Genomic DNA, 64,044 nt, shown 5'->3' on the forward strand with positions numbered 1-64,044 from the left:
ACTTCGCCGATATCGATACTGATTGCCGTGTCTTTCATGTGTGCAACCCCGTAGCACACCCTAATGGTCTAAGCGAGATGCAACACTTCTCGTTTGTATGTGGCAATCAAACGATCTTCGATCAACTGAGCCTCTCATGTGCTTACCCCGAGGACGCAATTCCTTGTAAGACCGCAAGGTCATTTTTCTACCTTAATGAACGCGTTGGTCAAGAAGAGGTCGATATTCACAACGAAAATGATATTGCTCAAGCAGCCCCACACGTTCCACGTTACCTAGGAAAATGGGGAGCACCTGTAAATGGAAGAAGGCCTACAGCAGTTACCGCTTTGGCAACTCCGCAACCCTCGGCCGTACGAAACAAAGTTGCTAGACATGTGGACCGCTTAACAAAAGCCAAACCCAAAAATAACAGCCATGAAGTTTTTCTGGCACCGAATTCTGTCTCTCCATTACATAAGAAACCTACTTTCCATAAAAACAAGCTTACTCAAGTAGCCCAAACATTTAAAGTTGATGGCACTCCCCAAGGCTCGACTTCACCACTCCCAGTACAAAATGCAGTTCTTACTTTGCCAACACCCCGTCCAATCAGCCATCCTCCTAAACACCGAGTCGCGCCACCTCCACAGCTAGCTCCAATCTTTATTAAGGAAACACCTATCAGAAATACGGTAGCTGCAGATCAACACCCGGCAGTTGTCATTACAGTGCCACCCCCTAACTCAACGAGCGATTTACAAAGCACCTTTTTCGTGAACACGTTAAGAGCAACGCGTCGTGCACCCCAAGAGCTGCTTCGAACTTCACTTGCTCCTCCATCAACAGAAGCACCTGACAGTCCAGCGACGTTCCGCTTTGGAATAACAACGGCAGATTCTCCAACGACCACAACGAACCGATTTTTCCAGACGACAAGGAACAGTCGAATCAATGTATCTGGCGCTACCGGGTCAACTGTAACCGAGACTCTTGACGTAACAGGAAGTAGCGATAATTTTACGCCAACAGCGGATACTGTTGGGTCTGTAACGAAAAGTGACAGCGGAGCAACGCTCTTCATGAGGGATAATACCAGTAGAGACAAAACAGATTCATCAACCTTTGTGGGAACGTCTACTGAAGCCACGGATTCTTCCCGGCCCCAAACGACACCCCTAGCAAGCACCACGGAATCAAAGTCCGATGCTCTCCAGACGATCCTGTCCGTAGGACCCCGCGCAGAGGGTGCAACCAAACCTGCAGGCAGACGACTTCGGCGAAAACGTGTGAAGACGCTATCAACGGAGACGACGCCGGCTACCAATTAAAATCATCACACACGAGAAGCTCAAAACAGTGAAGCAAATGAATGACTGTGCATGGAAATCACCTGCAGGCATATTTCATTATCCACAACCATCCGAAATACACAAATCATACTACGAAGAATCGTCGATACACGGCGTTAGTTTATTAGCCCGAAAGCTATGTAGTAGACCATATCTTTCACGTATAGTTTCTGTCTATTACGACAAAAAACATCTTTCATCACATCCAAAGATAAATTTCTTGTTTCGTTGTATATGTCACAGCGATGTTCGAATAGGCCTTAGCTCAACAAGGCTCATGAGTACTCATAACGTGACGGTGGTTACTACACTGTAAATACATAGCGCCGCCCATACGGCGGAATTTGCCAAACGAATATAAAATATATAAATAAATATATATACTTCAATAAACAACTGTATGTTTATTGTGAAAAAAACTGTTTACTTTCTTGAATGTGTGTGTTCCTCAAGAAACCGATCACTGCCTCAACAAGGAATGATGACGTCTATACCCTCGATTTTAGTCGAATATGAACCTTTCAAATTAACAAGTGTTTGTGTATAGTATTATTAATAGAATGCGCGCAAAAACACTACGGAAATATCCATATGATCAAAGCGATGCTAATTTGCCTGTGTTAGGATGCTATAGACTCTCAGCTGGCGGGGAAGATAATGCGACTCCTATAAACGAGAACTGACCCTATGTGGTGCAGATATGGATAATCCTAACGATGTGAACGACTCGCAGTACTTCAATTATAGGGAATACTCGGTATTCACGCATATATCTAAGCCGTCAACTTAGGGTGACATTTTTGCTATAAACGAATTCTTTAGTATTGCGCTTTTAGCTCTTGTGATTGTCCTTCGCGAGGTTTAATGCGACAAAAAATATTGGCGCGTGTTCGCACTCGGATCAGTGATCGGTAAGTAGTTTATCCAGGCCATAAGTTCTGCTTTGGTACTCGGAATCGATCCCCCGAAGGGTCACACTCTACGGATCAGACAGCAGCCAAGGGACATGTAACTGCTGCTCATCGTTCGCCTGCTCGAATCGGGCCCACATTTCAAAACCATGCGGCATGGATGTCCTGACCCAAGTATCTTTTTAGCTACTTTAGATATATTGGAAATAGTGTGATTTATCGCTGATTGCACAGACGGCGGAAATACAATTTGGCCTAGCACGTCATATGTCATACTAATCTTAAAACTAATGTTAAAGTGCTGAATTTCAAAATGGCTTCATCAAACAGATTGTGACAAACGCACTTGGTGAAAGTGTAGCGTCTAGAAGAAGCTTCACACGTTAAAACGGCTCAACCTCATACGCGCTAATCTCTGTGAATTGGGTAACCAATGAAAATTGTTAACATGGTAAAAGTTAGGCAGCATTAATGTTCATTTGACAGTATAGCGAACATAGTAATTAATAATTCATAGCAGTTCACAGTTAAGACTATCAGCTTATCTGCGGATCATTTTTTTTTTTAGACTATAGGTCAAAGCTAGATTCAACGCATACACAGTCATTTGAAGCACCGTATGTAGCTTTCAGTTCCGTCTGTGGGAAGGTAATAGACAAATAGCATGTCGCAAAAAATGTGGAAGGGAAAAGAAAGAACTTTAGAAGTAATCAAATGAAGCCGGAAAGCGTTCAACAGGCACCTGCGGCTATCTCAGATAGATTTTTTTTCATAGGAAAGTCACGATGGGCGGGACCACGTTATAACGGCAGCTCAAAACTCCACAGAAAGCTGCAGCGGCGACACGCTACACGAGCTCCCTTTAATGTATCTCAAAAACTATTAGCAACGCACCTGCTCTGACGCAAGATCAATTTCAAATTATCATTTGCTGCGGCCAATATCATTAGTGGGTTTCTGAGGACGAGTGCGCCTACGATAAATATAGGCATCCTCGATGATTTCTTTCCTTCAGTACCACAGATGATAATTAGTCGTGGACGGGTCGCGCTGGTTGGAGCCGTCCTGCACCTGCAAGTGGCGTTCCAACAGAATCCTTCATCTTCGAAAATAAAGGCTTCGTGATGAATAATTCCGTTGTCGATTGCCATCCTGTCGCAAGGGGAAGAGTTCACAAATGATTCGTTACTCCAGAAAGCAAGCAGATCAAAATACTCATTTACTTCCGCTATCCATCGAAATTAATCAGGTTCAATGGCCTGTCGAAATATACGCTGCTCACTCACTTCACTATCAGTTCGTGTTTTTCTAACAAAAACAACGAAGTATTAATCAAAAATCATCATAGCTAGAGCGTAGTAATTGGATTCCTCAATTTAGTATTTCTCGGGGTTAATAGTGGCCCATATAGCCCACCTGTTGCTTCTATGACCGCATCTCATACTCGATCAATATTGATTACTACGTTAACAACGGAAAGACGTAAAATGTGGTAAGAAGACTCAGACATGATAGTCGGCTAGATAAGTGAGAATAAGCGTAGTCTTCTTCTGTGACACTCTTTCGATGAATCTATGTACCGGCGTATAGCTTTTCCAAGGTTACAAAAATAAGAATCTCATAAATTAGATGCCTTTATTTCACCGAATTGCAGTAGAATTCTTGCTGCAATCCAGCTCGTCGTCAAAGCTATGACGTCCATGTGTTGGCTTAGCATGTTAGGCCTGACATAATAAATTGTTGAGTAAAGTGTTATTATGCTATTCGTAGAAAGTCGTAGTCCACTTAGTAAGTGAAAGTGTTTGTTAAAGTTCACCGTATTATCTTATTTGTATATATGCACGATATTTGAAACGTTCACTGGTGTTATTTCAGAAAAAAGCGCCCTTTTGTCTTTCGCAGTGTTACCAATATAGCACCACCATCATCGCAGGAAATATTGGTAGCCATAAATAGAACACTATGACATTACACAGCATCTACTGTCCTTCGGCTCTTTTTTTCCACTGGCACACCCGCCAAGTACACGTTTGGCACTTGATTCTACTTCACATCGATACTTGTTGACCTTAAAGACTGAACCTTCTCCAAGAAGTCGATCAGGCGTCTTCTCGTTGAGTGATCTAGGCCGAATGATCACGACTGAGCCCGCACCGGGTGGCGGTCCCAGGTAGCCTCGCTGAAAGAAGCTGTTCGACGCCTTCGCATTATATTTCTCGTTCTGCACAAAGAAAGGAGTTCATATTAGGCACATATTGTTTTGCCCCCGCATATATCGATATATATACAGGGCGCGGCATCTGAGTTCGGACACGCTTTAGTGGGCTGTCTGTTGTCACGGGCATCTACTCATCCTGTATTCTTAGTACCAAAAAAGATCGGTTATCTCTGAAACAAACTTATCATGGTAGAAAACGGTGTGCCGTTTTATCCATTTTGAGCATGTTCAGTTATTATCCGGTTTCTTCGCGCCTCTCGAACTTCTCTTTTTGGCCAAAATCGTCAGGCTAGGTTACTGCTAATTTTTATGTGGCCTCACAAAAGAACCCGAGGCAGATCTCTATCGGAAGAACCGAAAAATCCTAAAGGGCCAGAAAACCGTTAAAGTGATTTGAAACATCATTTTTGATACACCTTGGATTTTTTTGTTACAGAAATTTTAGCGTGGAGAATATCGGTTGCCAAACAGACCCTGACGGCCTTCTTGCTCCATTTTTCCTTTTAATGGGTATTTACAGTTCTGTGACCTTTAGTTCGTTATCACCCCATGATTTAATTTCGCTCACATTTTTCGCATGCAGCGTATTGAAAGGGTAGTTTGCCGAGTTTGCACTGATCAACAATGCCTGATGGATAGTAAACAATAAATTAAAAAAGGAATATTTTAACATGGTCTAGTGGGTGATTTAGATATTGAATTGAATGGCCGATGGTGATTATATTTAATACATGTGACTGTCAGGAACAACACTTGACAGGCACTTTGTTTTCTTGAAATTTCTATTTTCCTTTAGACATGTCTTAGAGACAAAATATTGGTAATACTTTTTGTACTATATGTACTTACAAAGCCCCAACACAGCCGCCATACCCTCTACGTATACGCTACCCGTCATATATCTGTAAAGCATCATCAGCTAGTTCAAATTTGAAGATCATCAAAGAAGTTGAGCTTCAATCAAATTGAGCTTCCACGAATAACGGGGCAGTATCCAAATATTATTTCGAATCCTTAAAACATGGTCGTCATTTGGTCTGGGACTCATTTGAAAGCGCGTTAAGCAGCTCTTGTTGTTCTAAGCGATGCGGTTCTCGATAGACCATACACTTCGTACTGTTAGCTCCCTACAGTGACAAAAACCTCGAAATAAACTGTAAATCAAATGTCCCTTTGATTTCATATTTTGGCGAAGCGCGCTTTTAAAGCCAGTCAATAAGAACGGTAATAGCTACGCAATTTCTACATCCCTAAGCCTATTGTTTGCCCCAGAAATTATGCGGTATAATCTAAATATCTGTCATAGGTAATTCTTCCAATATATAGGAGTCAGTATATATTCTACTTGATCTTACCTAGATTTGTCACTGAAACAGATGTAAAGTTACTGAATTTCGACAGCATATCGCCTACTAACCTTCAGTGGTGAACTACTGCCGTCCATTCTGCCGGTGATCTTAAAATCCAAGGGTGACAAAGAAAAAGGATTATCGGCATGCAACGGTCAGATAAATGAAGTGACCGTTCGTTGGAACTATTTTCCCATGGATAAGCGCTTGCACATTCAGATCGCGTTCCAGTTAAACCACGGAGCAGTATCGTGCCACCCTACGACCTTACCTAACCATGGCTTGCAAACCAGCAGTTGATTATAATAACTGAAGTAGTATATAGTTTGCAGCAAACGGTAAAAATGTCGTTATTCTCAACGACATGAAGCTCGTTCCACAGTATCGTTTCATAACTAGAATAAGATGATAGATAATCTCTTCAAGAAATATTCTGCTATTATTCGTTCTTAATTAAAATGAAAGCAGCTACGAAATCAATCATTCTGAGCTCTTCGGCCTGTTTTTATGAGGACATATGAACTCTTTGTTCCTTTATTTCATTTCGTGAGATCGTATAGGTAGATATTAAGAAGCAATCTTGCAGAACCCCTTAATCGGATCGTAGAACGAGCACATGGAAGTTTACATCAGTTAGAATGGACCGCTCAAACATATACAGTTAAAACTGCACTCGATAAACCCCTCTTATCGGTTATTATTTTTATGTGTGGATTGTTTTTAAATATAGATGTTCGTATCTAGCAGTAATTCAGCAAGTAGTATAGTAAAATGTGTGTTCTTTATTGACATGCTAACTTCAACCCCTTGCATTGAAGCTAGATCAACTATCTATAGTAATATCACACAAGGGCCAATACCAGTTCGATCAGTGTTTGATGAAATAAATGAAAGAAAAAGCATGCTTTCGTTTGCACAGGTACCTGTTACGTATTTATAAAAAAAATAATAATGGGAATAATAAAAAAAAAATCTGCAGATCTGTAAATGTGTTTCATAATTTATTAATCCTGATGAGTAAAAAACATAACCACTCGACGTAAATAGGACCAAACGTTTTGGTTCGTTAAACGGGCATTCACCGTTGGAGAGGCTGCTAGTACGCCTACAGGCAAACAGGTCCGAAAAGACTGCGTAACGATAAGCTGGTAATGCCGATTTGAAACTGAAGGTTCGGTACAGGACACTTGACCTCGCAACGCAGCAAACAGTTGAAATTTTCCTTGATGGCCTTTATGACATTGGCTAGTCGTGGAGGCTTATGGGGCTTTTGACCCGAAAAACCTCTAAAGACCCGAAAGCAAATATATTAATACGACTCTTTAAAGCCACCGTTTTTCCACTTTCTTGTTGAACATAAATGTCACACAGCGCACCATTGAGAGAGGTATCGCCGACAGTGGCTTAGCTATAAGAAACATGGCATCTGTTAAGCGTCAGCTCTGCAAATACAACGATGAACCATTTAATTGAATGCTACCTACGGCCATTTGCATTGAGTACTACAAAATCTAACACCTCATAAGCAATAAAAGGCGACTTCGGCAATCGCATTTCATTCAATCAATCAAAAATAACAGCTGTTACAGTAGCCCCCTGCAAAAGCAAGCTTCGACACGGTGTAATCCCTTGAAAAATCGCCGACGGTGGAAAAGCTATTTGAATATGTATAGTGAAGGAGCGAAGTGACCATACTACTTTTGTAATTATCTTTTTCTAATTTTTGAGCTTCAGCGCAATTAATAATAATAGTTTTTTGAATGCTTCAAATTTTACGTCCGGTATCGCCATTAAGCACTTAGTCACACGGAAGACTACACCCTAACACAAAATACGCTCTGCGTACGCCCGGATTCGAATCTATCTTACCACGTGCTCCTAATTTAACCATGTAACATAGGCAACTTTCGGGCTAGCCTGTTATCCGTGACACTTGGTTACCCCCCCCCCCCCCCCCCCCCCACCACCCGTTAATATAATACGCAAAATGAAACGTAGCATTGTTTAGCGCTACGTTAAGATTTTACCATATTCGGCATTGCATCTCCGCCGCTTTTCGATGCCCTAAAATACGCTCGTCTTCACCGTAAAGCTGGTTACCGTCATCTTCATCTTCATAGTTCGTACACTTCTTCAGGTCGTTCTCTAGTAGTTCTAATAGTCCGTGTCAATTGCACACAAAATAATAATATATGGATGGTAGATTGAGCTTTATTACTGCTTATTGAAAAACATATCGACGTTGAAAAATGTTATGATCCTACCGCCGGTACGAAGACAGTTACGATATTAATAACATTAGCGAATAAAAGGCGTCGAAATAAGTAAACTAGGTTAGAATGACGTTCAAAAAACGTGAGAAAGACAAAAATAAAAGTCATAAAAAAATTGTTCTTCTCAAGGAAACAACTTGCATTATCTGTAAATCTATGGCTTAGGTAAGCGGCCATTAACTTTTGTGTGTTCATACGATCACTTTCGTATATATAATACAATACACATACTTCTGTGCTTTAAAGTCTACTCTTCTAAAGTAAGGAACACCATCATTTTACTGTCTCTATGGGCCTAAGATGCTTGTGGCCTGTGTAAACTCAACTGATGTCATTACATTTACGTCCACTGAGAAAAGCATACCGATAGTAGTGGCTTTCTAATACCGGTAGGTTCTTCTTTCTTGTATTATCGAAGAGACAGGCTGCTCAAGCCCCGATAGTCAAATCCTACCAGTTACCTCTATTTGTATAACCTATATGGAGTATAGCAAAAATGTTAGAGCCTTTAAAATTCAAATCGCCCCTTAAAATATAATCCAAAAATAGATTTGATATCGATGAGGAGGTAAGTCGACGTTTCAGAATTGAAGCCATTGCTAAAAGCTTTCACATAAGCCTACTTACCTAAAAAAGAAACCCGTTTCAACTACGTGCGTGTAAGCTTATCACAACCGGGAACAGGAAACGATCTATGCTTAATCACAACCTCTCCCAGTTTCATATCTATATTGCAAAATATAGAGTAGTAGTAGAACTATGCTCAAAATGAATTGAAACAGAAGAAAGGACTATGTATACAAATTCACCACTTACTTGTTTTCACAGTCGTTTCTGAAAACCAAGAAAAAAATGTTCAAAGTTAACTAAGCAAGCTAAAACTATCACGATTCAGACATTGTTTGAATTAGGCACGCCATCCAAATATAGTACTAAATCGCGATTACAATGCAAAAAATCATCAACTAAATATATTCCTTAATAGAACTGATACTCCCGTTGGAATTATCTCCATATAATATTATTTCAATGAGGACATCATTTAGACAGTTGCCTACTGCTATGTGCAGCCATGCTTCCAGCCAAGTGGAGAAAGTTCTAGTCGTCAAGTTTAAGATCGCCTAATTCAATGATCGGTAACTCCTCAATTGAATTTGAACCGTGAGTAATCGTTTATGTAACAAGAATGGCGAAAGTCGATCATAAAGCTAGGCATATTATGCCCGTTGTTACCAGCGTACTCAGATCAATCAGTATTTTGTTTGTTCATGGGTATAAGAAAACGATACCTCAAAATCGACTCATACGCTCCGACCGATAATAAATGCTAGCCTTCTTTTTCTCTGTCTACTTATGATAAGTCTAACAAAAAACAATTTCTTTTATTTAAATGAATGATATTGACGAGTTGAAAAAGGATTCGGATGTCTGATACTAAATGGCCAGCAGAATACCGTATGTCCAAGCAGCTTAGCCTATGGCAGGTTAAGTTTTATTGATCTGTCAGATCCTACCGGTGTGTCATCGAATGTTGTATAGGAGGCTGTCTGCACGACGCTTCTCTTCGAGCGTTCGTATCCGATCGATGCTGTTTAGACGCAACGCAGAGATAATTGACGAATAAATGCCCTCGGTGACTGCGTTCTCTTGTCTGAACACCCGTAAGGTTTTTAAAGCGAAGCTAATTTATGCTGGCTTCGAGCAACAACAGCTGAAGGTGTCAAGCAAGATGGATTGAATAGAACATTCCCATAGCTACTCAGCAGTATGAGATTAGTAAAAAGAACAATAACTCTCATTTATAAAAAGTAACAGTCGAATCGACAATGCAAAAAAAAAAACTGAAATTACCCTGTAGCAATAGGTACGACATGAATAACCGGATACAGATCCTGAGATGTTAAGAGTTGTTGCACACCACATTCGTTTAGTACTAAAGGAGCCCTATATTGCATCGCCCCTGTCACGAACTTTCTACCCTTCCCATGGCAGGTTTCTCACGGGTGTGCTATGGCAAAATAACTCCTAGCTTTAATGAACTTCGCGTGCATCGCTTCGCACTCGAAGACTGAAGTCAACCAGAAAGATGAGCGTATTGTTATCGATTTAAACGCCGATGCAGAAACACAATTGACATTATCCAGGTAGGTTTGGCAGGCGCTACTATACACAGTACAAGGCTGCCATTACAGCAGAAAGAGGTTTGTATAGTTAAGCTTTCCTTATATAGGTCTAGAACAATTTAAAGTATACAATCATGATTAGGGATTTGTTATTGCCATTTTTGAGTTGAAATGATTTGATGACTTAAATTATTCATTTCTTATATAGAAAATGAAAACAAATAGTGAAAACTGTAATTGGAGAAAGCACATTCCGAGAAAACAAAACCTTAAGTGCTTTTAATTTAAATGTGTAGATAAACATTATATAGGGTAATGGAAGTAGGTGGAACAGTAACGCTATATGCGCCTAAAGTTACCGCTACCGCTAAGAAAAACTACTCACACAAAGAAAACAATATATTAACATGCTTGTTAAAAACTATCTAGGTCATATGGGTAAATAGTGTGAAAAAGCCAATCGGAGCGATTGGAACGGCTAGATATCGTCCACCTAATTCCTAGTTGACCATTTCCTAAATGCTTGATTGCTTTTGTAACGAAAACAAATATTGATCCTCAAATAAGGCGCACATTTATTTGGATACCATAATGAAAAAGATAGAATTCTGTCGCGCAGCTGAAACGAGCCTATATGTTGCTAAAAAGAGAGCCACTAGTGTTTTTTGCCGATTAACAACAACAAATATTCTACAAGTTCTGCTTTCTGCTTCATTCTGTGTGGTGGCAATTAGTAGCGAAACTGCCCGCCATAGTTTCTATTTCCGAGGGTTAGAGCTGTATTCCTCGAATGATACCGCATTATAATCCGACAGCTCCAACTACCTACTAAAAGAGAGGTAATTTTCTTTAGATACGTTCTTGTCCTAGCAGAACGACCCCTGTCCCCCGAAATCATGTAACTATATTTACCATCACGATGCTTCATAAACACTTGCAACCCGGCTATGATATATTTTTCAAGCATACGTAACAAGAGTTCTACCGAAATTTACGAAGCCGAACTTTAAATAAAAAGGTCCAATCCTGACACCTCTGAAGGTCGCAGCTTGTTCAAGCAGTGTGAAGTAAATGTAAGAATGCCGAAGTTTTTATTCAAAGCCAATCTGGTCACACTTAGGATTATGTAGGTGTCGTGGCGACCCATGACTTTTCCGGAGAGCGGCGTACAGTCGCGGTTAAATGCATAGGCCAGTCGTTAGACATTTTCCTTGCGGTTTATCCGAGTGAGTTTGCAAAACGTCGGCTTATATCGGCCCATTAGTATGCGTTCCTCGAAGTGCACCCTGAGAAATGCAATATACGACTAAATGTTCTCCCACTTGCAAACACGAGGGCAAGCTCCGTTCCCTTGACGCCGTCATTTCTGGAAGGTCTATCGCCGTCAATAAAGAAAAGTTACCCACATTGAAGCTATTCGAGAAAATTTAACAGTAAAACATTTGAAAATTATTAAAGAAAAATCTAATCGCTTCCTTCTTAAACGACGTATGTTTGACAACCTTCAATTCAAAGTCGATCATGTCATAATGAAAAAAAGTTCCCGAGTTCTTCTGTACTCTGATCCTTATGCCAACTGTCCGGTGCGCTTATACTTCATTACTTCGATCATTCGTACGCAATTTACTTTGATTTGAGCGTAGTATAATTTTGCATGATACGATTCTCTTATAAAAAAAAAAATATGAAGCACACGATGCGTTAAAGCGATCTCGCTTGGAGCACCGACAGCGTTAGTTTCTTCCGCATCTTCAGCTGTCTTTGCAACCGAAATCCAATTTCATAAAATTGAGTTTATTTGATGTATTTGTGTCGATGATGCGTTGTGAAAAAAACAGTCGTTACGATTTCTTTCACTGCGCTGTTCAGTCTACTTATCGTATAAACACAAAGCAACCAATAAAGCATGACGCTTAAACCCTCGAAATACGACTGTTTGGTCCAGTATGGCATACATACATACACATATATGAATGAGCTGCACTTTGATATAGGTCTTTATCATTTATTTGTACGATTAGCAATAGATGACCTACCTGAAAAAAATACTGGTCTATCAGCTCCGTCTTATCCTGGCTCATAGCGTTCATGTAGAGCAGATTAATCTAACAACCAATTTGCTTTCCGTCAGCCCTTCAATGTATAGCCTTGGGGCACGTTCTACAATACAGATGCTATATATATGGCTTTTCTCCATAAAATGCTTTAGAGGATGTGGAATTTATTTATACACCCATATGACGAATTTTATTTATAGTTACTCTCTTTATGCGCGAATTTCCGACGGTCGAGCTATTTCAGGTTTAATACAAACCAAATATAATAACAATATATATATATATATATATATATCAACTAAATTAGATATCTTTTTTAACATGTAAAAGATAATTATTTCATTTAGAATGTGTTTAGAAATCATGAAATATTACTGCGCGTGAGGTCCAACTTCGGGTGCAGTAGCTAATTTGTACCAACAAGCTCCAATACAATTAAATTTGCTGCATTTATTTTGAAATATTACATATTATATTTGACATGTTGCAGTGTCAGCACACATTTTTATTCACAGTAATGATGACTTACAGTTCCGTCTACCCCTCCGTTTATCGTTTTTTATATTTTTGTTCACTGTGTTTACAGATACATTATTTGCAATGAAATCTTACTACTGTTATTAAATCATCGGTGAAGATATACGCGAGACGATTTGCTTTCAGGGTATCGAACCCGATGGCTTCCAGCAGCAGTTTGTCTCAACCATATCAATTAAATAACTCCTATTTTTTAAATTTAAATAGCTCATTTACGGTTCAGGGGCCGATCTGGGACGTGATCTGTGCGCTATTTTCATAAGCCTTTGGCTGTATAACATAAGCCCTTATACATAACAGAACAAATGTGTAGTAGAGTAGTAAGCGGTTATTAGTTGCATTATGATACGAAACTACAGAATACGATAAATATAAAAGCCTCCTGCTGTGAAACGTCCTCATACACATTATATCATGTCGTTATGAGTGCATATTATAACACGTCTTTGCCGTCCAGACGTTGTCGTTAAGCCTTCCATAAAGCTTTAGAATTTTCGGTTGAACTCGCCAATGCGCCAATCCTTCTTGTTTGTAACTTGGAAAAAAAACTAACACCTGAAGCAGAAGTTGTTATGTATGAACGCTGCCATCCTGTTTAAAATTTCCCGCCCAGCACTTCGGTACAGAACAACTTATGAAGAAATTATTGATATTAACAACATCTAACACTGTAACGTTCATAATTACTTAAACAGAGTATCGTTCATACGGTATTCTGTATAAAGTTGATTGAATTATAGAGACGCATCGAGCGTGCCTTATGTATTACTGACGACATATCAGCAATAGTCGTAGGATGGATTCGTTCGGTTCGAGGACTTGCCTGTGGAAAACAAGAATCTGATATAAAGTTCTTCTTTTCACACGTCGTGGCCAAACATCAGGAAATGTTAATGTTTTAAAAGGGCAATGCCGACGCCCAAAACAAAAGCAGCTATGCTCGTCACTATAGCAGCGCCTGTCAAGCTATCCACCCTGGAGCGTTTTACAATAACTTCGTGAAGCTCTCTGGCCTGTCGATTCGCAGGTTCCATTTCCAAAAACGCTTTAATATACCTGCAATGTAACAAAGTGAAGGATACCTGGTAAAAATTAACAAGAATAAATATGGAGCCTTTGACGTGACTTTGGCATCGCCTTAGACGGCTTAGTTTATATTTTAAGAAGCCTGGGGAAAGTGGTTCAAGCTGTACCGCGCAACAGATACCTCCAAGGAAAAGTGTATTTGTAAGAAGAAAATTTTCGGTGACCATAACACCTCCGAACCAAAATGTCAAGAATCCCTTTTTGCTAGGGAACGTTGTGTGGCCATTCGAAGATCTATTTAAATATATATACAAATATGAAATTTTTACAAACCTTTGGGCGTCGCTGTATTCTCTAAGTTTGCATTTGCCGAACGCAATGTAATAGATATAGTCACGCCTGACAGTTTCATCGCCGTCCCTGAAGAGTTCTGAAATAGATGTGTAACCAAACAATCGCAGCCACAATGTGTTAACGTATTTGGTCTGTGCACAAAATAAAACCACTTAACAGCAGTTCAATAGGTCTTGTGGATTGTAAATAGATCCAGTAGTAACGAAAGCTAACGTGAATACTTCCACCAATTCCCTGCCAAAACAGATGAATAGCAAAAACCGACAGAAAATATATTTTGTCCTTGAGAATTCGCCCTGAACAGAGAAAAAAAAGAGTGGAGAATTCGCAATGATTAATGTATGCATCTTGTTAGTTTTGCATCGTATTCACATACATTCACGTGTTGGTGAAGAAGCCCTCTAATTTGGAGGACTGCTTATGCCTAGAAGTGTTGACTTGATCGATTTTTGAATACACCTAGGCGAGTCTGTGCTATGTGGAAAACCTACCCTCCATGAGGATGACGCCTCTGCAGACGTTTAATCGGTACTTGCTTTTGAGAAGACACCACGCGTAGTCGAACTTCGTTTTGGGATTAGTGATGTGTTGGCGGCATTCGTCGTTGTACTTCTGTTCGAATTTCTGCACCGTATGAACCATGGTACAAACAAATGAGCCGCAAATAAAAATTTGTATTTAGCAACATATCGGAAAGTAAACAATCTACTGAAATGCCACTCTTATTTGATTTTAATTTTGGTTTAAATCGTTACATAAAAGTGAGATTAAGCGCACGATGCCAAACACAACCAACAGTTTGTTTAGAAGAAACTAGAAAAAGAAGAGCATTACTTTGAAAATTTTCGCTTATTTTAGAGCATGCATATATTTGTCAAGATATTAAATGTCATCAAATTACTTACAAGGGTTGTATAGACCTAGGCGAAATTTTATTCTATTATAGACCATAATTTTAGTTGAAATGAACGTGGATCTATTTAACATCTCATGTTAAAACGTCTATTTAGCATGTAGCGAGCTAGTTTATTATGTTTCAGTTCTTTCAGTTTCTTTGATTGTGTGGTGTATACATGAAATACAATAAAATGAAGAAAGTCTCCCGTCATAGATATATGTATATTTTTATCGTATAAATTGCTATACGTACGGTTCGCATAACTGCAACTCACTCGCTGCACCCTTATATTTTTTATCCATTTAACAGTGTTTTGGTCGCCATTCTTATTAAATTTAGTTAGAATTTAGCCAATCATGCCATCGTTTATATCCATTCGGAACAAGCAGTATTGTCACTAATGAGAAGCACATAAGCACGGTGTTAAAGGACAGCAGTAATACACTGTTCGATGAGTCACTAGCTGTGGTTGAAGTGCGTATCTGCTTGTACCTACCATAATCACCAAACCTCGCTTGTTTGCCATACTCATCGTGTCTGAACGGTCTAAATCAGTCAATATTGGTCAACTGTTAATCCATGTATCTGTCACGATGACAACAAAAATTCACCGAGTAGAAGCGAGGTTAGGTAGGTTGCATTGTTAATCCTAATCAATAAAAATGTAATATGCTTGGAAAGCTATAAGTCCCAAGTTCAGCTAAATTTGATTTTTCTTGGCAAGGCAGAAGTATGGGAAAAAAATTCGTGCAAAGCGTAAAAATTGTTCCTTATTTTGACACTTCGACAAAGCCATATTATCTGGAGATGGCTTACGCATCATCGCAACAATTTGTGGCACTTTTTAATAAGACAAAATCTAAAAGTTTCGTTTAGTCTACATAGTCTCTAGGTTTATATGCGTTCAAGTTGACATATGTACCTCATACTTTACCCAGCCGTAATCGTACGACTCAATATTATTGAGCGTTTTCTTAATAGGGCTGCTGATTAGGTCCACCGATTCCAAAATACTAGCATCTAAAAGCAACTGTAGAAAACAAATTTAATTCGTACCTTTATCCTTTTCAATGTGTGTCAACAGAGATCGATAGCAATTCACTCAAAACTTACGTGAAGTTCTTCCTCTGAAATGTAGCTTTCAAGTAACTCCTCCATTACCGCGTTAGTTGTGGCTTCGGCTAGGCAGCAAATCACTAGTATGCAACTGACTAAGAAACAAAAATGTAAAACCAGGTGAGCTGTCTTTGTGGTCGCCAATGGTTTTCAAGGCTAAACTGGCGACATCTAGTGGTTACTGCGTTGAAAGCAATCCGAGTATTTAGGGTCAGCCGACAGAATGTGGGAAGTGCGGATAATTAGATTTTCGCAAAAAAACGTTTCGCTTGCAAGACTGGTCTATCGCAGTCGATAAAAAAAACGATGATGGTTCATTTTATATATGTTTGTAAGCCTATCTGGTCATTTAGAGGCTTCAGCCTTCACTATTCTTAATGGGTTCAATAAACAAAGCAGCCATATACGGGAAGAGAGTAGGTAAAGTCAAACCATAGGTCTGGTGCTATGGTGTATATATATATAAAATCGGTTTAGGCTACATGGTGTCCATGTAACCTAAACCAATTTTATGAAGCGCACATTTTAACACTCGGCTAAAATAGCTTGTGTAAACCAGAATGACAAGTTTGGAAGTAAATAAAATGAAAATGTTACTGACTTTAATTTGCTGCTGCTATATAAAAAAAAACTTCAATCATTTTCTGACTACGCGTTTCTGGGCGACTTCCCTTCATCAGCGGGGCGGCGTATCCAGAACTGGCTGAGCTAAGAAACATCGTCAGCTAGAAATAATTTATCTGATATAATATGCGCAAATACTTCAATTGACAATATATTCCGATGATAAAAATCCACCCTAAATAACGCTTAATACTCTATACAGTATGAGGCGCCGCGTTTGTAAACGTTTCTTGAATCGAATAAAATTATACATACATGTATATATGATTGCTTTTTTAAAGTAATGAGGACCTTTATTTGATGTTTCAAAGAACAATGCAATAGGATCTGGTTTATCATCATCGGAATCTTTAAGATAATAACTTGTCAAAAAAAGTAGCGAACATCCAAATTCGTTTATAAGCAAATAATGAAGAGAGTTGCGCTATAACGTTTAGCTTTAACGGTAGATTTAGTTAACTACCATACTAAGCGACGATCGTTTGCGCGAGTCAGTTTTAGGATCTCCCCGGACGCGCGTTTCAGGGCGAATATCCCTTCGTCAGCGAGGCAGCGAACTCCACCCTTCAGCCCTTCCCTCCACGATACGAATATTCAATTGCTATCTCGTTCCGTTAATGAAAATTTAATTGTGGTCCGAGACTCGACGATGAGAGGTCCTTTATTGCATAGCAGGCTTAGTAGCTCAAAAAGTTTGTTGATTTTCTTCCAGTACTTTGTAACTTCTTAGTGGTTTCTCTGATTTAATAGTCTATTTTCAATTGCAGCTCTTAATAATCCGTCTTAGAATCGGCATTTTCGTAGTCCAAGCCATCAAAGTTTTCCTTTTGCTCTTACTAGACTAGGGCCTGGCGTATTTCGTATACATATCCATTTTCTTTGCTACCTATTGGGTTCCTCGCACATTTTGTTTGAATGTCTGTGTAAGTTTTCGATAGAAAGCAAGTAAAATCGTTCGTAGAAAATTAGGAATTACGGTTCGAGCTCCTGTGAGTGTGTATATGGCGAATAAAGTCCGTCCCTTCTCGCTGTCGAGCCGGCGTCTCTGCTCTTTGAAAAGCCCAACAATAGACAAACATTATATGCATAATAAAATCGAATTACTGAACCTAGAAGTCAAGCAAGCTAGAACCAGTTTCGAACTGGAGAGCTAAAACATAGTTAGTCTGCATAATAACATTAAAGAGAAATATTCTAGTTCGTGTCACATAAAACGTGTATCAGGATACCTCAGGCTCAGGGCCAGGTCAATGACCCAAGTCAATGACTTGCGAATGAACTAGAACTGGGTACAGACCCATTTAGAGTTCCCACGGCTTAGCTTTCCCAAATAAATACCAAATCGTTTCTACTTGGCGCTATTCAATGACAATCAGTAAAGCTATTACTTTCATCCTTCGGACGTCGCATTCTTGCCGTCACCATTTCTTACTGTGTTACTTTATATATAATCTGACATCTCTTATGCATATATCTTTCTGCATGCGCTCTATTTGTCTATCATATTGTTCGTCTGAATATCTAGTTGCTCGTTACCTAGACACCGTAACATACATGCTTACTTCAGCATTATCAAGAGTGCCGCCTTTTTACAATACGAGCAGAAAAAGCAGCTAGTACTAGCCGTCGTGCTATTAGTAACTGCCTAGTAACGGTTTCACCCAACAAATCCCTTAGGATTTCCAGTCCTACGTCTCTGGCTCTTCGTATTCACCTGCTGCTGAACTGGTCAGTCAGGCAGTTACTCGATTTGAAAAAAAGGATAAACTAATAATTCATTATTGTACATAGTTTTATGTATCCGTCAATCTATGCAATATCGTCATCATTACTTCATGCTAACTAGACAACCTGCCTATTAAAGTTGTACACATTTCTATGGTCTACTGTTGGGTAATCTTCATTGTCTTTTGTATGTGGCTAGTGTCGTATAGATGACAAAATGTGGGCTCTGCTAGAATTATGAGTTTTTCATGTGAGTAGTATTCATTTTTGTAGCGAAGTGTGTAGCTTGTTTGTCGCTAAATAGCATTTTACATTTCTTACGTACTATTTATCTATAACATGATTAGATCTAATAATGACATTTACAGCGTAGAGTCACATTGAGCTGGTTTCATAGCATATACAGATTATCAAGTGCGAATCTCTCTTCAAGTGAAGTCATACATTCCGACAGAGCTAGTCTTGCTGCTTTAGGTCTGTATAACGAGAAACTTCTTCGGAAACTTTTCGATTACGTTCTTCCTCTCTGTCCATGAAATCACTAGCAAGCCAGACATAATAAACAATTAAGATAGAAACTGTTCATTACAATGGCCTGCTCTAGTTCGCACTCACAAATATGAAGAAACCAGCTTCGGTTATCTAGATGATTGGCCGCTGAAATGACGTCCTTGAGTACCTATGTAGGTTGTCTGATCCACGGTCACGTAAGAAGCGGCCGATAACACTGGCTGGCGGTCATACTCTAATCGCACATTGTTCGATAACTTGCTACGTATGTCGGAACCCCGTACCTTGCACGAGTGATTGCATCCACGCTGAGGTAGAGGACCACACACTATAACTAGAGCCGTTTGTTTTTTTCGTCACCCAATTCTTGCGCTTTGACCGCTTCACTGATTGGCCCCTTGTGTCCATTTGGCACGTCTACATTTCTGCATGTAGTTCGCATCGATTCATGCTAATTGGCGGGACCTGTACACGGTCGAGGATCACTCCGCGCACTCATCTTCGTCCGCATTCACTTCCGATATTCGAGAAAGCTGCTGCCGCTAGTGGAATCGGCTTTATGGTATATTCTATTTTTAGCGTGTTCTCTACCCTGAACAGATGAGTAGACGCTTCTGAGGAGCTAATTTTTGAGGCGTCTTAAATATTCTACAATTTCAGATTACTAGAGCTGTTTTCGCTGAGGTCCGAATGCGGGATCACCCTGGTATGGGTGACGAAAACAGTAACGAAAGTGTCACGCTTATTACGTACGCGGAGCGTGACGGCTTTTCTAAGTCAAATTTACTATTAACAAAAGTAACTTTCTGGATGAACTTTTCAAAAGCACGCAATACAAAGCTGTTGTAGAAGTAATCGCCCTGTTCTTAGGTAAGTAGAAATTCCGATGGGCAGCTATCGCTTTTGGTTGGCTCTGCAATAACTCAGAAAGCCTAGAATCGTTGGAGGGAACGTAGGATATGGGCTTTGAATGGACTCCTCGGACGCACGTTAAATAAACGTCAAACAATTCAAATTTGCTTTATTAATTAGTAGCACATGTGAAAGCACGTTGTCCCTATAAAAAATCACGGGAAATTCAGTCGAAAAGTGGTTTAGGCTGGGCTGTTTTTATTTAGACTAAATTTTCGACACCTCTCACAAATCAACGACGTCCAAACATGATCACAAGTTAATTTTCGTGTACACCGTTCTCTCTGTATGTTCGACGACTAAGTGCATAAATAGAAACAGTACTAGTTGTAAAGATATCAATGATTTAGATAAACCTCTACTACGATACCCCTTCAGCCGTTCGAACAGGTATTTTTTCTTTGCAGTGTTTTCGTTGCCCCATGTGTCGAACTGGTCAGCGCACAAAACTACATATTATTCGGGCTGCATATGTACCGGCGCTACTATTCCTCTAGGTGTCCATTAATAAAGCTTATTTTTTCTAGATAGAATACTTACGCATTGGCTATCGATACTCTCAGAACAGGTAACCGCCAAATCTTACTCATAACGGGCTGCAGATCTTCGCTTACCTATACCCTAATTATGAAATTGCTGCTTTTGTTTTGGTTCGCCTTTCTATTTGGTATGCTTTCTTTCATGACGCATCAGCCAATAAAAAGCATGCCATAACCCGGATTTTGCTTTCAATTCAATGCGACTTACTTAAAAGGTCAAATCTCTGTCGCTGCTTGCTAGTGTATTTCGTAAGTCTTTAATTTTTATATAATTAGCAATGCTCCAGAGCAAATCGACAGCCAGGAGGTTCTAATTACTGCAAGTACCTTTGTTGATCTGTTAGTTGTAGGTAAGTGTACAGGACAAACTCCATATTGATATTCTGGAAGTTGCTGATTAAGTTTTTCGCTTAAAATGATAGGTTATTGCATTTATAAATTCTGTATACGGCCTATTGTTCTGTTAATTTATAGTATAGTTGGCGAAAAATCTATTACGATTGCACTAAGTTAATTAATTAATTATATGACGTACAGGCGAAGGCTGTCACCCAAACTGGCGAAACGGACATACTTATCTAGACATTTCGATATTTAACAAAAAAAAAAAATAGTTTTTTTCACTCGTCCGCAACCGCAGCGGAGACTCCTTCACTGCACCGAGGATAGTCCCCTAAACTAAATACATAAACTCTTCAAACTGCTCTATTCGAAGAACAAATTTTTGCCACAAGTTAAAACTGTGTTATGTTTTATACTGTATATCTAGGAAGGAAAACTGAGCTAATAGTTCTATATAAAATCGATGCTAAGCCATAGAGCCACTATGATATATAAGGCAATAAAATATAAAACTCAAACGAAATCTCAAGGTAGCAATCGCGCATAAGAAAAGAATAATTGAGCTATTGAAATTATCCTGCAGCAGCGAACCACAACAACTAGAAAGAAATCATTCGTTTTACACACTGTACATTAAAGCGTAAATCATTGTGAGATTATTTATAGTTAAGCATTAACTTATCACAGAGTAAGGTTTGAGGCCTCACTGTCAACAGGGAATTTTCCAAACCTTTATAAACCTGACAGACGCTCGTATATCAAATGAGGTTTTTACTCGAAGCACTTGCAGCTGCTCTACGCTCGGTTACCAACGGATCACGACACATCCACGGAAATCAGAATTTCAAATATTAACTCTGTCGTGGAATATGTTAGGCATCACACACGAATAAAATGATGAAGATAAGCATTACTGGACACTGAACTTTTGAACCTATGGTTCGTTCACACTTTACACTCGTTGAAAATTGGTAAAAAGATCGTCATTGAAACCGATACCTTGTCAATCCTGAAATACATGCATGTACTAGATCCTTTTAAGATACAGACTTGAATGAAACACGATTTCGATCCCTCTCACTTGAGTCTGCTAACGGGCTAAAACCTAAATGAGTTATAGTAGTGATTGCACTAAACATATTTTTTTGTCTACGGTTTGTGCAGACTCCGCCTATGGCTCCGCCCTGAGACGTCTCACCTGCAAGGCGGTGCTCCCGCGCGTACCCCCCCCCCTCCCCGTACCAAAACCCTGGTGCAGACCGACCGGGACGGTTATAAAATTGTTCAACATCGAGCCGTAGCAGAAGCAACAAGTTCTACCTGTTGAACCCGGTGCATTCTCAACAACTTACGAGCGACGATATCTCTTTGTAGACGAATGCTGTCCTCTTAAGGTAGCCATTTTCTCACCCAAAGTAACCGATTGCTCTACACCCTTAAGAGAGACCAGGCCGATACTTGTTTCAAGGCGAACGACTACCTGAAGAGAAAGTTAAAACTTCAACGAAGTTCAATGGCGAAACATAACGCATCTAGCATAAAAACGAGGGCTAACGTAACGCAGGTTAAATGCCAGGGAAACAACCAACCAACACCGCAAAAGTCTTGTCAAATAATTCGCTTCACCGGGAAGAACTGGGGACTTTAACGTTAAAGTGGGGCAAGCGTAGGCGGCGAGTTAACGAATGTCGTGGTCTATAAATATCACTGTTGTGATAGAGGTAATTGCTAGCATGGATCAATTTTGAAATTAGACGTTGTACCCTTCTGTATTCACTTGTTTCCATGCCCTTCTTGCGGTTTCACCATTTACGACATACAGTCCGAATTTGATTGATTCAAGAAGAGCCCGCTCTTCTACAGCTGCGCTTCGCTAGCGGGTTAGAGGAGGTAGAGCTATGTGTTGACCTAACCTATATTTGAGGTTCAAGAAAACTGAATGTTACTTGTGCATCACCGAACTATTCATCGAACCAAAGGTCGCGTTAGCACGAGCTTTCAAGTCCCCCTAACTTTATGGCCAGCGTCCATCTTGTAACGTTCTGGTTCCAACCTGAATTAGTGTCCTGGTCCTTTCGTTGGTCTAGTAAAGCATACAACTTTACACATAATCGTTACAGGTCTGAGACGCAACGTGGGACTGGAGACCTCTCCTGTTGTAATGAAGAAAATTGCAGCGGGTTAGAGTAGGCAAATAGAATTTATTAGAGTTATCCTTCGTTGGTAGCATACTTCTTATGTTTATGAGTTTGTCATTTTATATTATTTGCATAAAAAAAGGCCTGTCTGTTTCTTAAGATGTTGCATTAGCACACAGTTATTGATTGAATCGATGTTGTTTAGACAAACGGTTATTTGTGCTTAGATCTGCTTATTGTGACGCTTTGCGAGAGTGACTTTTATTACTCGGCTGAATGTGATAACTTGTAAAAGACTGAAATAAGTAATACATTTGTTTTAGAAGAACTCTAAAAGATTAGGATTGATATTAAAATTTTTATTAATCTTACAAACGTTTTCAACCATCGTTTGTTTTGAAATGGAACTTTGACATGAAATTTAAGTACATTTTTAAATCAAATGACACATCTTGCCATAAGGAGGCGCTGCATGCATTTCAAGAGTGAAGTCTGGTCGCGTTTTGCGACCATGCCTCGCGAAATGCAACTTTCTTTTAAGTTACCTATGTTGGACGGCTGCCGAATTTGTACGCGGTCGGCATCAGAAATTTAAAGCCTTATCAAACAAATAGAAAAACAAATAAAGCAACCGTTTTCCTACCATAATTCGTTTATGGCGATAAAAAAACATGTGAGCAGCGTAAAGAAATAATCAGGACATTAAAGTATGATAAATTAATTACATCAAGAATACAAGAAAATCAGTCGTACTAGATCCATGCATAACATTTGGTCCTTTCTCAACAGGTTCACTCTGAAAACATATAATTTCCATATTTAGCAATTTTTTTTTAAACTAAAATTTTTTTCCAAATTTCAACATTGAGCACCCACCGTAGAATCGAGAACATTCCTTAACATAGTTTTTTTTCAGAGTTTTTATTATAGACTACTACTTGTATATATATATATATATATATATATATATATAAACAACTCAAAAGTATAGCAGTGAGCATAATAACAATAAATATAATAAAATGAAATGGGTCACAGAAAAACTCATTAAATTGCATTTCAAAAATCTTTTGCGGAAAATAGACTTTAGGAAATGGCTTATGCTGACTTAACATAGTTTCAGGGTTAATGTACGACGATTTTAGCAGCGATACCCTGATAAATGGTGCCGCCTGCTGTGTCTCTAATCTGCAACAAACACTGATATCCACTAAAGACGGGAGCATCTGATACTGTCAAATAGCTCCATGTTTTCCTTTGCTGCCATCTAATCTGCATACATAGATAATCGTAAATGCGCTGTAATACCTAGTAATATTTTATAGAAATTAATTTCGATTGAGTTACTGGCTGTGGGCAGCATTTAGCCTGCGAACCAACATGGAGTTTACCATAAGTAAACAAATCTCTAAAGGTCGGAGTATTCATGCAATGTAAATAAAAAAAACACTGTCTTCCGTTAACGTACGCTGAGCAAGTGTACGGACATCAATTGTATTGGTGATCGAAGTACTACCTTGGCTGAGTTAATTGCGTTAACGAAAAAACAATCTTACCTTAAAATGCGCTTCGAAATGCAAAATGCTCCACTGACAAATCTACGCCACAGATTAGAGTGATGAAGTTGATTACGACACTGACATTATAACTAATTTTATCCTTAAAGGACACTCAGTACCAGCCGCTTAGGGGACGCTCCGTTAGTCGCGTGCGTGCTGAATAATATGGTGTTCGACTTGAATTCAAAAGTGTTGCCTCTCAATTAAAGGACTGTACGCATCTGGCTCTTGGAATTCTGTCAGTACTTTATGATTCATGGTCGTTTACCGCTAGCATGCATGAAAATCTTAACGCCCATGTGGAGTCCCTGCCCTCAACAATATATTATTTCTTCAGAGAAATGGAAAAACAACGTTCACATTTAATCCGACGTAATACCTTTCTTCCGTGGCGTGGTACTGTTTTTAAATGTGCGGACTCAAAAAATTCTCTGAAGTTCTAAAACACAACTATTTCCCTGAGGATCTTGTTTCCTCTTTTAATTAACGCATTTACTTTTCGTCTTTTTCAACGTTCGGTGCAAGTTCGCGCGCGCACCTGCCTGATTTAAAAGAACCGCGTTTATTTGAAGGCCGCTGACACCGTTGTCGCCCGCGTTCAGCAACGAACCAATTGACAACTGGATTTTACTAGACAAATGACATTACATTAAATTGCTGTGAAATATATTTGTAGAACTGTAGAACTGTAACACTCTAGGTAAGTAGCATCTGCGAGTTGTAAAAGTTTGTAAGCTAAAATTGCCGAGATGCCTAAATATTGTCTTTCCGTCGCGCTATTTAAAATTTCTCAAGATTGATGTGAGAATGCGATACAAGCCATCTCTCTTCCGAGAAAAGCGTTTATCAGCGGCATCACAGGGAACACAATCGAGAGCTCGGTTACGGGCCAAGCATTGAGCGATGGCACTATTAACAATTTCATTGTGGGCTATTTCTAAAGGTTTTATGCAGCGACCTGAGTTCCAAAAGGTTATTGCATGTTATTACGGTAGTGTCTAGCATCGTTATAAACAAGTCAGTTTGGCCAGACCTAGCAGTCTCTTTACATTTCAAACATTTGTCCTTCTTCTCAGTTTCTCCATACTTGCTAGTTCGTAGTATATCACACCTATATACTACTTTGTTAACAAACCTTTTCAGGAAAGACTGAAAACGATTTAGGTTTTTGCGGTAAAATGATGGTGAAACCATCAAGCAGTGCCTTTCCTTAAAATTTTTTACATAACACTAGATATGTATAGATATGTTTATACGTGTGTGAATAGCCCGCGAGCGCATATGCCATTTTTGTACGGAAGCGATCGCTCTCAATTTCAAACGTGCCCGCTTGTCGGAATGGCTAGCAGACGCAAGTTGGCTAGGTTCGAGCACACAGCAACTTATGCCGGTGTAACGAGTAACAGGCGCTGCTGCAGCCATCGCTGCAAGGGCGCTTCAGCACTCTTCAATTACTTCTGGCTGACGAAGCTGTGCTGTGGTGCTTAGAGCTGGTGCTAGTTGTGCCTGTCGCCGCTACTTTTATGGTTGGTTCTCTGGTTGCTCCGACTGAGAGGGTGATACGAGGGGGGAGGGTAAAGGTGCCTAGGATTTGCTATGCTATAGCGTTCTGCTGGGCTCTCGCTTTACGCCTGCTACTAGTTCATTCTTTGCCTTACGTCTTTGTTCTATGGCCGTCGCCGTTCGCAGCATCCGCTGCCGCCGGCGCTGCTTCGCTTTGCTGTGGCTGCCCGTGCTGCTGTCGCTGTTGATGGCGCCGCCATCGCACTGCCACAGAGCCGCAACTGCTGCTGCTGCTGTACTGGTCATCATCAGCATCAGTACAATCATCAGTATGATCACAAACGCCAGCATCGCTGGCAACAGCACCAGCGCCGCCGCCGCCGCCGCCGCCGCTGCTGCTGCTGCTGCTGCTGCTGCTGTGGGCTGGCGCCGCGGTCGCTGCTACTGTCGCCGCCGCCGCCGCCGCCGTTGTCGTAGTAGTGATGGTGGTTGGTATCGGTGATGGTGATGGCTGTGCTGCCATGTTGTTTTGATTAGGTGACGGTCTACGATGAGGACCTAGTGTGTGCGTGTGTGTGTCTTGTGTTTTTTTCGTGCTTCTTGGCCGTTCTGGACCAGGTTTTGTGGACTGTAAGGCACAAACCGTGAGACGGCCAACCCCTGAGCGGCGTCTCGAGCCAAACCGCGTGCGGATATATAGCGGTTGGCCCATTTTGAGTAGACACGCCAAAGGCAACAACAACGAACAACGCCAGCCACAATAGCAGACTCACTCTTACCACTACAGTAATCTACAGCGACTGCAACTGCCCCTTTCTACTGCATCTACTAGTGCTACTAATAACTACTTCTACATTATTACTGCTATTAATTATTATTACTGCAAACTAGGGACTAGGGGCAGCGGTTGTAACAGCAACAGCAGCAGCAGCAGCAGCACCAGCAGCAGCAGTAGTAGCAGTACGGATCGTCCACCGCCATCGAGCACTGCCTGGCTGTCTCCGGACGTCCAGTTGTCTCGTCGGCGACGGGCCGCTCGACTGGTTTAACCGTTTCGTTGGTTTTACCTATCGTGGCTGGTGCAGTTAGTGCGTCGTGGCGGTCCTGAAGGCCTGGTTGGGTGGCTGCCCAGTGGAATTTTCGCCCACCACTAATCATCAACGGCGGCTCCCTGATTACTTGGGCTCCCAAATCCCAAGTGTTTTGTCGGTGTTTCATAGAGAGCGACGAGAGAAGAACAAAAAGGACGAGTCGTCGTCAATTTTGCCTGCCGCCATCCAGTTGCGTTCGTTCGAGTATGTGCATGTGTACAGCCGTATGACCGGTGCACAGTGGAAGCAGTTCACCGTACGCACAGGTCGGAAGAACGACTAGCAACATAGCGCTGCTGGCGACATAAAAAGATACAGCAGAAAAAGAGACGAAGGACGAAAAAAGTTGTCGCTGCAAGACACCGCACAGGCGACATTCACAAAGTAACATTGTAATAACAGTATCATTACTCCGTACAGCAGTTGAATCCTATTCAAACTCAGCGTGTACAACGGAACGCAGCTTTCAGTCAGCTACAACCACGACGGAAATAGTTTACTGATAGTGAGTTCTGGGCAGAACGAAAGCAGGCATAAAAACGAGAAAAAAGCACGAGCAAAAATTCATAGAGCAATCGTGTGGTGTCGTGTGTGCATGCGTATATATATACACACACACATATATATATACGTTTCTGTGGGCAGATCTCCTCGTCTCCTACACGTCTGAGGCAGAATCGGCTACAGTCACCATTTGCAGCAGTTTCGACGACAAATTTGTTGTGGTGGTCCCTGTGCAGCTGCTGCTGCTGGTTGGCAGAAACGCACTGTTTAACGCACAGAAGTGGACGCCGAAGCGACAACACTGACAAGAACAACAATAACGAGAAGGTAACAGCAGTACTAAGCAGTGCGTGCTTAAGGAGACAGCAGCAGTGGAAGCAGCTGAAGAAAAAATCGACGCCGGACGAAGAAGAGAAGCAGCAGCGGGCCCCTGGACTCTAATTGAACCTCAGCCATCAACCTGATGTGTGAGTGTTGACCTATTACTCTCTATAATTGTCTCGTTTAAGTCGGACGCCGGCGGCAACGACGACGACGACGGCGGTGGCGGTGGCGGCGAAGCAACAAAAAATAAACTACACATTTATAGACGTATGAATCAACAAAATCAGCAAGACACCCTTGAAACTACCTCTATTCAACTATCTATGTTTATGTGGCCACTATTGACAGAGATCATCACCATCATCAGAAAACGAGTGGAGACCGAGAATATAGACACGCGCAGATTACCGCTCTTCGGCACATTGTTACGAAGCAAATACGTCTAGATAGAATAGAAAACATACAGATATAAGTAGAACCGTAACGGCTATAGCAGCGACCTGCAATTATTATCTAACCACCGCAGCACGCATAGATAGGCCCTGTTCTGTCCAGTAGCCTGAACGATGATATCATCGTACCACGCATCAAACTTAGTCTCTACTAACAGCGATAGCGCTGTGACGGCAATGGTATCAACCGAGTTCAGTATGGCTGTTATAACGCTACCTACAACTGCCAGCACACGGTCAAGCGAATAGGCGATATTGAACGGTATCGGTAAAACATTCTAGTAGGCAAGAAATTTTTAATGCAGTGACGACTATCGGCCACTGGTCACTGGCGACGACCATCTTTTCGCTATGGCTTTTCCCATTTTGTCTGCTGCCGTCAGTCTGTACGGTGGCAATCCCAGCAGTCGCAGCATCAGCAGCAGCAGCAGCAGCATCACTCGTCGCCGCCATCACCGGCGAAGTAACAGCGCGACTGGTTGTTGTGTCGATTGATGTTGGTCGTGCTGCGGCTGTCGCGGGGTGCTGTCGTATTGAATTTGCGGTCGCAGTAGACGCGACGACCGCGGTTAGCTGGCGTCGTTATGGCTGTGTGTCTTTATCTGCGTGTGAGTGTGTGCGTGCGTGCGTGCGTGCGTGCGTGCTTGCGTGCGTATGTGAGCATGATATTGTTATGACTTGAAGTAGTAGCGATGAGATGACGGCGATGATGAGCCGCTACGACGGAGACAGAAGGGGGCAGCGGTGGCGACAACAGCAGGAGGAGCCGCAGCAGCGTAGTGAACCGAACAGGTCACCGACTACTACTTCTAGCACTACTAATTTTAGCTCTAGTATTTGGAGAAAACGGCGGCAGCTAATAGATTCAATAGAATGAGATATAGCGGCCAGGATGAACGCCTGAATCGAGATTGAGAGCTCGAAAAATGAGTTATATCGTATTGATGATGTTCCATTGGACTGGCGTTGCAGCTGTTGTCGCCGTCGACTCAGCGCAATGAAGTATCGTGGACAGAACAGAAAAAAAAAAAAAAAAACGAGAACAATCATTTGTCGTTAGAAAATGACCGTATATTCACTTCATATATATGTATATGTATATACATACATGGTTTTTCGTGCTAAGCACGCAACCGGCTAGCGTTGTATGACTTGTGCTGCTAGCAGTGTTAAAGATGCAACTAAGCGCTCTGTGGGAGCTATCCATTTCTTCAATCAGTGACATTATCAGTGCACAACACTCACCCATCGGACGGTTGCGAGCGAAACGCTGTGCGTGTTTTTATCACAGCCGGATATCTCCATACAATCGATCTCGGTGCATCAACAGATTTATGGTGCCATAATTTGATTCTGGTCCTTGTTTTACTCTGTCAATATTTTATTCTTTTTCCATCGGGCTTTATGAGATAACAACAGTTCTAGTTGTTCTTGTAATCGGTTGAATGTGTTAATGTTTTCGTGTCCGTAAGTCGAGTTCGCACGTTTATGTGACGTATTGTTTTCTCCTATATAATATTTTTGCCCGAAGTGTCCGCCTCAGCGCAAAGAATGTTCTTTCCGAAGTACACTGTAGGTGATGAAACGAGAGCCCGGAGAGCGTGGAACTGAGGATGAGATATCGTATTCATCAGGGATTCACCTCTATCCTCCATGTGGAGTCTCTGTTTCGTTTCCAGTTTCAATCTTTTGTCCTATCACCTGCCTCGCCCTAATTTATCATTCTCTTTGTCTCGATAGCTTTTTCATGGAGTGGAGTACAGCCGGATTACGATATCGGCTCAGATCGCAATACGGACGTATTGCATAAAACTATAGCGGCAACTCAACTTGCCGAAACGAGCCTAGCTTGTGATACAGTTCACAAGAATAGCACCACATATCGATGGCGATGACCGCAATGATCGTTCGCAGGGGTACTGACTCATGCGCGGCTTACTAGCGAATTATAATAACATCGGTTCCGAGATTGGAGTTGACCGCTGAAAGATACAGGTTCACGCACCATGTAGCCATGATGTAGAGTGCTCATATTTGTCATTTACTACCACCACAGCATCCGGGTGGTTGCTGGCTAACGCAACAGCAGCACGGTCAACAGCAGTGACAGTATTTTTCGCTATCGGCAGTTAAGCGAGACAACAGCGACCAACGCCATTACAGATAGCTCTGTGCAGCTCGTAGCCGACTAACAGCAGCTAATGATTGTTAAGCCGATTGTTGCGCCTGACCAGTTGATGCTGTGTTAGAGAGCTGCTCAATGACGAGCTGAAACACCCTCTGCTGCGTGTTTCGTCCAACTGCGTAGCACTGAGAAAAGGAGAACGAGAGAACCGGGCAAAGAAAGCTCTATTCACCGTTGTGTTGTTTCTTCGCTCTCTCTCTCTCTCTCTCTCTCTCTCTCTCTCTCTCTCTCTCTCTCTCTCGCTCGCTCGCTCTCTCTCTCTCTCTCTCTCGCTGATTCATTTGTTCGCGTTTTCTCTTTACGACTTGACCTTACTATACGTAAACAAATGGGCACATAAGTAGACGCCGACAAGTTAACTCGAGGTTTAAATAGACGGTAGACGGGGGCTAGACGGCTTAAACTGAAACGCACAGAAAAACCGGATGACGCAGAGCCAGTCGCGTCGAGTCGAGGGCATACACAAACAAATCAAATTAACTGTAACAGATTAGAGAGGCTGCAGGAAAACTGATATCCATAGGTGAGCCAGTCGGTAAATCAGTCTGTCATACGTAGAAAGCTAACGATTCAATAGAATGAGTGCATTGTGACGGCTTTGCTAGTGATATATGTTTGAAGAGATTAACTAGTACATACAGAAATGGGTGCTATTTTTAAGCACCAGTAAAGCGTTGAGCTATTAATAGGAGAACAAGTTGGCTAAACTGAATATTGCTCGGACAGAAAATACGTGGCTGCTTATGAAGCCAGCAGAAGATGAAGTCTGACAATGAATGGGCTCGACGTGACTTAGATGTAAGAACGTGTAATCAGGTCAGATGAAGAATTTTTTGAGACATTGCGCGCCTTCTCATGGCTTTTAACAGTTATACAACGAAAGTAATTTTTGTAAGTTTCCTGCCAAGTGCAAATAATGTTGGTAGGGAGGTTAAGAGTCAAACGATTGGGATAAGAGCTGACAACTGTAAGGAATTTATTTAAAAATACGTCGGTCTTCACTCTGCTCAGAAATTCCTCCTACGCAAATGCATATTGCAGTAAAAATGCTATACAATGTGTTAGGTAGTTATATAAATACTGCTACCTTATAGATTGCGGATGGCGGGTTGTTAAAATTGTAATATGTCAAAAAAATTGTCAGTGTAGACAATAGTATAAAAGAATTTCTTTTTACGTATACTGGCCATCTACAATAGATTGGAGTAAGCGTAGATTCTAGTCTCACTAGGTGATGGATGACTTTGCCCTGAGTATAGCTCGCGTTAGCATAGGCGGATCGAATGAGCAGGGCAGTTGTGCTTCCGATCGGCACTACGGAATCTCCTACATCTCGACAAAAGCCGGGTTAGTGCTATACAATAATGCCATGCAGATTGCGTGACACCGGATCGACATGTTGAGCCATGTCAGTGGGTCAGCGATCCTTCACAGAAGTATTTGATTGATTAAAAAGATCCGGAAAAATTAAACTTCCAGTGTAGTTGGAGTGTATAAGTTTACTGCTCATGCCATGTCGACACGGTGGACCCTCAGCTCGTTGTTCAGCATCTGGGCGTCCGTTCAGACCATCACCGATAACAGCGGACCCAGAACCGTTTTTCTTTTTGGTTTGGTTGAACCCTGACTGATGAGCTGCGACGGACAATTCTGGATAGAAAACGTGGTCCCTTACTAGTTAGTTGTACTGTAGGAGTCGCTGTTTTGAATAACCGATCAAACAAGTTTTATTGTACACAAATAATCCATTACATATTCCGATCGAGATCTCACTTTTAGGCAAACGGTGCGCACTCCCAGAGCCAAATACAAATAGGGCCGCGTTCAATTTACACGTAAAGGTACTTAACTGGTCTGGCTTTAGCTAGGCTACAAGTACATAGTATTATACTATGCTTAGAATGTACTTTATATTAATTGATCTTCGCTACTTGCTGCTTTTCTCTATTTAACAGATAACGCTAAACTGCCTTTAAGTGAAAATATTTTTTTAGTCCTATACATACCTAAATTTTAATGCGATTACGTAAAAAAGTTCCAACGCCCCCTAACTCAGCACCCCATCATTTCCTATTGTATGTACTAGATTATTATATGAAACTATACGGGCTTCATCAAATCTGGGTTCAAACACTTTTGATCCCAGATTTGCACGTTTCTTTTTAAATGTGGCTTCGCTCCACGTGCCAAGTCAATGTGTAAGAGGAAGTCAAGTGACCGAGTTTGTGTATGCGTCGATGTTGGAATCGCAAAAATAAGAATATCGCAAACGAAAGTTTTCTTTGTCGCTTTTTGGTTGGTTTCCCGGTCGTTTTGTTCCACGCTGCCCTTACCTATCCAAACGATATTAAACGCTTTGACCTTGTTGTTGCTTGTGGTGTGTGTGTGTGTGTAAGTGTATATATGTGTGTGATTGTGAGTGTGCGTATGTATGTGTGGTGTGTGTGTGTGTGTGTGTGTGTGTGTGTATATATGTGTGTGTGTATATATGTGTGTGTGTATATATATGTGTGTGTGTGTGTGTGTGTGTGTGTGTGTGTGTGTGTGTGTGTGTGTGTGTGCGTGCGTGTGTGTGTGTGTGTATGTGTGTGTGGATCATCGTTCCCGAATTCGTGAGTTTTAGGAGGGCCTGATGACGGCCCAGCTGACGCGGATGCGCTCTCTGCATCTCTCAGTTATGGGCTGGTTCAGTTTTTCAACATTAGTTGCTGGAATTACTACGGCGAGTATTTTGCCCAACGGAAACTGCTTGTTCTCCCTGCTCGCCGGAGCGATGAATACTGTAGTCGTAGAGGGTGGTGTCTACAACAACACCCCCAATAGGAGCCATATCTTTGCGCAAAGAGGACTAAGCAGCAAGAATGAGCTGCTCAACTGGAGTCAGTTGCTCAGTCGTTCAATCAGCGGCAATAGCAGTAACAATACTGCGGGCAGTAATAGCTCCTCAGAGACGCTTGTGCATGTACCATACTGTTGGTACAAAAGAAACAGCGCTGGATGTGATTATTTTAGCGCAGTGAGGCACCAATGGATTTACATAAGAAGCCGCCAGTCGTTTAGTAGTTGCGTCTCGCGCCGTTATTGTTATGGTGGCCTATGTTAAAAATGGAGCGATTTTCGCTGCGATGAAAAATCCTTTTCTTGCTTGCAATTGGACATGTATATTCGTACTGCTTCCATTGCGATGAAACTCCGCCTATGCTCAATAGCGACGTAATGATTTTCACCATTATGATAGTTGCTATTAGGCACTATCAGTGATCTCCAACGAAAAAACAGCGATTTCGGCTAGTCATAATTCAGTAGTATACTATAAACCGTATTTAGCCTTGTCGTAGTTCTATCCGTATCTTCTCGCAGTTTTCACGTCCGTCTTAAATCGATTCATCCTCTAGCCTCATTGTGTGAAAGAAAAGGACACATATTAACATAGGCAAACAATGCTGGATCAAACGAAGTCGAAGATTGTTCAGTAGCTTCAAACCTCTTTGCTACACGGATTGAATGAAATGAAAGGTGTTTAGGGTCTGAGGTATGTATATGCAAAACGTACCTGTATTATCAGACCTATGTGACCTATCGCAGTCAACCAGCACAAAATTCGATGTTTCTTCATATAAGGAACACCTTGAGAAACAACACAGACGGTCGATTATTAGTAGAAGTATAAGCGTTTGATAGCGGGATGACAAGTTGGACGGCGACGATACGGATCCCTGGGGGTCTATCGTTGTAATGCAGGGTAATAATTAGAGATGGCAACGTGAAATGAACAATTACTTTAAACGACAACAGCCCTGTGACAAATGTTTATCTAAAGACACGTATTTTATTAAACTCGAAATTCCTTGACGGGTGAATGCAGTTGCTATCGTTTTCAGACTGGTCTTTGTTTTGGCACCGCGACAAATCTATCTGAATTACTTAATTAGGCCGAGAGAAGCAAACTAGGGCTAGTTTGTAGTTTTGTACTGATATATTGAAATCGTAGCAAAAAGCTTTCAAACAAGCTATGGATAAAAGCGCGTCACATTTTCTCAACTGCAGTTCTTCTTTTTACTTCGGAAGACTACAAGCATAAATCGGAAAATTAATGTAATATGCTACCGCTAGGCAGCTGGTTAGATGGATAGAGCCTTTTCGGAAGTATACTTAGTTTATGAATCTGCTGGTGAACCAATAACATGTGACTTTGGTCATTGCCTTCTATTATCTGGGTATTAGCGCAGTAAGAGCTAAGATTACCGGATGTGGACTGCGCCGAAACAAATCACTGGCATTTACATTGAAGTAAACGCTAATGGGTAACTCCCTGAAACGGTTCCGATAAGACGTCTCTGAATAGTGGCTAGCCGCAAATAGAACGTAAGAGTATGAAATAAATTTGTTCATAGAGACATTCTCGTAATCATGCACCGTTCAAATAGTAATAACTATAATCGTAATAGTAACGAATATTAGATGAAACTATATATTGGCAAAGCTCTTCCGTAAGTAGCTGTTTCAGTATGTTGGAATCGATGTCCTAAAACGCATTGTCACGTCTAATCCGTCCCTCAAATCACGTGTCACAAGGGCTACTTATTCAACTCGCTTGCCCGAACCCAAGCTGGCTGAAATCGATCGCTATGTCTATGTTGGCTAAAGACTAGGAGATAAGTTGTGACTTAAGAGACAGGTATCTATTTATGCTGCCCATAAAGCACACGTTATAACCGCTCAAGTTGAGCCATTAATATCAAGAGAATATTTTCATCTAGGTAGTATTTCTAGTGCTCGGCTACCTTCGCCGATAGATCAAATTCTATATTTGTAAGTATCTACCTGTAACTGTCGTATTAATGGTAAGTGTTTGAAAAAAAGTGAAAAAAATTGGATGCGTAATTTAAGATCAACTACATGTTACTTACAACTAATGCTTAATTAATGGAAGTTTAATTTTTTTTCATTTAAGTTTTAAAAAAAATAATAAACACTCGAATAAAATAATAATTTTATTTTTTAAGTGTTTATTATTTTTTTTTGAGTTTGTTAACCCGGCTTGAGACCCTCATATTAAATCTTCCTCATTGATTCAGATATGTGTGGCTCGGTGAGCTCAAGCTTTATGTAACAAAAAAAAAGGCAATCTGAAAGCGATCAACCCCAGATGGCACGTTATCAATCTTCTACTGTAAACTCAGCCACATTTGTCCCGATAGCGTCTACTAAAGGTGTGTTAGGATGAGAAGCGATTCAGCAGCAAATACTACAAACTAGAATCAGCACTTCAAATCTACGTCAATTTCAACCTAACTTCAACACCAGAAATAGCAAATTTCTTAATTACACACTAAAGATGTATCTCAGTAATTAGAAAATCATGGCATGAGGAATATGAACTATCTGTGGTATGAAAGAAGTTGGTGTTACAAGCTTCTAAGCGTAACAACACGCCAGTTTGCCTCGATTTCTTGCGAACGTGTCTGAAGCCACTGGCGTATTTAGAATAGTAGGTTTTATAAGTTCAAACAACGTCATACTTTAGTACAAAACAATTCAGGCTTTTCCATTGTTTAACTGTTTTCATTAATACGACAGCTATGCCTGTAACGTTTCAGTTGTTACATATTATAGTCACGTGAAGGTGAGGGGCAAATGGTAATGGTGACACCTAGGCTTTTATAGTTGAAGTCTTCTTACCTACGTGCTATCTTCTGACGGAACCTACTACGGCAGACATAAATTGAATCGTAGAGGACAGCAATAAATTCCAATATTAATTTGCTAATATATTGATTAAAGAGGTCCTGAGTATAGTACTAATTACGCTATTTCATTCGGACCGATGAACTCTCGTCAGCAAACTGATTTGTCTCACAGATAAGTCAAAAAAAAATCAGGTCATTTACAAAGAAAAACGGTCGATAATAATTTGTTTTACGGTAAATCGTGTATGTCCATTTCTAGGCGTAAGCTATTAGACAGCATGTTTTTTTCCTTCCATAATGGGTGAAAAAATAAGTTATCATAAAAATACATTAACCTGTTGTGCAAGTTCAGCGTTTTCGCAGGACAGGGAATTAAACAGCTTTCTTCTTTCGGATAACTACAACAAAAAAGGTTTTTCAAATACAAAATAGTTTCGATTCCAACTCACCATCCAGTCCTTCTTCATGTGTGCTGAACTTTTCGTCCCTTTTACCAAAGGGGCCATTGATGAAAATTTGACGTAAGACGCCTATTTCGAATGTCTACGTTTCTTACCCCGAGCAGAAATTCCAATGCTGAGAAGCCAGTCCAAGGCGCGTAGGCGCGTAGACCCGTGGGACTTCTAACGTCCTGTCTTGACGTTTTCTCGACGGAGTGGTTTAGAAATGTAGGTTTTGCACCTTGGTTATAAAAAAAAAAATATGTATTCCTTCTCCTGGCATTAGCGGCTATGAAAAAACTGCTTCATACGGTATTAGCAGTAACCCTAAACTGAGGCGCTAATCGGTTCAGCCTTTCGACAGAGAATATTGCTTCATGCACGCGCCTCGTAGAACACGTTATTAGTTAAATAAACATCCGAAGTGACTGCGCTGGTCACTTTCGAAAATTGGCGCTGCTGTTGGCGAGTAGTTCGTACTGGGAAACAAGGCGAAAAAGTTGCCATCAGTATTAAAATTAAGATAAGCCTTGTGAATAAGTTAAAGGCCATCGCAAACCCAGAAATAACAATGCTACACCGGTGCCGTTGCGGCATGTTAGGCTATATTAAAACATCTACACATACTCAAACACGAATTTCGTTTCTAAGCAAAGCGTAGATTTGCTTTCTGAACGAATGCTCTACTATATGAGATCGGGCTTAGTACTCAGCATGTCATTGAAAAAGAGAACGGAAACGTACCCACAGCGTTGCGCTTCTCATGATGGAGAAAAAGCGTTATAAGCATTATCTGCTTAACGTTCAGCATCTTCGTATACTTAAAAAATAAGTTCATAAACGACAAAATACTGTAGTACAAACCTGTACGTACTGTCGCAATATGACTTGCGTCATTGGGTTGATATTTACCTTTCTATCTATAACTTACTATTTAAAAAACCTAGGCACTGGGCGAATGTCAACTGAGAACTAATAATATATATATGAGCTTCGAAATTCATAATGTGTGAAATGCACATATCCTTTATCGGTACAAGCAATCGGTTACTGAAAAGGTGTACCAGCGGGCATGTGAGCAGAGCAAGTGATACTCCAACAATTTTTCTATTTCGGCAAATTGCGTAACAAATAGTAGGCAACGCACAGACTCACAAGATCCTTTGTTAGTGGACAGGTTGTTCTATCCTTGTTTTATTGCAGTATCCTATCGAGCTCAAGTCGTGTGGGACGAGAGGTATGAGTGTATTTTAATGTGCAGGTATAGCTAGTATGTTTGTCATGATTTGGCTGTTGTGACACCTTCTAAACTGGATTTAACTTCTAGTAACTTGTACCTTGTGCACTTCAAATTTAGATCAGCTGGCCAGTTTTCGTCGCACCAAATGTCAAGCGTTTGTCTTAGCCAGCTTTAATTTTTTTCTACTTACTGCTTACTTTTCTAATCTACTTACTGCTCCATGATTGTTATCACTCGTGTTCGTTCTTGTATCGGGTGGTCGCAGCTTAATAGATTGACAATTACGAAATTACAAAAAAAAAAACAGGTTTATTGCATATCTTGTATTGAGGACTATTCCAGATACTATATTTTAATTAATATATGTAGTATCGTATTGTGACCACCGCACGTCAGGACAAAATGAATGTTGTCTCCTTTATTTCCGAGCTCAGGAAGCTTCTAAAGGAAAACCCCCAAAAAAATTGGCCTTATGATTGTTAGCGATACTTGAGAATGATCAGGTGCAGAAGGCGAGGGTCGCACGAGTACAGGAAACTTGTCCTTCTCGAGAATAATTTGAGGCCGAAATACATTGAAATACCTTGTTGAGACACGTAACGCATTAGAAATCAACACTGCCTGTAAAAAGCGGCTTCGAAGAAGCAAGTTTATTGAAGACACACTTCATACGATGTTACCATTGACAAACTGGCACTCTAAGCAACTCGAGTTATATGCTGTGCAATAGAGTGGGCGTTGAATTATATGTGTTGAATAAGCTGCGGCAACGAAGACAAAAAAATTTTGAAGTTTTTATTGGGTTCTGTTAGTATCTATCAGTGGATATTGTGTTCAGTATTATAGAGCGAATACATTTCTGTCAAGCTTGTATTTATACCGCGTTGGTGTACGTTTTCTGTTACTCTGTACCACCTAATCAAGATAAAATATTATTTATTGCGTAAATGAGCTAAACTACCGACATAACCTGAAAAGCATGTTGCTTTTCGCATACCTTTAGGACGTTTTTTGTACAGATATGCATTTTCCAGTTCTAAGCAGAGCTCATTCACAGTCAATATTTGGAATACAATTACTATAAAGTAACTTAATCTGTTAGTTTTTATAAATCTACCAAATTGTTTTTACTGGCTGCGGTGATTTATCTTGCTGTAATTCAGGTCATATTCATATATGAAATGTTTCGTCTGGATTGCGACTTTAAAAGCAAAAACACACGTTTCAACAACTATTTCTACATGTGCAGTGGCAATCCTGAGGGTCATGTTTATTTTATACAACCTCTGCTCATTTCGATTACAGCTTTAATCCGTGACCCAAATTGATCACGGAGTCGTGTAAAACTGAACAAAGTTATCCAGCAACAGTAGTCCAATGCCAGAGTTATAACTTAATTTCTTGATTCTCACTTATTGCGGTGATTTTTTTTTGCTACAGCTTAGTTACTGAGGGTCTTGGCTGGTTCATAACTATATATGCATGATATATATATATTTATATATATATGATGCCTGTCTAACCGTGAGCTAGTCCAGACCTTCAGTAGTGTGCATATATATGCTACTGCACGTGTATATCACTAAGCGGTAGCAGAATGACGTTTGTCTAGCCATGTTGTGTATTGGCAGATTTTATCGGTGGACTGACTGACTCGTTACGCCATCGTTACGCTCGTTTGTTGTTTGCGCCGTTCGGCGGGTGGTGCTGTTAACCTGTGTAGTCGCAGCTGCTGCAAAAACCACAGGGCACACAATCCTGTATAATGCTATAGACTGTCTGTTGCCCATTTGGCTGTGAGGTCACGCCTGGGAAACTAGCGTACTGGGGTTAACTGGAGTGCGATTAGCGAGATCCGGTCCTCCGTCCTCTCTAGGATTGAAGGTAGGGTAATTTGCTGCACGCTTGGGTGCCACTTGTCCACTGCCGCTAGTACTGTCGAAGCAACTAAGGGGTAGTAGAACGCGAAGCCAGATACGTGCCTTAACCTGCTGTTTGTAGCGATACTCCTGACCATCTAATGCCAGTAGTTTACAAACAATGTCAGGGAGGGGGACTCTGTTCATGTAGAGTGCAGGTTAATTGTATCCATTGCACCCATAGCATGCTACATCTGCTCTGAGTGGTTGTTAAAGCCCGGCAATTCACCCAGATCGTAACCTATATGCTGCTATTCGCTTGTTTGTGCAATCCTGTTTAATTGCCGAGTAATGCGTCAGCTGGGAGTGCAAATCGTCGTCCTATCGAGCAACGCGATGTGATCGCAACTTAATGGACAGCACTGGATAAGGTTTGGGAAGGGCGAGAAAAAAGAAGAACAAATTCAAAAATTCGCAATAATCTGTGATGCTTGCTTTCGATTTACGGCCATATTTATCTCACATAGCGCACAGAAATCATGGTCACCGATAAAATAATAGTCACACTGGAAAACAAATGAAAGATGTAAACCCACACGTAACAAATTTATAAGACTCAATGGTTGACCTTTTCCGATGGTCGCAAACAGTGATTTATTTCGCTTGTCAATCACACCTACGCATACAGACGCTACGAAAACTAGAAATAATAATAACTTCCCATATATTCAAACAGTTATCGAATTACTCTTCTCCGTTAGTGCAAGTCATCATTGCTTTTTTTTCCTTTTACTAACATCCGTCACTTATAAGGGGAGAAATGATTTTAGTTCAGGGTGCGAAGAACTTTCTCCTCAGTACTTATTCCGTATATATATAATAGAACGAACGCCGACTGATATTTCGTAACGTTTCTTTGTTGTTGTCGATTTTTTCGCATTTTAGCCACAGCTGGCGCGGGGGGACATGCAGCAGTGCACAGCAGCAGCAGCAGCGGTAGCAGTGGAGGCAACCAAAACAATAGCGGCAGTGCAGTTAATAACGGGACCGGGAGCAGTGCGAGCGGCGGTGCAAGTGCCGTTGAGCAGAGGAAACACCAGAATCAGCAGCAGCAGCAGACGACAGCGACGAGCGCGAACGCGCAAACAACGACAAATCACAACAATAGTAACAGCAACAACAATAACAACAAGCAGACGACGAACCACAACAACAACGGCAGCAACAACAACAGTAATAACAACAATAATGGACCCTCACAACCACAACTGAGCAATGGGATCGGACACCATCATCATCACCACCATCATGGGGGGTCATCATCACAACAACATCCTCAACAGCAACAGCATCACCACCACCAGCGGCAACAACAACACCATCATATGGGAGGTTACGGTAATGGTCACGGTGGCGGAATCCAACATCATGGCGGCCCTCACGATTCCATGGAGCATCTTGGCAATGGGCCACCACACTCGAGGCTGATGTCGACTGGGGGTGGCTCACATTCTGCTCATGGCGGACACGGGGGCGGACATGGAGCCCCGCCGAAAATCGACATGAGCGCTGCACAGCAACAGCAGCAGGTGCAGCAAGTACAGGCACAAGCGGCAGCAGCCGCGCAACAGCAACAGCATCCACAGCAGCACATGATGGAGGCGTGGTCCAGGATGGCCGCCGCCGCCCCCCAGATACCCCCATCAGCGCACGGCGCCCACGGCCGTCATACTGCGGCGGCTGCAGCTGCGGCAGCAGCAGCTGTCGGTGGTGGTGGCGGTGTGTTTGCACCGAATCCGGCTCACTCGCATCCGTCACAGCATCCTGCGCCGCTGTCGCCATTGTCGCCACTGGACCAACAGGGGCAACAGTTTATGAATCCTGCGGCCGCCGCTGCGGCCGCGGCAGCTGCTGCCTACTACCATCCTTCGGTATGAAAAATTACGTTTTAAATGATGAACACGTGTAAATGGCGCATGTTATAGTGATGTGAGCCAGGGCATTTCGATCAATACTATAAAGCATGCTTCCGCGTTAACTGAAATAACGTGATGATTGAAAATATTCATATATGTAAATTCTCTGCTCGAGTGTTATGTACTTCGACTATGATAGAACAATATCGCTACGTACTGGCTCAACAGCTGTTGGATACGGAACGAAGAATACGGCCATTTGTTTCCGTGCTTCCTTTCTCCTTCTGCTTACGAGTTTGTTTACGAAACATCAGTACACCAATATTTACATCATCGTTTTTCGTTATCTGTTTCCTGTATTTTCGTGCATATTTCCTAGGTATCACCGTACGGTACACCATACGGCAGTGGTGATGCGTTGGCAGGCGGAGCCGGCGGTTGGGGTGGCGGCGCGGGGGGTGGTGACGTAGCGCCACCTTTTTACGGTTATACTCATCCACCATCAGCAGCGGAGTACCACCACGGAGGGCACCATGCGACTGCCGCCCACCTGGCGCCTCATCACCCTGGTCATCCGACATCACAGCTTGGTTCGCTTCCTACCATCACCTCAATCGGATCGATGGGATCACTTGTGGCTCATCAGGCAGCATCACTGACAGGGGTAGCGTCTGATCCCGCAGTCGCAGGAGTGGCTGCCGCAGGGCTCTTTGGCCCTGTCAGCAATGGGGCCTATCCACAGCATGCCCATGCAGCGTATGGCCCCCCAGGAGGCTTTGGTTACCCATTTGCAGCTGCTGGAGCTCACTCGCCTGCACCGGGTATGCAGGAATATGTGTGGAATGCTGGGGGACACGAAATGATGGCACCTGACAGTCGAACAACACCACACCATGGAACTCCGACCACGGCACAACAACAACAGCAGCATGCGAAAGCGGCCTACGGCGACTATTACAGGTGAGTGCAATAGCCTACAAAACCGACGACTATAATGATGATGACGATTTTGACCGTGTTAAACTTTATATATTGTTTCCTATTTTATCCTGACGTTTTACTGCTCTCCGTTTGCCTAATAATTTTTGTGATATCCTAATAATCCCTGTATCAATTAAATTCAATGCTTCAGTCCTTACTATTATATTCCAAGGTTATTCCTCCATTCCAACGACTGATTATCTTTCTACATCGCACTCAATTGTATGATACGTACTTTTCACCGAATTTCTAGATATGACTTAATGGCGCCAGCAGCAGCCATGGCCATGAATGGTGTCGCCGGTGCGGGCGATAAGGCCGCAGCCATGGGTGGCCTAAAGGGCCTTGAATGTCAGCTTGCCGGTTTGTCGATCGCGGCTCCAGCGTCATCGACGATGGCAACAACTACGGCATCAGCAACTACCGCTGGTTTGCCGCTCACCTCGAAGGAAGCTGGAACGGCCGTTGGTGTAGCCGAAGTAATGGCTTCCTCGGGTTCTAGTGCAGTAGCGCAGACGACAACAACAATGGGAACGGGCCAGTTGGCGGCCGCCCTTGGGGATCATGAGGGCGGTGGTATTAGTGTGAAGGACCCAGTCGACAGCAACGTTAGCGGTACCAGTAACAACAGCAGCAGCACAAACCCCCACCCACAGGTGGCAACCGGCCAGCCCGCTGCCCACGAAGTCTCGGATGACCACAGCAACGCAGAGGCTGTGGTTGCAAAAGGAAAACGTGACGAGCAGCAGCAGCAGCAGCAGCAGCAGCAACAAAACGACGAACACAATCGAAACAATGCGAATAGCGGGGGCGGCAGCAGTTGTGGTGCAACGGCAGCTCATGGAAATATTGCCAATGGAAACACAGTTGATCCCAGCAATTGTGTCGATGAAACTGCCCCAGCCGACGCCGTTAGAAGTGACGCACTCATACAGCAACAAAATAACGGGTCAGTACTGATGCTACAGTGGGCTGATTCGTTCGATTGTGTTACTTTACCAGCAACACGTGTGCTATGAAAAACAAGCCGATTTGTGGGTTATGCTTTGAAAAAATTCGGTAGGGTATTAAGCCTATGTTCTGCATTTTTCTTTGCTAAATATGTTTTTTCATACCACGTATTATTGGCAAGGAAACTGAGGGCTTCTATTATGAATTGAAAATACTTACTTTGCTCAATATGAACCACTTGTCGTGTATATGACGGCGCTAAAAGTGTGGGTGACAGAGAATAGTCATATATGCTGAACATAGAACTTCCTTTACGTTGCATAATGTTTCAGCCTTGAACAGCAACAACAATAGTCTTTTTAACAATAGTCGTTTTTTTGTATTATCTGTTCATCACAGAGCACAATCAACGCACGACTCTACGCTGAAAGCAAACGAAGGAGGCGGTCTGGGCCCGGGCGAAGGTGATGGTTTAAGGAGAGATATTGGAACTGATGACAGCCAAGGGGAAGGACACGCTGATGATGGAGGCCGCGTGTCATGGGCGAATATGGACTCGCAGCCTCCGTTGAAGCTGGGCCCAGGTCATCAAACAAGCTCTGCTCAAGTAAGCAGCGTGCCGGATGAGAACAGGGAAATATCTATCACCGTAACGCGAAGCTCTGCCTCAGACAAAGAAGCATCACCGGAGGCCGATGATGACGCAGGTACAACATTGAGCCAAACCGCGACGGCGTCACTCAGTATCTCAACGTGGGACTGGAGTGCAGAGACCACCACGAAGGACTGGAGCGCCTCACCGCCACCTCAAGACCTTGAAGTCGTTGATGATCCAGTTGACAGAAATTCTCCCGTCGTGTGCAATAGGCCGGTCATCGCCGAAAGGCGAACTGGAATCCGACCCAACATCACTGATGGGGACCGAGAGAATATCAGAGATAGCAGGGAAGACATGGAACACACGACAGAAACGTCAGTGGAGACCTACCCTCTGCTTGAAGAGCTTATTCGTAAGAACAACTACAATCCGTCGTACTTCGACTTCCGATCCGAGGGTGCCCGCTTCTTCGTGATTAAGAGCTACTCTGAAGACGACGTGCATCGCAGCATTAAATATTCGATCTGGTGTTCGACAGAACGCGGTAATAAGAAGTTAGACATTGCTTATCGAGAGCAACAAAGCCGAAACGGAAACAGGCCTATTTATCTCTTCTATTCTGTCAATGGATCAGGGCATTTTTGCGGAATGGCTCAGATGACTTCAACAGTTGACTACAATACGTCGACGGGCGTTTGGGCGCAAGACAAGTGGAAAGGTACCTGGTTATGTTAAGGAATAGTTAAATGATAGAGAACTGCCAACTATGCTTGCAGTGTAACTAAGAGTTACTAACTTACCAAAATATAACCTGAGAGTCATAATTAAAACAAATACCTGAACGCCATTTTTTGTTTTTGTATAATTCATAGGAAAATTTAACGTAAAATGGATCTTTGTAAAAGATATCCCAAACCATGAATTTCGGCACATTGTGCTTGAGAACAATGACGGTAAACCAGTAACGAATTCGCGGGACACTCAGGAGGTTCCAGAGGCAAAGGGACGACTTATGCTCAAGATCCTTACTAACTTCAGGTATGTTGATCATATTAAAAAAGCTGCTATAAGACAGCTCTTCCGTGTTCTTCGGGAAAGATCATGGTTACCACACATAAGCACATTGGTTCAGTTCAACACTTTGTGCAACTAATGGTTCAACTCTCAGAGTCGTTCGCGAAAGCGTGCTATTGAAATTGTTAATGCTTGAAGGTGAACATTGAAAGCCCGTTAAGGCTGTTCGCTGAAAGACTAAGGTTAGTTATCGATAGAGTAAGTAGTGGAACTAGTAGGTGCACGTACTCCTATCCCAGGCCGCACAGATTGTGGCACTGACGTTTTTTTGACCTAGTTTAGCGAATTCAAGCAAGTAGTACACCTGATGAAACTACTAAGAAAAAATTGTGTTGGTGTTGCCTCGTCTTCTGTTTTTCAGACACAAAACATCACTTTTTGATGACTTCATGCACTACGAAACGAAGCAGCAGAAAATCGAGGATGAACGGAGGCAAAACAACAGCCATCACAGTTCACAGGGCCGAGACCGATCGGGAACCGGTGGAGGGAGTAGTCGAGGAGTGTTCCGCGATCGCGAACGAGTGCCGCCGACAATGCACCACGACGACTATAGAGACCACAACGGTCACCACAATCACCGGGATCATACGAACCCTAACAACCGCGACTTCGGCGGCCGAGACGGAGGCAGTAGCGCCTATCATCGGTAAACAGACGCAACAAAGTCTCAAAAGCTTCACGGGCTACATAAACAAACAATCAACCGATGCACTCCGTTATACAAAGCAGAACCATCTGAACAATCATGTTACAAAAGCTCTCCCTTAAACATGACGAGAGAGAATAGCTGGGTATGCAATACAATTTAAAATAATACACATACTTATTTCGTTTTCCCTCTGCGCGTCACGCTTTGTATCCACAGAGACTATCGGGACAGTCGGGATAATCGGGATGGCCGTGGCGGCGGGGGCCATCGTGGAGCGTTCGGTTTCAACACCTCGCGCGATTCGACTAACAGGGATAGGGACGTTAGAGGCGATAGCCGAGGTGACATGCGAGATAACCGGGGAGGAGGTTTCGGTAGCAGCAACAACAGCCGAGATAGCAGGGACGGTCGAGAAAATCGAGATAACCGGGACAACAATCGGGACTCGTTTAGCAACTTCCGACGGAGGGACAACCGAGATCGGGACCGAGACCGAGATCGGGATCGCGATCGAGCGGAACGGGACAGGCCAGACCGGGGCGATCGGATGGACCGAGACCGTATCGATCGGGATCATCATTACCATCATCATGGTAATCGCGATCAACAAAGAGAACACAGTCGGTCAGGCTTCCCATTTGGCGGAGGTGGGGCCAATTCGGGGCGACAGTTCTGAACAGCTAGAGATACGATGATGGTTATAATCGGTTATGACCAAAATTTAACAAGTCACAAACAAGCTGATTCTCTATATACGAACGAAACTGAAAGAAGATGGCGTTAATCCGCTTGTATCTGCTGCTGGGTAAGTTCTTCCTGCCTTTCGGCATGTACAAGTGTAGTCTTGGTAATTAAAATCAGATTGGATTTGATATGATTTAAACAATAGCGCTATATTTAATATAACGAGCCTGCTGACTGTAAACGATCGGAAGCGAATTGTACAATGCAGCTTTCATGAATGAAACCATTAATTACAGATCCCGTATCCAATTCGGATTTATATTAAATCAATACAATTTATATATACCCATAAAAAGTGTTGTATGGTACTTCTTATCCGTGTGTATGCTACAGTAGGTTCTGTTTGTTGTGGAATTGCAGGTGACAAACGGGTTACAAAAACGCGTTTATTTCGAGTGTGTTCTTTTTACGTTCAATAACAACTACTTCTTGTGCGCATGCGCTTGTATAGATGTGTGTGTAGCCACAATGATTTGACGTGTTAATGCGTACTGTACACCGGCATAAATGGCATGAATGGCTATAGATGCGTGCGTCCTAACGCCGTAAGGATTTACGATTAACGGCCAGTAGACCAGATAACACGTCTCTCTCAGCGGCCGTTACCGTGACAACGTCGTTGCGCGTTCTACCTCGTCAACATCGAGACGAACCTCGCACGGCGTGGTTTGTTTGATGTTCACCAACTCTCAGGCACACACTTTGAAACACATTCGAATGGAGACACCTATGCTTGTTGTAGCAAAACTAGATCCTACGTTACTCTATCCCAGGCCTCGATCGATGCTTGACGAGCATCTTGACAAGCTCGGCGAACCGTTCTTGATGATAGAGATGCTCCCGACGACTGTCTCTTGCTGTTGGTCGCTTTGAACGTATGTGATCGAATTGATGTTGTGTTCAACAATGCAACACGAAACAAGCGCAGCAACTAACGCTTAACTGTGCTAGTATAGGTGTCGGGATATAAGGCGTCGAGGGCCAGCTAAAAACGACAAATTAGTAAAGGATTCGATAAAAATATTTTCTTCGTGGGGTGGGGTCCGCCACGCCCTTTGCTTGTCTCATGTTCAAAGCTTACGCCGATCTAGTACGGATGCAGTCAACTCCGACAAAGATGTCTAAATACGATTTTGACATGTTATTCGGCTGTTTGACAGCGATCGTCCCTTTTCATCCAGTAATCCTGTCTGGGGCGCGGGAGTTTGTATGGACGGAAATGCGCCATTAGTTTATCTAATCCATCATAGAATTGAGCGCCTTGGTTGAAAAGAAACGCGACGCCCAAACAAAATAGGGAAAGATTGAAACCAATGCAACAATTGCGTGCTTTTTCCTTTCTTTCTCCATCATGTCCTGCCGGAACATGGGACAATGCGTATTCATTAAGGTGCGTATTCGATAGCCATTGCTGCGCGTCTTTCCATCGGATACTTTAGCTGTTTGCCCCCCGCCCCCCGCCCCCCATCTCACCCGCAGATGTTGGGTGGCCATTGAACAATTGGACGCACACAGATAACACTGCACATCCCGGCGAAACGGACCGAACAGCGGTAGACAACAAACGGCAGCACCGAATGTCATTACGAATGCAGGCTAATAATAATCACGACGACGACGACGACGACGACGCGTGAATATAACGACAAAACATTACTATCAGCTGCTCCGGGCGCTGTTATTATTATAATTCCTAATTATAATAATGATGGTACATATTAGCTATTATATATACATAGCTATATATAACAAACAATGCCGATCTATTAGTAATAACAATGCAAATACAAACAAATCTGATAGCAGGACGTAGAAACAGTGTCGAATCCAGGTACGTGCACGCGGAGACGATGAGTTCGACGCGCTCGGACGTGCGTATACACATATATATATATGTGTGTAATAGTAGATATATAAATACAACAGCGGATGGATCAACAAAGGGCACGGCAATGTGGGAGTTGTTTAAAAACGGAAAAAAACAAGTACAGTATCCTTCGAGGCGGTACTGGGAACAGTGAAAGCGAAACGCACGGAAGAGTATGGGATAAATTCTAAATGTAAGTAGAGACTTTTTAGCGAAAACAACACGAAAAGGCAACTGATAGGAAGCTGAAACCACCTATGAAACTGTAAACCTTCAGGCACGTCGGTCTCCCACATAACCCAATGTGGCACCTTACATGTGGCCTTAAGCGCTGCGTGGCGAGGAAGTGTCACAATCGCAAATAATTATGGATGAATGGTGACCACGAATCGTAGTTGAATTCTGAGGTGACGAAATGAAGGAAGGAAGCAGCAGCCATTGTAAGCAGGCATTATGATGATTATAATTCAACATTAGCTTATTGTTGCATGAACTCAGAGCCGGAATGAATCGAATCCATATCTCAAACCGGTATGGTCTATTTGAGGAGGTATGTGTTCTGGCGAATTCGGGAATTTTCAAAGCAGTCGATTTTTTGTATTGTTCAATCTAGCCATTCAATGTGCGTTTTGTCTTTTTTGTTTTTTTTTTTTTTTTGTACTTTTGCTGGGGATCTCGATTTTTAAGTTACCAACTATTAGAAAATGTAATGAAAAATACGAACGTTGCCTGGATGATACCTGTCTGTTGCTTCGTCTTTTGCCGTTCCACCTCCGCGGCGGTTCGAATCGATAGCTGAAATTACTTGAGCGGCTCGTTCGTGTTGCTGAAGAGAACACACTGTAGACCGGAGCGTTTTATTATATTATGACATTACACGAAAATACCAATGAGAAAGGATACTGGTGACACATTGAACATTATATTATCAGCACGCTATATAGATAGACGATAATAATGATGGAAACAGGAATGAGAATATGATTATCGCGACAAATAATAACAACAATGATATTAATATTAACAACAACCATATATATATATATATATATATATACATATATATATATACATACATATATATATATATATATATATATATATATATATATACATACATATATATATACGCGAGAAAGAGGGAGTAAAAGAAGTTCTTTAGACCGGAAATGATGTATGGGAATACTGTGAGTAAGGATTCTAATACAGTTTTGGGATAGGATACAGATGATGTTAAGCACAATTGTACGGCTTAGGCAGAAGAATGAACGAAGTAAGCTGTTTGAATTAAGTAAACCGTAACTGATTGTCCTGACGGAGTTGATTACCGCTAAAGAAAAACAATAGCCAGTGCGGAGAGAATGGTGATGACCGACACATCGAGGAAGGTATTGTGCTAGATGTAAAAGCGAAAAAGGCGAAGAGGGTGAAGCTCGTAAGAGATGAGAAATACGTCGAAAAAAAAACCAATTCTACTTGTGAACGAGGACAATAGCGAGGGCGAACAACAACAACAACAACAACAACAAAAAAATAGTGGACGAAATGTGATCAGGGCAAGGATATAATGATTCGTGGGGCGGACAGACAAAGATGGCGGAAAGAACTTCATTATGGCAGTGTTGCATCGACAAGTGCGAAGAACTGCGAAGAAGGTAGACGTTTGTTTGTTGCTATTCTTTTATTATCTTTGTATTACGATGATTATTATTATAACGAAGGTAACAAAAACCACCGCTGGGCTTCGAAGGGTCAGGAAGCAGGAAAGCGTATGGGTGGGCTGGTGGGCGTTTGCAAGAGGAAGACGAAGCACGCTTGAAGTGAAGTGGAGGTTAACCGGAGCCGGCTCGCGACCTCGATGACGTTCGATCACTTGATAATGACAGTGGTGGTAATGATGATAATCGATAAATTCATTAATGGACTGATTGACCGATTTGTATGACGGTTTGTCTGATTGACTGATTGAACGATGGATGGATTGTTCAACCGATAATAACAAAGGATACGAACTAAAGAACAGATCAAATCAAATATATAGACGTCACACACACATATACACACACACTAGAGCGCATACAACCTTAAGCGAACACATTTTGAGAAATATTTGACATTAGTACAGGGAGAAAGTCGGTACGCGACGCGCGAGCAAATGAATTTATGGATAGATAGATAACAATAATAATAATGATGATGAACTAATAAAAACACGACAATTTAAAATGATAAAAACGAGAAGACATCTAGGACGGCTGTTGATTCATAATACTGCGATGATGGATATTATTTTACTATATTAGTAAGATGATGCTGATGTAACACTGTTGTATAACTTACCATTCTAAAGGAAAGCAAAAATGGGAAGATCGTGAAGATAGCGTACAGCTAATATAGAGTTAGTAAAGGACGGAAACGGCCTCATACTGAATATGGAGAGAAAAAAACTAATAATCACTAATAATGTTCTAGCGCTTTGATGCGGCAATAACTGTCGTATTAAAACGGTTATGACAGATAAACACGCAAGCGACAACTACAATAGTAGTAATAACATAAATAATTAATGATAATCTTCATAATGATAACTACATGGAGAACAATAACTGTGTGTGAGAACGACAGAAAGGAAAACGAGACAGTTGAAAGCAAGAAAATGATTGCAGGTGGAAAAATTTATAGATGGAAGCATGAGGCAGAAATGGACATGGGAGTGCATGATAAGTCGCGCAGGTCACGCAGCTCGGCGAAGGTTCCGTTTATTTTTGTGTTTTTATATAAAAAAAAAACTAAGAAAAGAAAAGAGCGATAGCACAAAACATTATTACAATGAAGCTAAAACAAAAAACATGGGAAACACGATGACAACAGACTAATTATACTAAGAGTACACTGCGTAGAACATACATGCGTTAGTGACGCAACAATATGCGAACCAATAAGCAACAGCAACAGCAACAGATGGAGCAGGAAAAAAATGAGCAGCAAAAACGGTAAGTGAAAATAATGGGAAAACGTTTCGAAATAAAGCTGGGTGGGGATTATCTAGAGATGCCGCCAACCATGGAAAAAGTCGCTCTCTTAGAAACACGGACGATTACAAGGAACAGCTAGTACACCTTCATGCAACAATAATAAATCAATTATGAACAATAAACAGACAACAACATTAAGAACAGCAATGACACACAAATATATATACACAGATATAGTGAAGGAGAACAAAGTGCACAGAGGGAGAGAAAGATAATTGATCGAAGACTTAAGCGAACAAGGGAAAAACCATTATAATAGAGGCACACAAATAAACATTCTAGTGGGGATGAAAAAATCATAAAAACTCGAAGAATGCTCGACGTTTATTCGCTGATGGCGGAAGAAAAATAATGACACCAGATGGAGTTAAATACAATAATGAAGCGACGACTGGCGGATTAAGGAAGTGAAGATAACAAAAAAAATGATGATGCTGAGGATAAACAGATGGCGATAATGTTTAAGTGACGACCGGGAAGATTTAATACCCGCGATTTATTGTGATTCAATGGATTGTATTTAATTAATTATTAAGCGAGCGGTTACACCTCGTGCTGCCTCTGCAGTGAATAAAAAAAAGTACTGAAGGTGAAGGTAAATTGTGATTTTGCTTTTTCTTTAGCGTCTTTTTCTCTGGTAGTAGTCAATAAAATACGTTAGTGATTCGCATATGAGGTAGGTACAATTACTGGAATATCAGATAAATCAACTTACTGGCCTTAAATCATAGGAGGTGATTGAATCTAAATGAATGTATTACAGAAACGTCAGTACAGATACGTCTTAACTTTGGTGTTTTATTATAGATATGTTGAAGGTAGCTCTTTTTTCAACATTTTTCCACATTTCAGTCTACTTAACTTGCAGTCAGGATTGAATTCCTTTAGCCACCACAGAATAGCTATGTGAATCGAAAAGTAGGACGCAACATAGAGTAAATATTAGAAACGATATATACTGAAATACAGCAGAGCATTCCAGGCCTAGTTGTACTAAAGACAGTACACAAGCAAAAAAAACGGTGAGACAATATGAGTATTATTACACTGAAGCTTATTAGTTGAATATAAGGCACTGCAATATGTAATTTTTGAAAACGGTTGCATGTTATTCTAGCGCGGTCTTACAAATCTTGGTTACTCACATAATAAAATAACCAGTGGGGTGGCTACTGTGGCGTGTGCGCGTCTATTGCTACCCAAGTTCGCGATAACAAGCGGGTTCGGCACGTAATTGAGTGAAGAAATGAGAGGTTTTATTGTGTGCTACGGCCGATCATCTTGAAAGGCATTTTGCTATCTCAGCATCGACGCTTAACGCTAGCTCACTGCACAAAAAAGAATCTTGTTTGCGGAAAGTTTAAAGACAGTGTTGTAACCAAATAAGTGCCCTAGACTCTCCAGAAGTGTGTTTTAAGGTCACACGACTCACGCTCAGAAGCTTCGTCCTGGCTATTCTCCTCCCTGTGTGTGTTAATGCAAAGGACGTAAATATGGGTCTTCTAAACAATAAAAATGAACTCAAAAAATAGCCGAAAAATAAACTATTCTATAAACAAACAAACAAACAAACAAACGATTTTGTAAAATGAAGTTTGCCTAGTTAAACTGATTTCAGCAATAGTCGTAGCGATCGTGAGATCTAAGTGAAATTTTTTAATAATCATAATAGGGCGCTCTGGAGTGCCGTATAAGACCAGCCAACTGCGTTCAGCTAACAACGACCTGAAAGGCCAATTAATAAACTACCTTCGGCAATAGCTGCAGCCGTTTGTAATAAGGACAATTCGAGACTAATAGGAACTAGAGGGTTTCGTTTCGCAGGATAAATTTTACGAATATCAAGCCTGTTTCGTTAAAGTTTATATATCATACGAGTTGATTCTAAATCGTATTGCTATATGTTTGAATTATTAGTGATATTGTATGAACGAATTGGCCAACAACAAGATTTAATTGTTGGCAGTTGTCACCGGCGCTACTGCTGAGGACTTGTACTCGACGTTGGCCTTCTTAGGAAAACAACAATTAGACAACAACAACAACAACAACAACAATAGCAGCAACCACTTTAGGTAAACATGATTGAGTCACTTCTTCCACTGAATCTCATCGTTTCGGTAAAAATAACCGTGAACGTATTTTAAAGTAGAAGGTTCCTTGAGGCAATGTATGTTATAGATAAATGACTATCATTATTTGTTTAGAGACGAAAATTAGATTTTCACATCAACAATCACAGCGGCAAGTTGCCCATGTTTTAGTGATCCCATAGCTGCGTTTTACTGTCATTAACTTTAGCAGACTATGTTTTTCAATATTCTGTGCGTACGTATGTTAACCAAAGTTACCCTAAAGAAAGTGCTCGATTGCTTTCATGAAAATTGGCTAGAAAAGACTTATTTGGCAACTATTGATTCAAGAATGGGTATTTTTGCCCATATACATAGGAACGAATGAAATGGTGGGGACAGAAAAAGGTAAAAAACGACGATGATGGTGACGACGTAAAGGATTTTATTTATATTAGCGATTTAATGCTATTCGCTTAATAAACAGTTACGCTTTGTTGTGCCTCCGGAAAAACATACTGGAGCTATGGGGATACGTTTTTTTGTAATGATGATAATAATAATTTATAATTTGAGTTTAAACATGGAGTATATATTGGTGAGCTGTTAGATTTCTTGATTCAAATCGTAAGCGTTTCAAACGAACGTTCGAGCTTTGCAAGAATGTTTTATCTCCATCACTTTGTAAAATCTATTCAAATATTTAATAAATATTGCAAGCAATGTTTCTGATGTTCGAACGCTAGTGGCACCTAAAATACAAAATTTTCCATTTTATTTGAGTTAATCCATATGGAGGATTCAAATAGTCGTAATTCTTAATCTGAAATAAGTATCCAACTGGCAACACGAACTGCAAGCTAGGAATATTCAGACAGCCAAATCTAAAGGAGCAGCGTATCCCGGTGTATATACTTTACAGAATTTAGACTTTAGATTTAATAACAGTAAGCTATTGAACCACCAGGACCACTGCTTCATTCAAGCAGAAATTTTGACGTTCAAAAGGTACGCTAAGGGCGCTGTTGGAAGTATACGGCGGTGCGCGGAAGCTGAGCATCCGATGCGTGTAGCTTTATAGTTGTTTGCGACATTTTGCCACACTTGTGTCGGGTCTGAGATAGCTTTTCGATTGCCATACTGGGGTTACACCGAAGGTCGAGCACATTGACATCAAGTGGTTCTAAACCCGTATACTCGATCGACGCCACCCTTGATTTCCAGCACAGCCTTACACTTACGGTTAGTTGACTCCAAAAGCAATATCAAACTGAAAATAACCTATAAAGGATAATAAAATTATGTCGATGCCGGCTGGTTTAGAACGCTCGCGTATTTGTATATATTTGTATTTCAATTTACGGCTGTGGACCAGAATCACCCAATGCAAAACCTACGCCAGACCACAGATAAAATTTTATTAGAGCATAACGCTGGGACATTACATAAGACCAATTCACTAGATATATTTAAACGTTTTTCCTGTCCTAGAAACAGCTTAATTTATGTTTTTTAAAGTGCTGATTCTCAACCATTAAGCGCATATATTAAATTAAATGTGTTTCACGTCACATATTGCAGTTAACATGAATCACATTGGTGTCATCTCAAAGATGAGATTCGACAATAGTAAATGTGCTAAAATTGTTAAACATGAGATGGAGCTGCTAGAAATTCCTGTAAAAGTTCGCTGCATATTACAATTTTGTTGCGATAAAGACACGAAGGTTGCCCAGGCATATAAAAAAAAATGTGCGCTGTTTATGATCAAAATGTATAATTCCAGTATGAATGAAAAATGCTCTAAATGTCCGAGCAACCACGAAAAAAGTTAATAAACTTATTGCGAAAGTTAAACAAGAGCGACATTCAGGTAGCCATAATATCGACAAGAAACCATACATCTAGCACCAAATTGTTTTATGCCATTTGAATAAAAAAAAAAAAAGCTCGGGATTTACTTAATCGTATTTCCAGCCGCGAAACTCAACGACGCAATCACCCGAAGATGCCACTTATAAAGCGGTTTATTAGGGATGAAGGAAAATTGATCATATACAACAATATTGTGTAAATAAAAAAAGAAGTGCTTCCTAACGACGGCAAATGGCAAAACGCACACTGGCGTCAACGAAGGTGGTTCAATGTGTTTGATATGACTAGAAAGGAATTGTGTGTTATAAGTCGTTGCTGCTGGCTGGCAAAACGGTTAATTCGGACCTCTCCTGTCTAGAAGCGTTTCATCATAACAATGCCAAACAACGTATATTTTTATCTACCAAGAACTTGTATGAGAAGTTTTCCGGCACATTAACATCCGTTTATCACAATTTTCCGCTCAGAGGCCGCGCAAGTTCTATAGCGATGATATCATAGTGTTATTAGAAGAATAACAGAACGTCAAAATGGGGCATATTTAGTTTAGTGATAACATAGAAAAAAACTATGTGCTTCAGTTTTGGCTTTAAAATGGTCCATACTTTCTCGACAAGCCAATATATATGTATACCAACGAAGTGAAGTCACATGTAGGAGATTACGCTCACTTACATGAAGATAGACTGGAAGGTGTTTCCGGCAAGAAATTGCTGTTAAAAGAACGCTCCCGTCGTTCTTCAATACAAACTCCGAACCACAATCCGGATTTGCAAGGTTTAATTTTTTGAAGGTAAGCCCAGAAAAATATTCAGTGAAATTACCGTCTTATGAACCGCTACACCGCTTAACAATATCGGACCGATATATAGGAGGTGAATACAAAAAGTAGACATATTGCCGATATACCACCAAGTTAGCTGAACATAAATCCGTTTTAGTCCGTCGTCTTCCGTGTTTTAGAATATTGCGCACAAGCAGAAAGACGATATCCTCTCTTAGTCGCATATTGAAACCTGAATTATTTAGTGACGAAAAATTATCACTAATTCTTACGTTAATAACCGAGCAAGTAACGAGACTTCAACGTATTCTGCAAATCGACCGAGGAAAAGAGATTAAAAATGCCCGCTGCCTCAAAAAAAAAAGCCCATTTTATATTTCTGTGCACGTATTGCTTTAAATATGAAAAAAAAACGCTTTTCGAAAGAAGCATCACTTTGTCATCACCCGTTTTTAAGATCGGTTAAATTCACCCGCATATTTGTCCCAGATACTATTTTTGACAAATATCGTTCGATGTATTGCTGTAGAGAATATTTACAGCGTTAAATGACGGCTACCGTAATAGCTTTCGATAGCAAAAATATTCATTTAAACATCTGTACATGCTGTGTGGATACAAATGTATTATTCAATGACCATCATCATGAGCAATCAAGATTTTTTTATGAAGTGTTTATGGCATCTGCGGGACTGAACGCAGACAAAAGACAAAAGAAAGAAAAGAAGATCAGTATGTGTATTTCAAGTTGCGTGTAGAAACAGTATTAATTAGTTAGAACAATATTCACCCTATATTCATTTATGGCGACAGGTGACAAAGGGTCAGAAACGAGTAACTGAGATACGGTAGCAAAGTCAATGATCGAAAGAAATATTATTACAATGATTTACACGTACTGTATAATTTACCCTTATCGATTTTACTCTGACTATGCTATTTGGTTGCGTACTAATCAGCTTTCATGCTGAAAGAAGCATCATCTATACGCCATTTCGTTGTCTCTATCTTCCAGGCCAATGTTCGTTCCTAAAAAACTAACAAACTATAAGAAGCCATAGAAGCTCTGAAAAGTTAAATAAACAGTTATATCGTGGCCCATTTGTCAGCAATTCTCTATATTTCGCACTCCACAAAAAATAGCACGTTCTCATTTTTGGTCGTTTGGCTCATTTGGACATTTGGTCGAGCAAACTGGCGATCAGCTTTGAAAACATTTAGGAGCAACGAAAGGAGCGAGGCTATTTAATGAATGAAAACAAATAAAATAAAGGGTCGTCATCGTTCATTCATTACTTTTGCTGTTACGGTCGCCGGTTTCTAACCGAACGCCTAGTTTATAGCGAGGGTCTATGCCGCTGCTCCTTTCCATGCCATTCATAAAAAAAAAGAAAATAGCTTTCTGAAAGAGGAACGAGTTAAATAGACATAATTGAGTGATTATTATAGATAATTTGTTATAATAGCTTCTGACTTGGCGCAGCACCAATGTGTTCTGTAACTACTGACTGAACAAATATCGTGTATCTATTAAAACTAGTTTCTTTTCATTTCATTAGACAGTCGTAGATGATAAACAGATAATCGTTGCGAAATCCGAGAGCAACGAAATACCGCAGATATCGCTAATAACAACGTTTGACCCTAAGTGTTCTATGAAGTGGAATTGCACGACTTAGAGAAACGTAATTTTCTAATCTCGTTACCATGTAGCAAAAGAGTAACAAAGTACAAGATGAAAAGGATTGCATTCGAAAAGGCCGCGTCGGTCTGACGAGGCAAAAAATCAACTGAGAATCGCATCAGAGTTTCATGTAACACGCAACAACAATAGCAACAAAAAGCGTTATTAACGTCTATTACGGAACGCGATGTCTGATATATTTTAGTAGCGCTCAGCTAAGTTAAATATTCCTAGAAATGATACCTAGAAAACTCATCAGATTTGTTATCGTTCGTCACAGAATTTTACATTGATTTGAGCGTCCTGCAACAGGCTCAGAGAGCAGATAGCAGCGGAACAGCAAGAATGTTAATTGAAAAGACCTAATGCGGTTATACGGGGATGTTTAGATGGCATTACGCCCAGCTGCTCATACAGTGTTTAAGTGCTTGACGATTACTCTTGCTTAAACCACGACAGATTACGTAATTGGCCGCTCAGAAACAGAGATGTAGGGGTACGTAATGCGAAGAAGCCACAGTCTGGAGACCAGATCACGTAGCAAGGCGGACAAAACGGAACTTAAAAAAGAGTCCTATGGCCAGCTAAGACAAAATAGGTTTAACGACTATTTTATCAGAACCGACTGAGCTGTTCGGCAGAGCGCTGTAAAGTTTCAAAGATAAAGCATTTAATTTTCAAATTGCTTATAAATAGGTCAAGTGTATCATAGCTATACTTAACGCAAGCTAGTTCATTTTTAAAGCTACAAATGTCTGTATTAGGGGGCACAATTACATAAATTATCATTCGGGACCGCATTGTAAGTACGTATAACTAGAAAATTATCCGTAAATACTGGACCATCTGCGAATGGTAGGAGAAAAGTCATAGCAGGGAATTACTCTAGTGGTTTCAAAAGCGTTTACGACATCAATTGAAACTATACACTAGGCGTTATTCCTTCGCAGGCCGGGTGATATGGATATCGTTAAAAGTCAAATCACAAGATCTGGACTAACGAAAACCTACGAAATCATATATATTTAAAAAATAGAACGTCTGACATATTCGTAATAAAGCTTAGCGCGAGAGTTAGGTATAGTTATGGATGGCGAGTTCACTAGACTATGTCACACATATGTCTCACATATGTCAGCAAGTGGACAAGTACGCGCAATAATCGCTGAAAGATTTCAGAGGCCGTGAAATTGAATTTCATAACCCTGCCAACCATGACGACTAGTCCTTCGGTAACAGATGAGGAACCAACTGGAAGGCGAAAGGGACGTTGAGGCATGCGATAGTAATGAGCCTAGCCCGCCTACCGTCATGAATAGGAACTAGAAAAATTACACAGGACTTCATAAAATTCATAAAAATTATTTAAATTACGCTTGAAGCCTATAAATTGGTGATCAAGTAACGCCTCATGCGCACCGCTCTAACAGTTGACTTTATATTCATTCACGATCCGAAAATATTATAGATGGCGAGAAACGACATTAAATTAAGCCTCTATTGACACCATTTTCTAAGTAAACAATACACAAAAAAAGCAAGAAAGAAGGAAGATGTTTGATAAACAACATCTTGTTTACTTTGAGAAAAATCTTAATATAATCAGGAACCATCTTTCCTCTGACGCTCCTAGCACTATGGCAAGATCGTTATTGTGTCTCTGTATAACAGAATATGCATACTAACTCAACGAAAACGTAGTGATCCTGGGTTCGTCTAAGGAAAAATACTTTATTCGTACTAATGTAAACGTTTCAGACGTGAAATAACGTATTTAAAATAGGAATATTTTTTTTTCCTCATTAGAATATTTCACTGGAGGAGAGACACTTTGGTGAAAAGGAAAGTTCAAGTTGTATTGGTTCATTTCATTTGACGTATCTATGTCGTTTTTCGGCAGCCTGCTTTAATGCTAGTTCTTAACATAATCTCAGTTGACAAATGGACCCGAAAACTTCTGCATTGGCCTATTCGAAAGGTGTCTGTACTGCAACGGCTAAACTCCAGTTAACAACAAGCGGTGGCATGATAAAACAGCATAGCAAAATTCCCAAACAGTCTTCGAATCCAATTTACGTAAGTGAACCACGTCGATCCCTTCGAAAATAGGCACACAACCAAGTTCATGAGAACTTACTACCGATGGAAACAACGCATATCCATTATTGACGCTTGCTTTAATATATTTTTCCTTGATCAACTTTCTGTCGAGTGTGTCTTACAACTGTCGACTCTCGTATGCCTTAAAATTTTTCAGCCAAGCTGAACCCGTTCTGGCACGAAACTATCTGATAATGAATTCTATAGCTATTGTTTATTCCTCGGAGCACTTCTAACCGATTTATATAGGAGAAACAGCTTTTAACGTCTAAACATTTAGTCAGGATGAGACCAATGGGGGGACAGACGCAGGTAGCCTTACTTTTTAAAAATACCGCTTTAAACATTTAGGATTTTTATAATACTTCTTTATTGCTAATTATTGTCATTTGTCCGCTGCTGAATTGTCGAGCAGAGGACGGATGTCAGTCTCCAGGTTCAAGGTAATGAAAAACTTTTACGATAACATCGAAAATGAATGAGAAATGACATTGTAAGCACTCGTAGGTCATTTCATGGACACCTGCTCCCTTTTTTAATTAATTGTACATGATATAGTGTTTGTCTTCTGTGCCACACACACACTCTGTTTGGTAAATAAAAATGTTTTCAATTAAATTCAAAATGTGCGCCAGTATTTTTTCTTTCTGCTAAATAACATTAAATGCTATGACCAATGTCCACTGAAGCTACGATGTTAGCTAAGCGATGCAAACCTGAGTAATAAATAACCGCCAAACTTCTAGAAAAAATGCTTCCAAAGCAGTAAATAGAGAATAAATGTTCACTCATTATCGGTGTAAGACATATATTTCGGTTGTGCACAGGCTTCGCCCGTTCAATATAGTTACTTATATTTGGCACGGGTCATTTTTTAATGAAATTTTTAATTTCCCGCAGTGTAATATAGTTAACCTTTGACGAAGATTTTTACTGATCTTTTTCGTTAAAACAATTGTTCCGTTTACTGTAGGCGCCTAGTGCCATTTTGTTATTAGTATCCAGTGTTCCTATCCTAAAGTTAGATAAATATATCCAACTATTATAAAAATCTCATGTAAATAGAAGCGATAAAGTTTGTGTGTCAACTAGTAAATTGAGCTTGTAAGTCTTCAAACTTTCAAAAAACGTAATACCTGGTTAAATTAATGCATCACTCCACTATGTTAAATATTTGTCGTATTTCAGATACGAGTCCGACGATAAGTAGTTGTGATCTCTGAGGTGTTCGAAATTAAAATCATTTAATTGAAAGACCTAAAGGTAAAGGTCCCAGCTTATACCCTATTTGAATTAAATATAAATGAAGCTACTAGCCCTAGAGAATCGATGTTCTGCCGGGCCTATTAGCGTTAACGGCTTTTATCTGATACGTGTTTAAAATACTATTTCGAGGTAGCTTTGTTGCGAATTCGTTAGGTACGTGTAGGCAAACGTCATAACGATTAGTTCGTAATAAAATAAAAGCACTTCAACCAATGGTAGGCGCACTTTATTTTATAGACATTATAAGATGGTGACGTTTATAGACATAGCGTCATTGCCGCTGAATGGCTTTCTCGTATATCTCAGAGTGATAAGTAAGCGTTGCAGCAGCTTCAAACAAACCTCAGCCATGCTAACAAGTTGAAAGTAAGTAGTCATTTCTTGTTTAAATCTACACGACAATTGGTTATGGGAGTCTTACGATGAGCTGGCATTTTTAAGAGTTCCCTGTAAACATCTACGAAGAGGGAACCGCCATGGAACCGACATGCTCTCCATAAAATCTACAAACCGTATGTTTATTAGGGTCCCTGCAAAACCACGTAAGTCGCTGATAAAATCAGATTATTTTTATTTGCAGAAACAAGTCGGTGAGCGGTTTATAAACTCCTATAAACCCTTTATTATGGATAAAGCCTTTGATGTCAATATATACGTATGACTCATCACCTTTTTCTGAACGGCTAGTCTTCAGAATATCTACTTTCTAGTAACAATTAGGGCGCACATTATCCGTTGAAACAGAAGATCCGCATAGGTGCTAGACCTTCATATCTTCAATGGTGTCCCATACGACGTATAGTCGATTCTAAGGATAAACCGTCAAGTGTCGCTAGAGGAGGCTCGAAATGTTTGATCGGTTTTACGAAGATTAGCCACAACTTCCATTCGACACTACTCAACAAAATTTAGGTGAAAAGTCAAAAGCAAAAAGTCCCTGATCAGTCACATGACGAAAACTAGACACATGCTTGTAATTAAGCGGAAATCATAAGGACGGCTTGTATTCCACAAGTAATCTCACACATAGCCCTACTTGAGACTGACTAGATTTTCTTGAGATTTTTGACTTCTAAACTCACCTCGTATATCCGAATATGAAAACAACGCGTCCTACTGTAATATTCTTAAATAATATCTATGTAGCAAAAAATTATTATGATATAGTCTGTTTTTGAATGACCAATCAAATATAGGGTTTAACAACAGAGATCAGACCTCTGGGAATCTGTAACCTTAGTGGGATCGAAACGCCAATGAAACCAACGACAATTAATAATAATAACAAGCATTTGATTAAAATTCTGCTGCCGAATGTTTTGGTAATTGCTTTGGACTGCTAGACAATATGTCCAATCCAATGTTGGGATGAATGTTTTTAAGTCTACGTTCACACAACTTTTGGGAAAAAAAAGAATAATTGTATCTCTGCAAAGGGCATGTGAAATCAGGTTGATAGACTGACGAATAATAAATGTGCCTAAAAGGAGGAGGGCCTTTACTGTGCTGCTGTTTTTGGCCTTGTTAAGGAACTTCGTAAGGCATACCACCGCTGTAGACGGACTGAACTTCGCAGGTCAGACAGATTTAAGCGAGGTAAGTTTTCTGTATCGGGAATTGCACGACGAGGCTAGCGAATTCTCATAGGAATTGTTCAGAGGTTGCAAGGTGGAACATCGGTGGCGGCTAATGCAGAACGAGATATCATGATCAGGTATGACTGACTGATTTAGCTAGCAAGCGGTACAGATCATCACCCTGGGTTTCAAGGCAAATAAGGCGGACACAGTTGCTGCCAGGTGCTATACTTCTATACCGATGTCAAATAAAGTTACATTGTCGCAGTATTAAGGGAACTTTGATTGGATAAATGTCAGCAGTTCGCTGAGAAGACTAGTTTCGTTTTAATAGAAACCTATATTGTTGCAGATGTCCTGAAGTGGCAGGATCGGAAATTTTTTTAGACAAATTCCTTTATCGACGTGCAGAATAGAGCACAGCACTGATGTCCTTTGACACGCACAACTGAAAATAGTTGTGAGGTAATAAAGGTCAGAATTTATTTAATTAAAGAGAATCAATTCTTATATTCAAGATGCCCATGCTGTTGGCCTTTGCAGGACCGAGGTGAAGCTATACAGACTACTAATGATTTTTTGTGAGCCAATCACTCATTAGACAGAGATAGAGTGGAAACATCCATTTTTCAAGGACTGGTCATGATTATGACTAAAGAAAATGATGAATGCGAGGGCAGATAAAAAATATTATTTGTCGGCATTAGATTCACATGTGTAATGAGTACAGATACAAATTGAGTTGTATTATGTTCGAGAAGTCAAGGAAAACCGTGACATTGCCTGGGCAGACTTGATTGCACTAAAGTTTGTAACTGTCGTAAGTATCTATAATTCCATTATGAAAGAAATCACCATTACTAATTATAATGCTCGATCGAAATTATCCGAAGGGTAATCGACGCATCAGCGATATTGTCGCGAATCTGAACGGTGTCCTATGCCAACAAACCACATATAGCATGCTTTTAACAACAACGATATGTCCCCCATGGACACCAAAATGTGATGCCTTAATTCACCCTGGCATGCATATAT

At 40.9% G+C, this 64,044-nt stretch overlaps 3 protein-coding genes and 2 long non-coding RNA genes across 7 annotated transcripts; 2 read left to right on the forward strand and 3 right to left on the reverse strand.

Moving 5' to 3' along the window:
- Positions 1–6: 6 nt before the first annotated feature.
- Positions 7–1,750, forward strand: LOC147752167 (uncharacterized). Its single transcript, XM_086972351.1, has one exon. It carries the CDS (start codon positions 78–80, stop codon positions 1,308–1,310), a length of 1,233 nt encoding a protein of 410 aa, XP_086828477.1. The 5' UTR covers positions 7–77; the 3' UTR covers positions 1,311–1,750.
- A 2,312-nt stretch (positions 1,751–4,062) lies between these two features.
- On the reverse strand, positions 4,063–6,188 carry LOC147752168 (uncharacterized). Its single transcript, XR_015314828.1, has 2 exons — positions 5,878–6,188; positions 4,063–4,463 (listed from the first exon to the last, which is right to left on the reverse strand). It is a non-coding gene; the product is annotated as an uncharacterized LOC147752168 (long non-coding RNA).
- Positions 6,189–12,692: 6,504 nt separating this feature from the next.
- Positions 12,693–16,369, reverse strand: Fis1 (Mitochondrial fission 1 protein). Of its 3 annotated transcripts, none has more exons than XR_002686114.2 (5): positions 16,191–16,369; positions 14,671–14,803; positions 14,159–14,255; positions 13,623–13,855; positions 12,693–13,354 (listed from the first exon to the last, which is right to left on the reverse strand). XR_002686114.2 is itself a non-coding variant. In XM_022850067.2 (5 exons), the coding sequence occupies exons 2-5, from the start codon at positions 15,607–15,609 to the stop codon at positions 13,690–13,692; spliced, it is 432 nt and encodes a 143-aa protein (XP_022705802.1). In that variant the 5' UTR covers positions 15,610–15,662; positions 16,191–16,369; the 3' UTR covers positions 12,693–13,689. The 3 variants fall into 3 exon arrangements, 2 of the variants coding, with proteins under 2 accessions (XP_022705802.1, XP_022705800.1); XM_022850067.2 differs by adding an exon at positions 15,574–15,662 and having other exon boundaries at positions 12,693–13,855; XM_022850065.2 differs by having other exon boundaries at positions 12,693–13,855.
- A 6,652-nt stretch (positions 16,370–23,021) lies between these two features.
- On the reverse strand, positions 23,022–25,350 carry LOC111270064 (uncharacterized). The gene is made up of 2 exons (XR_002686116.2): positions 24,540–25,350; positions 23,022–23,779 (listed from the first exon to the last, which is right to left on the reverse strand). It is a non-coding gene; the product is annotated as an uncharacterized LOC111270064 (long non-coding RNA).
- A 1,168-nt stretch (positions 25,351–26,518) lies between these two features.
- On the forward strand, positions 26,519–52,248 carry LOC111270061 (uncharacterized). The gene is made up of 9 exons (XM_022850064.2): positions 26,519–28,107; positions 40,776–41,761; positions 42,126–42,706; positions 42,981–43,676; positions 44,078–44,994; positions 45,149–45,314; positions 45,712–45,999; positions 46,219–46,807; positions 47,107–52,248. The coding sequence occupies exons 1-8, from the start codon at positions 28,104–28,106 to the stop codon at positions 46,676–46,678; spliced, it is 4,098 nt and encodes a 1,365-aa protein (XP_022705799.1). The 5' UTR covers positions 26,519–28,103; the 3' UTR covers positions 46,679–46,807; positions 47,107–52,248.
- Positions 52,249–64,044: the final 11,796 nt, after the last annotated feature.

Source organism: Varroa jacobsoni, unplaced genomic scaffold (genome assembly GCF_002532875.2).
Source record: "Varroa jacobsoni isolate VJ856 unplaced genomic scaffold, vjacob_1.0 scaffold_1440, whole genome shotgun sequence".
In the NCBI taxonomy this organism is placed as follows: Eukaryota; Metazoa; Arthropoda; class Arachnida; order Mesostigmata; family Varroidae; genus Varroa; species Varroa jacobsoni.

Coding starts and splice junctions, on each gene's coding strand:
- LOC147752167 (XM_086972351.1), top strand. CDS start 78: ATGCAACACTTCTCGTTTGTATGTGGCAATCAAACGATCTTCGATCAA.
- Fis1 (XM_022850065.2), bottom strand. CDS start 16,235: ATGGAGGAGTTACTTGAAAGCTACATTTCAGAGGAAGAACTTCAC. Junction 14,804..16,190: donor TTTCAGAGGAAGAACTTCAC/GTAAGTTTTGAG, acceptor CATACGGTGCAG/AAATTCGAACAGAAGTACAA. Junction 13,856..14,158: donor GAATACAGCGACGCCCAAAG/GTTTGTAAAAAT, acceptor GTTACATTGCAG/GTATATTAAAGCGTTTTTGG.
- LOC111270061 (XM_022850064.2), top strand. Junction 42,707..42,980: donor GCCTACGGCGACTATTACAG/GTGAGTGCAATA, acceptor CCGAATTTCTAG/ATATGACTTAATGGCGCCAG. Junction 46,000..46,218: donor GGCAGTAGCGCCTATCATCG/GTAAACAGACGC, acceptor TTGTATCCACAG/AGACTATCGGGACAGTCGGG.